A 70738-nucleotide genomic window follows, 5' to 3' on the forward strand; every position below is an offset into this window, starting at 1 on the left:
AGTGTAGAAAGAATATTGTGATCCGGACCAAAATATCTGACAATCCTTTAATTGTCAAATTATTCTCAGGGCTGCACTGTATTTAGGTCACATTAGCTCCCACAAATTACCTGCTTTTGCCCTTTGGAGTGATAAGTAGCATCTTACAACTGGTTATACAAGCCAAACATTGAAATTTATTTCCATAGTACAAGTTTAAAGAAATAAGTTAATTAGCTGATTGACATTCTTTTTATTTTAAAGGGTATAGTATATCTTTAATATACAAAAAATTCATAGATAACTGCATATCTGCATTGTTTCTTACTGTCAGATTTAAGTTTTGTAAAATTCTTTGTAACCCTCTTCAGTAATTTTTATCAATCAAACAAGTCAAAATTTCCATACTAAATTTAAAAATGTACATTTCACAATATTTCTGCTTCAACATTTCTTTGAAAACTCACTGAAACTAAAGAGGCACATTTTTTTCAAAATGTTAACAATGTAGTATATAGATAGCCACTTAAAGATAATACATATTGTATACAGTACAAACAATAGATGATGCTGTGATGTCCTGGTAAAACTACAATAATGGTGTTTTCAAAATATTACATTTTTAAAATCCTTGTTGCACAAAAAAATATTTCAGTAACTATGAGCCTTTTCCAACATAGTGTGTACTCTCCGGTCTCAGAATGGATCAACTTTATGCAAACAGTAAAGTTATTCTGGGAAAAATTTATACATCTACAGATACAAATGACTTTCATTTCTTATTATCATGTTTAAGGCTTTCTAAAAGCAATGGTGACGCTTGATCAAAGTAGAATTCTTTCGCCTTCACAACCAAAAATTAAATCTCACCCTATTACAAAGAATCTACCCATCAATTTTTTTAACAGCACAATGTGAGTATCTAGATATAAATATTAGGCAACATTTCAATTGAACTACATATTGTACAAATATGTACAGACGGCCAGTTGAACCCACGGGTTGCATATTCCATACTAATGTACTATACAGTAATTTTTCACAGAAGAATTAAAACATTGAGTATTATTTTGCTGTTGATTCAACTTAAAGTACAAATGCAAGATCAGTTTATTTCCTAAGTTAACATCTTTTAACTAATCTCTGCCATTCCAGCAAATATAGAATTCATAGATTCTTCCTTGACATTATCTGTTTACAAGAACAATTAAATTATTGGTCTTCTTTTTGAGACGGTAGTTTACAATGCTTTATATTCAAGCATAACTTCACGCAATAACATAGCTAGATCACACATTTTTAGTGCAATGGAAACAAACACTTGGCATGGGTTATTTATCAAGTATTCTATTCAACATATATCACACAAATGCCTACCAAATGGGGTGCTCAATTTCTCATTACATATTTTGTACAGATTGCAGTGAGAAGTATTTTACATTGTATTCAACAAAACAAGATACAGGTAGTCGAATTATGATGCAAAATTTCCACTGCTAAGCAAAATAGTTAAGTGAATTTTGCCCCATTTCATTATATTTCTTGCCATAGTTGTTAAGTCAATCACTGCAGTTGTTAAGTTAGTAACACAGTTATTAAGTGAATCTGGCTTCCCCATTGACTTTATCAGAAGTCCGCAAAAGGTGATCACATGACTGGGACACTGCAACCGTCATAAATACATCCAATTACTAAGCATCCAAATTTTGATTATGTGATTACAGGGATGCTACAATGGTTTTAAACGTGAAAAATGATCATAAGTCATTTTCTGCGCCAATTGAACTTCAAATGGTCATTAAATGAATCATTATAAGTGAAGAAGTACTATCAGTTTTGTAATGTCAGTGAGTTTTTGGCATATATAATAAAAAGTTTTAAAAGATCAATAGAATTCCTATAAAGGTTTTTAAAGATCAATAGAATTCCTATAGGCCTGTAAAAGATCACCGGATCAAGGTATTATAGACCTACTGTGAAGATGACACTTTGATTCACTGATTGTGAATACATAATTCAAAACCAGGCCTATAACCACACATTTTGCATCAAAAATAGTTAGAAATAATACTCATAGTGAGCACTAAACAGAATTCAACTTTTGTGATTAATTCAAATTAAATTGAATTGGGATTTAGAGAATGTTCCAGAATATTCAGCATATTACCCCCGGCACCCTTTGGCAATATAAATTGTTTCATTTGCATTAAGCTAAAGGTACGATCTATAATTTAAATGGCATTAAATGCTAATTCAAAAACCAGAACAGTGGCTATTGAAAAAAAAAAAGATATTACAAGAGGCACTCCTGAAAGAGACAGGAGAAATCACTAAAACAAACAAGGTGGAGTGGAATTAAGCTGATGTGGGCAGGAAGTACATTTGAGTGTCACACATGAGTTAGAGTCATTACCAGAGTAAATGGTGGCTTTCAGATTCCGTTAAAACTTTTAAGTAAAGTTGTGTTAAAGTGGTAATGAAAGAATAAGAGAGCAGTGAAGACAGCTGGGTGACTTTGAACCCAACATTCTCTCTGGTAGAGAAATGGGATGTTGAAAACAATACCTACTTACTATGTGAAACATAAAAATGGTTGGAAATAAACAATTATCTGTGTATTAATATTTCAACAAACTTGTAAGTTCTTTCTTAGGATACACAATTCTCAAATGAAACTTTGGAATGGTTCAAGCAAACAAGGCAATTATGGACCAATATGAATAGGACTTTACTTGGATTAGTACACAGGATACACAGAATTAGGAGGGGGAAATCAAATTAATATAATGTATTAGCTGTGCTGATAGCTTAGCACAGTATTTAATATCTGCTCATTTCCAATTTAAAAATGATCAAATTTATCTGTTTTACAATAATTTCCTGCTAAATCTTTTTTACTTTTAAAGTTATATTTATTCTACAATTTGATCATCAAACAGGAACTTTGGTCTCATTTTTTCTAATGCTCCATTTAAAGTCCACCTAGTCCTTTTATTTATGCAGTTATCCATATTTCCTTTAATGAAACAGCCTTGAATCTCTTTTAATTAATTGAGTAGGACTTATAAAAATTAAAATCTATAGATAGATAGATGATAGATAGATAGATATTCTATAATCTTATCAATTTGGAGGTAATGGTCTCTGCCATTGAAGGAATAACACACACAAATGAATTCCTTCTTTCCTCTCCAATTCTGCTCTGTATAGTTGAGGAACTGTCTAAAGCCGGAAGCATCATGCGCTGGCCATACCCATGCCCGGTGTAGCAAAGGGGGGTGGGGGGGAGTCATGATACATCACATGATGATGCGAGTTTGACATCCCTGGTCTAAAGCAAATTTGGGGTATAGTAAAAAGGGGCAGAGAGAAGGGAAAAGTCATATTGTATTGGCTATAACAAATTAATAGAAAAAGTATTTCATTGCAATTAAAACCTATAATCACATCCATTTTGAACACAGAATGGATTCAGTTTTGAAGTATGCAATACTTTTAAGGTCCCACTTCATCTTGCACTCTCTTTCATAACACCTTCTGTCCAATACACAAAGTATTTCTTTTATTTCATATTACTAACATCTATTGTCAAAAGTGATTTAAATAAAGTGGATTATTTATCCATGGATACATGCAAGTTAACCCTACCATCATCCATTACTCCCCACTCCTTGGCCTCTTCTCTTTCAGTAAACATGTTCTGCTCACACCTAGCAAACCCCACTTTCCATTTTAACTCCTACTACCACCATTTAAGAGGCTCTCCTAATCTAAAACATAAGTAACATTATGGATAAAAGAGAAAATGAAGTCACCTATCTGTTATTGATATATCAATCGAGAGCACAGAAAAGAATGAAAAAAAGGTTAGGATAAGGGAATAAAATTGATACCTCATTTATTACAGCTGCTATTCTATTCCTATTACCTTACTTATTCCACCACTGCTTCTGCAATATGATTTGAGAAAAAAAAAAAAACAAATTCATTTTAATACCAAAACTAGCATAACTGTACAAAACACTAATACTTACATTTTACTATTTTTACTATTTTTATAACAATTTGCTATTACAATACTTGCTTGTTGAAAAAAGTAATTTAAAGTAGATTGAACAAATGTGTTTTAGCAGGCAAGTTAGTTATTATTCAGTGGCATATAATCAACATTTTTTTAAAATGAAACAAATATATAAAGGATAAATATTTTTTAAACATTAGAACCCAAGTATGTTACTTCTAGTTATATATGTATGATATATATATATATATATTCGTTCATTCGTGAGGAAAGTAAATCAGGATGAAAAACCTTTGGATCTTAGGCAAAGATTTGAAGAAAAGCTTTGATTTGTATATGTCCTTAAAAAAAATAAGTGTCCAATTCTCCTGGGTCAGGAGGCCAACATTTTTTGTAATGGAAGAAAAGTCATAAAAGTCATTTAAAAAATGAAATACTTTTGCAGGACATATCTTTATATTGACCCTGGAGCTTAAAACTAAATTTATGCAGCCTGTTATAGCTTTCCCACAAATCTATGTAAATTATACATTTTGATTTTAAAAAATTTCATTATTCTAGTATTGGCATTTCTCCATAAAGGAACTAAAAACAGCACAACTATTTATAAAGAGATTAGCAATAGCACTTAGACTTATATACCGCTTCAGAGTGTTTTACAGCCCTCTCCAAGTAGTTTACAGAGGCAGAATACAATCTGGTTCCCCATTTTACTGACCTTGGAAGGACGGAAAGCTGAGTCAACCCCTGAGCCAGTGAGACTTGAAATGCTGAACTGGGGCAGACAGCAGAATTAACCTGCAATATTGCATTCTAACCACTGCGCCACCATGGGTAGAAATATGATATAAGTATAGTTGTAATCCTTCTAAATGAATCAATGGCAAAAGACCTATACAGTGACTTAGGTCAGTTTCCACTTATACAATTAACTTATTCTATAAATCACAACTATAATTAGATCTTTGCAAGTGTTTTAAAAGCCACGCATTTATAATTACAATTCATATTTATGTGTAGCAACTCTTTCCAGGCTCAGCAATATTTTTATACTTGTCAGAAGCTGTCTGTAGTATCTATACATCAGTTGGGTGTATTACATTATGTTGAACATCTCTCTCAAAAATGAGTCATAATAATAATACGAACCGTGATCTTTATTTTTTTACAGTTAAATAGGAAATGCAGTAAGAATCCCCTCAAAAAATAGACAAGAAAAGTAGTTTAGAGCACACATTATTACCCAAGGTAAAACGCCTTGTGTGGCACTGTAGAAACCCTTTTAGATATTTAAATATTCTTTAATAAAGATAATTTACAGAAAGGTCAATACAGCTACAAATTATTTAAAAACCATGATTTTAATAGAGCAGCTGTTGATCAACTGCTACTTCGGTAAAAGACAGAAGAATAACTACAGAACAGCATTTCCAAAACAACCTCCTCTTCTCTAACTATACCAAGAATTGATCATTAGTCTGACAGTATTATTCTAGGACTTTTAAAAGATTTTAGCTACCTAAAATCTGCTGCTTCTACCAAATTACATCCAAATGCTGCATGAAAGGACTTGTATAGAAAAAAAAAATCTCCCTTCTATCCACTCCAGTATCTGCTACAAAATGCCCCAGTTCTCTAGTGCAAATTTGCTGCAGACAGGAGAGCTGAAGTAGTTGGGGAAAGTTTAATCAACAAATCTTCCAAGCAAACAAATATTACAAGCCTGTATCATCACTTGTTATTTAGTATCAGATTCTATAACCTGCAGTGCAAAATTTTGCCCAGTAAACATAATCTGGGTCATTCTTTTGGCACTTTTCATTGAGCATCAGGAGCTTTCCATAACTTCACCTAATGTGCTGTGTTTCTATCACCTCCCATCCAAGTTGGAGAAAACTGAATCAAAGCAATTTCTCTAGCCACTTTTATCTAAAAAAAAATGGTATACATTATGTCTGGAATTATGAAAAAATGTGAACAGCTATCATAAGTACATGGTAAAACTCTTTGGGTAAGAAGTAGACAATTGTCACAACCTTGATTACAAACTGTTTATAAGATTATCAACTTGAATTCATTAAGAGGATTTGGTTCCAGAATGTATGCTACTACAAATGTACACTATGCATACATTAGCCAAAGGTGGAAAAATGCTTCTTTCCAAATGTTATTAAATTATAAATCTAGCTAATGATGGAGGCCAGGAAGTGCACTTTAACAGAACAGAGAGGAGGAAAGGTTCTCCATTCAGCACTAACATGTTCCTCAATTTTCTAAGTCAATGAATAATGTTTTTTTCAAAGGCAAAGGATATGTTCATTGGTCACAATGCCCCATTAAGCCTGGCTTAGTGACAAATTTGTCTGCAAGCACCACATGCTCAATGAAAATGAAAATGTAGCTATTAAGTCTTCTGTGACTTGGCTAGTCGAACTTGGTTAGTTTTCCTCTTCATCAGTTTGCCAATCCTGCATTACAGCAAACACTGCCGTAATTGTTTTCCTGATTTTCCTGCTACTGCATGTAATATAGAATTGCAGCAAAGGAGAACTGCCCAAACCAAGAAGAGTGTTTTTGTATCAAGCTGGAAATTCATGCATTAAGTTAAGAAGTCTTATTGTTCATATGACACAGAAAGGTTTCCTGATTTATAGGGCGTATAGGGATTTGGTATGGGACTATAATATAGGAAGAGAAGGAACAGCAACATGAGTTGTGAAACGGGCTTTCATATAAACTTCTTCTTTCTTGCTCAGCCCATCGATTTACTACCTTCTAACTCTTCTGTTGAATTAAAAGAGAATGTACTGTTTACATGAACTTATTTTCTCGGACAAAGATGGACAATTTGGAGATCAGCAACATCTGGAATGGTACAACTCCCAGCAGGCCCAACTGGAATGCCAAGTTCAGATCAGCAACAGGTTATCTCCTTGCCAAAAGAATTGTGGAAACAGCTAAAATTCTGCAGCTGGCCTTAATCTTGTTTTGCCTACCAGCAGTGATAGTCCTTGCATTAGGACACAAAGAAATTAACAAAGGGCAAATGTCATTAAATTACATGCTTTAGGAACATATAATCCCTATGCAAATCAGCCTGATGGTAAGGCAGGAATAAAAGTATTTTAGGTCCTGTTTGTAAGACCCATTCATTGAGCACAGAATTTGAGCAACAAAGCTCTATGTTTGACCAATTTTTCATGTGCAGAGTTTATATAAATTAAAACAACATATAATCAGCTGTCTTGCTCTCACAGCATCTTTACATTTAAGTAGATATGCCAACACAAAAAGGCTATTCTACAAATGTTAATATGTACAGAAAGACAGATCAGTCATCATGTTAAGGCGGAGCTAGAAATGTGTGTCCATTTCTGATTTATTGTATAACTGTTTTACAAGTAACACATGAATATGGCTAGCTTTAGTAATAACACCTATCTTTGCTTCTTTTTGCCTTTTTCTCTTCTTACTTTAAGTGATATGATAAATCACATTTTCTATAAAGAACATCAGAAAATATTTTTTTTCTGATTCTATTAAAAAAGCTTGCTTGAGAAACCTACTATCCATTGTCAGGAAATAAAACATAGACCAGTTTGATCAGTGTTTCTCAAACTTGGCAATTTGCTGGTTAGGGAATTCTAGGAGTTGAAGTCTATACATCTTAAAGTTGTCAAATTTGAGAAACATTGAGTTAGACCATAATGTGCACAAAATCGATGGTTTTTGCAAGACCATTTTTTAGAACAAGAGTTTAGAAGGGTAAAGTATAATCAGCAGATCAATATCCCTGGGAATGATCTGTTATTTCCAAATTTTCCAACACTGCTTAATACAAAATATCTGCTAAAAACAAGGAGAGCATCAAGTTGTCAGTGGTAAGTGTTCCATAAAGTAATAGGAACTAATGGGTAATGATAGAAGTAATATAACCTGTAGTGCATATGTGGCTCATTTTTCCCAGATAGTAGAATAAGTTATTCCAATCAAACAGTTGTTACTTAACTTGAAACAGTGTAAAAAGACGAAGACGTCTCATCCTTTGATTCCCTGTGATTAACACAATAAATTCATTCTAGGAAAATAAAATCTTCAGTAATGGAATACATTGTCATAGTTAAACTAATATAAAAAATTAAAAGCATTCACTGTATTCCATATTTAGTTCTAAAAACCAATAGGAAACCTAGAATTATGCACAACAGATGTAAACAGTATGTTCAGAAAGTAGAGTTTGCCAGTGGCTGTTTTTACATCTCTTTTAAAATGTTAATACTCCAAAGGAAGTATGAAATTTAGCCTTGAATTAATAGAGTCTTGTTAATGCAATTGATAGCTCCCCTAGTCAATTCTTCAGGAAGAGCTTTAGAAAAGCGAGTGCTCACAGGTTTAGATCAAATCCAAAATGAAGTTTTGAATGACAATGGGTGTTCCTGTATCAAAACCACAAATATCCAGCATCCCTCTGTCCTCTGGGTCTGCAACAGTAAAGCCACTGGATGTCATTCCACAAACAATTAACTTGGATGGAATACCCATTCTCTATAAACAGATAAAAAAGAGAGAAATTCTTTTTTCAAAGTATACTTATAAAACAATGAATTATTTATAAAAGCCAAGTCCTAAAGACTTTTATTACTGAAGTCCACAATCCATATTTTTGTCATCTTCTTGCGAAGTGGGAAGTCTTACTTTTTCTCAGTATTTTGCCAAGATTTTTGAACTCAGACGATTACAACTAGGGAGACCTGAATGAGGCAAATGGGGGAAATATACTGACTTTTTCTTAAAAGTATACTTTCTGTCTTATCTGTGATAGTCCTTTTCTTAGTACTGCTCATTCTTGCTGCTTTGTCCTCAAGTAGCATTTTTTGCATCCAATAACAAGCACTGTTCCACTTGTGGATCACTTATGTGAGCCCAGTATACTTCTAGATCAGATCACTAGCGCAGATAGCTAGAAAGCCACAAGCAGTGCTGATTTAACACTAATATAAACAGGACTAAACTAGCATTCACTGAATACAATATTAAAGAAATAACTTTATATATTTGTATTTCATTCTACTGTAAGATTATAATTATATTGTTTGCCCAAAACAATTCCAGAAAATGGTTCTGTTATAACATAAATCTGGTTCTGTTATAACATAAATCTTCAGAAAGCTGGCAGCTACCTTAAGAAGGAAAACCTTTATAAAGAAACGTTTTTCTTATTTTGCATTATTTAAAGAATATTTACCTCTCTATACTGTCTCAACGCTGTGGCAGGATGAACATCTCCAGCAAAGGTCTCACTATCCATGAAGATAATAAAAACATCAACTGCTACACCCGTCTTTTGGGCCCAGAGCACTGGAGCAGAACAATTGGTAGGACCCCTTGGAATCTATAAGTAAAAAAAATATTAAGATCCAAACAAGCCAGCAAAAATTATATAGCTTTTTAACTTAGCAATGTTTCTGCCTGGGAACTAGCAAAGGGAAGGGGAATTGAAGTTTACATTTAAGATTGCAAACTGTGTTGTTATATATATGTTACCGGCAATGTGTGAAAACTGGCATTTTATAGATTGCTTAGGAAATCTATAGAAAGAGTGATGTCTTTAGACAAAGTATGAAATATCTGTTATTTTAATATGCTATACACTTTCCCTAGGCACTGTATATAATACTCTGCATTATGCAGAATAACAAGCACTATTTAGGCAAAGTATGAAAAGAAAGTCATGAAAAGGGTTAGGATTAGGCTTAATCTTAATCTTTTATTGAAAAGGTTTTATGAAAATGAAAGAAGAAAAATAAAATAAAAAATAAAGTATAGGATTTTCTTATCAAAAAAGAAAAGAAAAGAAAAGAAAAGAAAAGAAAAGAAAAGAAAAGAAAAGAAAAGAAGACTAGTGTTGACCTGCTTGTTGCAACAAGGAAGGCAAGAATGGCATTTTAGTAGGAATTTTATACTTTGCTGGTTTGCCTTTGGGCATTGCATAGAATGCCTAGAAAATGCATAAAATATTAGGTGTTTCATACTTTGCTATCCCATTTTTGTCATTCTATAGATTTCTTAGACATTCTATAAAATACCTAATTTCACACATTGATGGTAACATATATATTCTACCAGACAATCTGTGACCTATTGGGTCACTGTTTCAGAGATATTGACTTACCTAGATAAATAGAATGACCATAGATGGGCAAATACTCAATGGGAATGGGAATAACATCTCTCTTTTTGTTGACTTTCCCATTGATTTTCGTTTTTACAAGCCAGCAGTCAACATTGGAAACCAACCAACCAATCTACCTACCTATCTTCCTTCTTTCCTTATTCCTCCCTCCCTCCCTTTTCCATCCTTTCTCCCTTCTGATAAGGCTAATAAGTCACTACTGTTGAGTGGGGAAGGGAATAAGAGAGTGGCCAGAAGCTGTCAAGGAATGTTGAAAGTGATGATTAAATTGTCTCAACAGCACGATGGCAGCAGTACTGAGGCAGCTACAACTTCCCCAAATTTCATTCCCTCGGAGTAAGAAGTCACAGTATTTTGTAACTTAACCCAGTTGAGGTACCTTGGTTGGAAACGTTTTGTCCTATGTTGCATCATATTGCTCAACTAAAGATTATAAACATGAGAGTTTTGGTAGTATTTAGATATAGAGAATGATATTTTCCTTGGGAAGTGATCAAATGCCAGCTAAATTGTTTTTTCCCCCATTGAACCAATGTCTCCTGTGATTTGCAATAGCAGTGCAGTTTCAGACAGAAACTTGCACTACTTGTCCATTGAGCCCGTCCTCTGGAGATGCCAAACTGACAGACGAATAAAGGTACATAGCAAAGCAGTATTATAGGTAACCCATACAAGTTACAGAATTGCTGTTCACAGAGAAAACTCTCTGGCCTGAGGATTAATTTAGTGGCAACATTCTTCATCTCCCACACATGCACAGACAAATCCACAGTCCACGCAACATATAAACATATATGATTCTATGTCTAGGATGGGCAAAGTTTATAGAAGGCTGCATGACATGAAATGGAGAATACTAGTTTGCCCAGCAATATTTTCATGTCCATTCAGATTCCGTATTTTCTTTAAAAAAAAGATTATTACCAAGAGATCTTTCACAAATCCAGTGCTGATTTCCATCCGCTTCTGCATCTACCCTTAATATTTTAATATTACCATTAAAGTTCATCATTGATTTTCCCCTAATTTCTTTTGTATTTTATTTCCTTCTATGCTTCCATAAAAAAGAACTACATGTTTAAGACTTAGTAAACACTTTTAATGAAAAATACATTAAGTGAACTATTCTCATATAAAACTACAGGGTTACTTTAAGAATAGTAGGTACCTCAGACATTTTCTGTAATACTTGTGGTAAAGTCATATCCTCAGTCACAGGACAAGGAACTATATCATGGGAAAATGCAACAATGTGGGAATCTTTTTCAGTGCGTGCCACAACCTGGTAAAAACCAAATGATCGAAGGTAAAGATAGAATGTTATTTTCCTGTTTCTTCAACTAAAAAGCATTTCAGTAGCCTAAGCTTTCTGTGGTTTTCAAATGTGAAATAGCTGTTCCCATAAGCCTTTTCTATTCTAATACATTCCTCTTCTAATTCTCCACCATATCCTACTCCTTTCTCCAAGACTTTCTTAAATTAATTAATTAATTTATTTATTAATTTATTTATTTTTCTTAGGGTAAGTGCTGAAAATCAGATTACCAAATCTTGCATAAGGGTTCCTTCTAGACTTGTAGAACAGGGATTGATGGGATACATCATCTTGGCCAAACACTTATTTTAGTACAGGAGGCATTAATCACTGTAAAAATGCTTTGCTGCCTGCCCTAATTTGAGCAACAGGAAAATTATGTATTGTAGACAAGTGACGTGACAAGACTGGGTAGTAAGGCATGGAATGAATAAAAGGTATCAACATGTAGCCAACTACTGTCCAGCTATTAAGTCACTCAAATTCTAAACACACACAGACATTTGGGAGTCATCAGAAGAAATACATTCTTTTATACTTTTGGAAAATGTTGACCATATTATCCAAAAATAAAAAGGATAAATAAAACAGAAGTTTGATTTATAGTTGAAGAAATAAGTGGAATTGGAATTAATATCTATGTAGATTTTACATGGGTAGGTTTGTCACGGTTTTGTTTTAAAATCATATTATAATGAGGCAGGTATTCTAGATTTTACCAAATTACAATCTATTCAATCTTGGAACAATGCCATCATATCCCAAAGTTTGGGACCAAAAAAATATCATAAAAGTGAGACGTTTCTTACCATGCACATTGCTGCAGCAATGGTACTAGCATTCAGCACACTACCAAAAACCTTTTGCAACATAGAATCACTAACATCAACTGCAACTAAGATACGCTTTCCCATTGGTTCTAATGCCTAAGAAAGAGGCAATGAAGGGAAAGAAGTCAGAACACGTTTTTTTACATTTTTTTTAATTAAATGACTTTTCATAGCTGTGACACTAGAAACTAGTACTTCTAGCTGATGATAAAAATAATATAATACAGATATACGAGAAGAGGGTACTAATCTATCACTACTACCTTTACCCAAATGTAGGAATATAGCTGAGGCAATCAAGCACATCATGATTTGTAGACTAAATCTCCATGAGTCTTAAGCAGGTGGGAAAAGGAAGACTACAGCCTGGATTGTTATAGACTGCTCATAAGAATACTGAAAAACAAAAATCCTAGGAACATTTATCATTCTGCTTTTAGCCTTTATTGTCAAAATCCAAATTTTCCTAAAGAGATATTGCTTAAATGCTTCAGACTGATACTGAAAGTATTCATAACAATTACCTTGAAGGACTTGTAAAATGAAGTATCTAGAGCTTCCAAGATGTCCTTCTCTGGTTGCCAGCGTAGTTTTCCCCGATAACCACGCTCTCCTTTATAGTTTTCTAATGCAACCAAAATATGGAATGGGTGTATTTGAGCCTAAAGAGTTTTGGAAAACAGACTCAAAATGTTAATTTCTCTTAGTGATAATTTCTATTAACTAAGTATGCTATAAGATCAACAATTCTGGAATAGAACATTATATTTATTTAAGTATTCTGAATATAGAGTGCAATACAACTGTTTAACATGTTTTTCGGAGTATTATTGTTAGAAATAACTGCTACAGTATCCCTTAGATTTTATTTTCCCTTCTTCTAAACAAGATTTAAAACAAATTTCAGCTATTAATTCAACTGCTTATTTTGTTGGTTTATAGAAAAATTCAAATTTATATGATGACCTCACAAATTTGGTTTGGTATCCAGAACAGTACTTTTTTATTCTCTTTGCCTTCTGTAAACCTATCTACACAAGAAGAGAAATCCTTTCATATGAAGTTCACAGCCAAGATTCCAGACAATGGATATTTTTGTGCAGTATTTTTTGTAATTTTCACTTTTTTCAGCAAAACGATTCTCCTATTTTAAAGATTACTGACTTAAAGAATACCTTCATAAAAAAGAAAGATTATGAGCATATTTAAAAATCTTGTACAGGTAGTCCTTGACTTACAACCATTCATTTAGTGACCATTTGAAGTTACAATGGTACTGAAAAAAGTGTCTTATGACCATTTTTCACATTTACGACCACTGAAGCATCCCTGTGGTCACATGATCCAAATTCAGATGCTTGGAAACTGGCATGTATTCTTGATGGTTGCAATGTCCCAGGATCGTGTGATCACCTTTTGTGACTTTGTATCCTTTTTGACAAGTCAAATCAACGGGGAAGCCAGATTCATTTCACAACCATGTAACTTACTTAAAACTGCAGTGATTCACTTAACAACAGTGGCAAGAAAGGTTGTAAAATGGGGAAAAGCTCACTTAACAACTATCTTGCTTGGCAATGGAAATTCTGGGCTCAATTGTGGTCATATGTTGAGGACTTCTGGTATCTTCCTTCATCAATTAGAGTTGCCAAGTTCCACTGAAACCAATCCCAAATAAATCATGCGACACAGGTAATTTTTCAATAAATGAGATCAAGATCAAAACTATTAAGTGCTGATTAGTTAATCCACTTAGTTTCGCAAAGAGGTTTAAGACATCAGGAAACTGCAAGTTCTAGTCCTGCCTTATGTAGAAAGCCAGCGGGCTGATTTTGGGCTGGTTGCTTTCAGCCCAAAGAAGACAAACCACTCCTGAGAATCTTGATAAGAAAACTGCAGAGATATGTCTTGGCATCAGCATGGGTCAGGAATGATTTGGAGGCACACATTCATAGACACCCAACCCCCTTTAATTACCTGTAAAATAATTCACCCCGCCTGTAAAAGAGTAATAGCTTTATTTGTTAGGCACATAAAATTAGGCAAAATTAGACATTGAATAAAATGCAAATTCATACAATATTATACTATAACTCAATTAAACTAAAAGGTCCATAACATATAACATTATCCTCTATCATATGAAATTGGAAAATAAATAATAGTTATTAGTTTTAAAGCAATTTCCTAGAATCTTGTGAAAAAGATTTTAGTGGTTTTTTTTTAAAGTAACTAGAATCCAAGTGTAATCCCGGTATCAGTCTATTCCAAAAAGAAAAAAGAAATAGAAAAAAACTGGAGACAAATTAAAAAAGCTCCAAACCCAGACCTGACAATCTTGACCAGGATGTGGCTATTCTAGTATGTGGTAGAAACAAATAACTCCAACCCAATAAATTTGGTCAAGAACACAGATAAAAGAATCACCAGCAGATCTTTCCAAAAAGTAGATATATACAAGTAGCCCTCAACTTAACTGTTCAAAGTTACAATGGCACCGGAAAAGTGATTTATGACTTTTTTCGCACTTACAACCATTGCAGCACCCCTGTGGTCACACGATCAAAATTTGAATACTTGACAACTGACTCATATTTATGACAGTTGCAGTAACCCAGGGTCATGTGATCAATTTTTGCAACCTTCTGATAAGCAAAGTCTATGGGGAAGTCAGATTCATTTAACAACCATGTTACTAATTTAACTGCATTGATTCACTTGACAACAGTGGCAAGAAAGTTCTTAAATGGGGCAAAATTCATTTAACAAATGTTTCATCTAGCAACAAAAATGTTGTTCTCAATTACGCTTGTACGTTGAGGACTACCCTGTATACAGGTCATGCTTTATGAACTCTATCAATTGGTACTATTATCTTTATTTAATTCCTAACCATTCTAACAACTAGCAATGGAAAGAATAAAAGCAAAAAAGAAAAGAAATGTCCATAATAGTACAAACAACATTCTTGACAAAAATCAAAAGGCATAATGAAATCCTGTGTTATCTAGCTAATAACACATGTATAACACAACATTCTGTAAATATTTATCATATGCAAGCAACAGAATTCAAAACTTTCACCCACATACACAAATACAAAGTAAGAAGTAAGAAAACTGTTGATGGATATCTGGACTCAACTTGTTTTATGTAGGCATATTCTAGATCAGCCTTTCTTACATGGCATACCATAGAACCATAAGATTTCACAAGACATTGTGATTGAAAATTTAAAATAAAACTTTTTTTCAGCTTTGCGTACTATGTAATACTAGCAGTCATAGTAGTTGAAATTTTTACACAATGGATCTCAGCTTTTTAAATATTGTATTTAATTTTATACCAATTTTCCTAATATAAACAGCATTAAGTACAATCTATTTACAATATTCATTTTTTAAAAAAATCTACCAGAGCTATCTTTAGAAAAATTAAATCCTATTTTGTCTTAAGCAAATTCCAAAGTCAGTTTGTCTTGTAAGTTTTTCAAATCTATGAAGGGGGGAGGGGAGATTAATTTCAACAAAAGTTAAGTTAAACCCAACCAGATTTTCTTCCAAGGAGGGGGAAAAAAGTCATTTTTGTTTCAAATAGGGAAAAGAACTACTTTTACACATATCATTTTTCATTATCATCTTGTAGATTAGAAATTTGGATAAAATTATAAAAATGTGGAATATTGCCCACATTACTGACTTGCATTAGAGCTACCATGTTTCTCCAACAATACGCCCCCCCAATAGGAAGCCCCAGCACTGCTTTGTGCGCATGTAGTTAAATTAAGCCCTGCCCCCAAAATTTAACATGAGGTGAAGAGACACGGGGCGGGGGGGGGGGCTTGCTTAGCCTAGGAATCCAGCCTTAAGTCCTTCTCCTCTTCCCAGGAACGCATCTGGTACTATTTATTTTATTTGCAGGAAAATATTAACGCCAAAGTCTCCCAACTCCTTGACGCGTTTTAGTCTACCGATGCCCCACAGCCCTGTTTCTCTTCCGGATCACCAGCCCACTTTCCCCTGCAAGGGCACCACAAAATGTACCACTTCAGTCGGGCGGCCCAGGGGCTCTTGCACAGGAAAGACGGGCTGCACCAAGAGGCAGATGCCTCCACTTTACCATTTGCACAAAGGGCACCAGCTTCCCCCTCCCCCGCCGCAGCCCCAGCAAGGGCGTGGGAGCTGACATTAAAACAGACTCCATCCTTGTCCCCTTGGGCAGCCAGAGCATGACTTGGCAGAGATGCCTCTGGCAGGACCGCAGAGGAGAGAGCTGCCCAGCCTGCTGCTGGCACGCCTGCGCATGAGCGGGCACAGCAGCAACCCAGCCTGCGTGCGGCCCACCCCTCTTGGGGACAAGCTCACCTCTCCCACTCGGCCTGGCTTCCAGGACCACTGCCAGCTGCTCTTAGTTTACGGAGCGGTGGCGCCTTCCTGTTGGCTTCATCTTGCAAGCCAAAAGTGCAGCCCGGCAGCACCCAAGCAGGGCTGTGTGCTTTCACCCCAGCATCCAGCAGAGCCAGAATCCGCTGCCTGCCATGCAAACCCCAATGAGCAGCCTTGCTCGCGCTCGAGGGAAGAGGAGCTGGCGGAGCGCCGGCTGCGGCGGGAGCACTGGAAGGGCCTAATTGCCTTTGTCTCTCGCACAGCAGCAGGAAGCCAGGCATTGCCTTTAAGTACCCAGCAGTCTTTGCTCCCCACGCTTCTTGAGCAGGGCAGGTTAAGAAAGCAGCCTCCCGAGTAATGGTTCCGAGCGCTGCAGCTTGATCCGAGCTCGAGCATGTCCACACAGCATGCCAAATTCAGCACTTAATGGAGCTCTGCAGGTTCGCCAATGCGCTAGACTGAGAACTACCCACACAGGCTGAACTGGCATGATGATCAGGGTGGAAAGCAGTTGGCTGCGTGGGTGTCGCGGAAACACGGCCATTCACTGATAAGGGTGTAAATACACACACACGCACACAATCACCACCATACCACATGCACAGTAACCTTCCACACCACACACCGTAGTTTGCAAATATGGCCGTTGATTTTCAGGGCTAGGCGAGGCGCGTGGGGGAAAACCTAAGGCACCCTCGAAAAGACAGCCTAGCTGTTTGTTTCGAGGGTTAAAAAAAAAATAAAGCCCAGCTTTATTTTCTGAGAAACACGGTAGTACCTTGTAGTAGAGGGGAAGCCAAAAAAAAGAATGCATTAATGAGTTTGCCAAAATACATCCACAGAAAAAAAGATAAAAAAAACATTAACAATTATTGTTGGATTATTATATCTACAATTTACGGATCATGTTAATGTATTATGAACTGTAAACACAATAATTTTTATGCAAGGAAGTTCCCTCACACCTGACAATTCAAGGCTTTCTCCGGTATCAAAATATTAAAAAACATTGCTCTAGGCTAAGTCACATTGAGTTCTGGCAACTATTACTCACAGATAAATTTCCAGTTTATGCTATGTTGGGGACATATTTGTTCCAATTGACTTATCCTACATGTGCTGGGATCACAACTGGGGAAGAAATCTGAATTGAAGTGTTCTCCCCCACTTCTGTTTAAAAGCTAGATATGAGTTAATAGAGGTCTTTGTGCTGGGAATGCAAAGAAACCTAGGAATACTTTGTTCTGTAACTTACTGTATTTAATTCAGTTATTTCTAAGATAAGTATACTAAACCCAGTCAGTATGCTATAGCCTCACTTTGTTACTTCCCTCTGTATATATCAGCTGAGTGATTGCAATGGAGAACATCTTTAACGAGGAAGACTGTCTACTAATCAATAATTCTAATATTCCCAATTCTTGATCCTTGTCTACGAGGATGAAGAATCTGGAAATTTTGAATTATTGATTAGTGGACAGTCAACATTTAATTTTTTCAATTAAGAGAAGTCCAAAACTGATTAAAACATTTATTATTTTTTTACACAAGACAAGTATTTTTCTAACACTACTTAAAATAGTCTTTATCCCTAAATATATGGTGCAAATAGTGAATCTTTCTCTCGTTTGACTTTGTATTCCCTTTGTAGGTCCAACCCCTTGCTCATCATTAACTATCTGTATTTGGGATACCCTATAGTAAGTACTTTTATTTCTTAGGCATTTATACAATGATATATTACAATGAAGCTTAATTTTCAATACTGGTTTCTATTAACAGATGAACTAATAGGATATTGCTAGAATACAATACACATAAAAAATCAGCAATAAAAAATCCTTACCTTTTTAAGAAGTTTTTCATTTTTTAGTTTTTCACAAACCATTGCTACCTCTGAGCTTCCTGGTTCAAGAACTAAATTTGCTGTCATTTTTCCCAGGTTCTTCAATATTGCTGTTACAGGCATGTTCTGTAGCAGTGCTTTCCATACCTTGTACAAAATGAAGTTCAAAGATAAGGAAAAGGCAGTGTTTAAAGAAAAACACATACTCAGTATAAATATGCATACTGTACAGGAATCATGTAAATGTATTTATTTATTCATTCGCAACATTTCTACAACATCTACCTCATCTATGTGACTCTGGGCAGCTCACAATAAAAACATGTCACAAAATATAAAAGCATAAATAAGATACAAGGTTAAAAACAGAGAAGTCTCTCTTCCCACAAGGCAAAATTATTTTAACCAGCAGGATCCCCCCAATATGCCCTCCCACCTGACCAAGTTGAATGGGATGATATAATTTGGACAAGCAAGATAGTTCCTCGGGTAACCTGGTCCCATGCCATGAAGAATACATGTAAAACTAATACATGTAAAAATTGTTAAAAATGCTATAAAAACAGAGGAGTGATAACGTGCAGAAAGCAACATTATATAGTGTGATTCAAAGTATTAATGTTTCTCTAATTTCCTTACCTCTTTAGATTTCAAATGACTTGTCAGGAGGTGTTCTCTAACTAAACTATGCTCTTCTATCAAATGAATCACTTCCAGTTCATCCGTTGTATGCTTTACCCTCTCCACTGCTTCCAAATACTTCAACACTTTTTCAGCCTCAGCAGAAAGTCTGCTCTCTTTATATGTCTCTTGGACTTCCTTCCATCCCTTCATTACATACTTAGTGACAATGGCCAGGCCTGTTGAAATACAGTAAGTTTTATTTCTAATTTAGAACATATTTTAAAAAGAAATATGAACTCCAAAATAATGTAAAGTTATCAAATATTAGGCTGGAAAGTGTATTTATTTTGTATTTGGTATTCTCTGGCATCTTAGCAAAACTAGCAATTTATTTATGTTACCTTTATATATAAATAGTGGAATGTAGCGTAAAAGCAAAAAGAATAAATACAGAAGTGTTACTATTTAAATACACACGGACACATAAAATGCCTTTTTCACAATTTATTCATCTGACCCTCAGTCTTTAGGATTGTTGATTATGGGCATTCTTTCTGCTATAATTCTTCTATTGCTTTTCTATTTGTAGCAGTAACAAAAATTATTTCTAGAAACCTCTCAAGGTTTTGATTTTAAAAAATTGAAAACTATTACATATTTTCCCCATTATAAAATAAAGAAATACAGCTTGTCTGTGACCATAATTAAACCCAAAATTTCTGTTGCTAAACAAAAGTTGTTTTGCCCCATTTTATAATCTTTCTTGCCAGTTGTTTCACAAATTGCTACAGTTGTTAAGTTATTAACACAGTTGTAAAATGAATCTGGCTTCCCTATTAACTCCATTTGTCAGGTCACAAAAGCTCATCATGACCTCGGAACACTGAAACTGTCATAAATATCAGTCGGTTGGTCAAGGGTCTGAATCACATGATAATGGAGATGCTGCAATTGTCATTGAGTGTGAAAACTGGTTGTAAGTCAATTTTTCAGTGTCGTAACTTCAAATGGTAACTAAACAGTTCTAAGTTGAGGACTATCTATAAATTAATAAACGTTTTTTAAGTGAATGTTATGTATTCTTTCCAATATTTAGCATTTTTTATATGTCAAGTTGATTTCTCTCCCAATTAGAGTCATGGCTTACTTTACAGAATTACAGTTCTATTTCTCACTTCTCCATCTCTCTTGAAAAAACATACAGGCAAAAGCAAAATGTTTCCAAATTACTTACTCCAAACCATCCCTGTTGATTCAGAAAATTTACTTGTTTGTTATTACCTTCATTTGCAGGCTTTAGATGCGATAACCTGAGAAGATCTTTATGGCACCAGCCATTTTTCTTCTTGTATGCTGTCACTGCTAAAGCAATAGCCATGTCATTCTTTCCATTGTACCAAACTGAAACAGCTTTTCTCAGGGCACGGCCCCACATGCCACAATTCATGCCTTCCTTCAGATCCTTTTTAAACTGGATGAAAGTGAAGAGGTGGGTTGGTATATGACAAATTTCAGGGACAGCCTTATAAGCTTCTTGTTTGGTTTTGGCATCAGAACATTGTGAACAAATGGCAAGTGCAAACAATACTGGATCCTGTTTGGCTGCTCTACCTTCCTGGCTGAACGTCTTTATTTCTTGTACTGCTTCATAACCTTTGCCATCTTCAATAAGCCTCAAAAGAGCATCTACACTTTCAAAGCTCAGTTTTTGTTCCTTGACATAGAAAGCACCTCCTTCGGAACCAAAACACAAGAAACGGCGCAGTCTAGTCATGTCTGTAACTTGCCACCCGCATTCATCTTCAGAGTTTGATAGCTGGTTTTCATTGCAGGGCTGCATTTGACTTGCTCCTTCGTCCATTGCTTCTCAGTATAAAGAAGTCTCCTGAAGAAACACAATAAAATTATTTAATCTGTCTCAAATCTTGACTTTATGGCCAGCTTTATTAAGACAATTACTCAAAACATTTCTTTCAAAATAAATTTGGCAACATTTTAGGAAAAAGGTGTTCAAACTTCAACTAAAACCTTCAGAATGAGAATCTGTTACATGCAAAATATACTAGATACAGTAAGTATAAGAGATTATCTCAATTTCCAAATAAATATTCATTGACATGATTCTACAAAAAAATCCCTAAATGAGCCAATTTTCTTTGTATAATGCTAGTGAGTTAATATTTTAATTTTTTCTTCAATCCCAAATAAGGTTTTATAACACAGAAAGGACAATGGATTCAGTTGAATAAAAAGAATATTTTGAACTTTTGGAGCCTTGGGGGTGCAGTGGTTAGAATGCAGTACTGCAAGCTACTCCCACTGCAATTTGGCAGATCGAATCCCACCAGGCTCCAGGTTGACAGCCTTCCATCCTTCCGAGGTGGGTAAAATGAGGGCCCGAATTGTTGGGGGAAGTATGCTGACTCTGTAAACCGCTTTGAGAGGGCTGTAAAGCACTATAAAGCAGTATATAAGTCTAAGTGCTATTGCTAATATCATAATTTCTTATGTATCCTATGGTGGCCTATGTAATTAGAAGCTTTTCTACCATTATAAACATAATCAGTGTACTTGCATCCAGAGACCAATATATTTAGGTAACTATATGAAATCCATGCCTCCAATGCATTTCCGGTAAGCAATCAAGATTTGATAATTTTAAGTTGCAATTTCTAGAAATGATTAATTTGATGTAATATCTTCTGGTGTACTAAGAATCCTATCATTACTTTTAATTTCTGAATTTAATAAACTATTTTGCCAAGTTTTTTTCCCTTACGTAATATATTATTTTAAGATAATAATTAGAAGCTTTTCTACCATTATAAACATAATCAGTGTACTTGCATCCAGAGACCAATATATTTAGGTAACTATATGAAATCCATGCCTCCAATGCATTTCCGGTAAGCAATCAAGATTTGATAATTTTAAGTTGCAATTTCTAGAAATGATTAATTTGATGTAATATCTTCTGGTGTACTAAGAATCCTATCATTACTTTTAATTTCTGAATTTAATAAACTATTTTGCCAAGTTTTTTTCCCTTACGTAATATATTATTTTAAGATAATAATATGCCTATTTAATTTATATTACAAAACAATAATTCCGATTGTCAACGTGTAATTATTGCTTCAATTAAATTAAATGCAATATCCTGTCTGAAATATAATGTTCTTAGAATGTACAATGTTCTGTTTTTTAAAATGAAAAACCAATTCCTCACAACAGAATAAAACATTTTGAGCAGTAAAATTTTAGCACAATTTCTAAATTAAAAAGGCACTCTCAAGAGCAACAAAAATAATATAATCAGACGTGCAATTTGAATAAATGATGTAATTGTTTATAAAATTTCTAACTAGTTTTCCATGAGGAAACCACCTGAAATTGGAAATACCATGAATTAAAACAAATATTTCCTTATTAAAAAATAAAATCATTTAAACGTTGCCCAGAATTCAATATAAGATTGGCAGATTATTTTAAATAAATATAGTTCAGAACTAGCAATTCTGAACTAAATACAAAATAAACTAAATACATTTTGTGCCAAGTCTTCACAAAGAAAAGAAGTATGAGTGCAGGATACAATACATTGCAGTTTTTCATTTGTACCCCACCCATTTTCCAATTTGTTCAAAGTGTTGTATCTTAGTTTATTCAATGTTGTCTTGGATAGTAATGCTGTGGAAGAAATTGAACAAAAATAGCAATTTATTCTATCCCACTCACAGCTAAGCTCCAATTCAATTCCACAGTTGAGCTCCAATTCAAGTGTAACCTTTTCTGTGATGGTTGGGCTAAATAACCTTTGTGACAAATTGTTCAGGCCGAAATCTATGATATAGCAAAGAATGCCACTGAAGATAGAATGCATGTTTTTACTCAATGTATTCAGGTAATTACAGGTAGTTCTCGATTTACAGCAGTTCATTTAGTGACAGTTCGAAGTTACAGTGACATTGAAAATAGTGACTTATGACCATTTATGACATTGCAGCATCTCCATGATCAAGTGGTTTATATCCGGATGCAACTGACTCACATTTATGACAGTTGCAGTGTTCCAGGGCCATGTGCTTTCCTTTTGCAGCCTTCTAACAAGCAAAGTCAATGGGGAAATCAGATTCACTTAACAAATGTGACAAGAACAGTCGTAAAATGGGGCAAAACTCACGTAATAAATTTCTTACTTAGCAAGATAAAATGTTGGGCCAAATTGTGGACTACTTGTACAATATAGTTCCTTGTGGGATTATGGTACAGAACGTTTCTCACAGCTCTCTATTGAGCAGCCAACCAACCCAACCCAATCATCCACCAACCCATTTAGATCTTGCAAAACCTCTCCACAATCATTCATCAGACAGCATGCTTATGTTTTTTATTCATTCATATTACTATGAGATGCACATTCCTCAAGACACCAAGTTGCACAGTTGCTTCTATTGCTTTCCTGTATTCGTGTTCAACTACATTACTCCAATTCAGGAAGTCTCAGGTGGATGACTCCAGCAATCCCGAAGCTTATAGCACAGGTAGTCTTCAACTTACAGCCACAATTGAGCTCAAAATTTAGGTTGCTTATTTGTTAAGTGAGTTTTGCCCCATTTTGCCACCTTTCTTGCCGCAGTTGTTAAGTTGTTAAGCAACTTTAAGTAACACGGTTGCTAAGTGAGTCTGCCTCTCCCCTGACTTTGCTTGTTTAGAAGATCGCAAAAGATGACAACCTGATCCCAGGACACTACAACCATCTTAAATGAGCCAGTTGCCAAGCAGCTGAACTTTAATCAGGTGAGGGGGGGGCAGGGAATGCTGCAATAGTCGTAAATCTGAACAATGGTCCTAAGTTATAAGAGCTGTGGTGGCGCACTGGTTAGAATGCAGTACTACAGGATAACTCTGCTGACTACCAGCTGCTACCAGTTCAGCATTTCGATTCCCACTGGTTCAAGGCTGACTCAGCCTTCCATCCTTCCAAGATCAATAAAATGAGAACCCAGAATGTTGGGGGCTATAGCTTGCCTCTGTAAACCTCTTAGAGAAGGGCTGTAAAGCAGGGTGTCCAACCTTAGCAACTTTAAGCTTGGCCGACTTCAACTCCCAGAATTCCCCAGCCTTCTGGGAGTTGAAGTCCACCAGGCTTAAAGTTGCTAAGGTTGGACATCCCTCCTGTAAAGCACTGTGGAGCTACGCGCTAGTGCTAAAGTCACTTTTTTCAGTGATATTGTAACTTCGGAGTCAACTAAATCGAATGTTGTAAATCGAGGACTACCCACATCGTGTACTTGCTCCCCCCGCCCCCCGAGATAGCTCCGATTGGCCAATCCATTAACAATCCCCTGCATTTCTTCGGCTAAGTACTACGAGGCCGGCGTGAAATGTGAACGGCTGACAAAGAGAAAGGGAGAAAGAAAGGCAAGCGGGCTCGCTTCGTCGCCGCTCCCAGGCCCTAGTCTGGAGCTTTTTTCCTGGAACGCAGGAGATCGGTTCCAAATCGAACCGAGACGGCCCGCGCCGCTTGGCAGCCTTTAAATGAGGGTTGTTGGGTAGCATTGTCTGCACAGGCAAAACCATACCTCTCTGCGTGTAACTGCGGCAGCCTCGAGGCTTTCGGGAGGCCAACGAAAGGGTCAGGTTTCTCCTCAAGCGCTCTCTCCCGGGTCACTCCTCCTCACCCCGCCAAGACCGCCTGACAACTTCCCTCACGCAGTAAAAACAAGGGAGGGAGGGAGCCGGATGGGGCAGCGGATCTTCGCCGACTCCGCAGATGACAGGGATCCCCAAGACCCGGATGCACTGCCCCTCCCTCCCCTCCTCCGCAACCCGCATCTGTCTCGCGGCGTTATCCCTCAGCTCTCGCGGCCAGGAAGGTTTCCGCTTTTTGCTTTCGAGTGCGTTGCGCGCAGGCCGGCGCCGCGGTGCACAAATTTTGGGTATTTTTAGGGCCCTTGACCCTAAATTTGTGGTTCAAAAGCTTTGAGCGGAGTTCGACAAAAGCTGGACTGGGATCGCAGTCCCGTTTGGAGGTGCTGCCCATTGCAGCTCCTGTAACCCTCGGGCGTTTTTGGTAGGCAGTCGTTGGTGGCGGAGGACTTGGGAAATGTAGGGCAGCGAAGCTAGAGGACGAGGTTTCTTTGCAAGTTGAGGTTTTTATGTCACTGCTGTCCTAGTTACATTGCTGTGATTCGCCGATGGATTGCTTTCATTTTCCGAGAAAAGCAGTCTTTGTGTTAAATTGATGCCAATGGAGTAGTGTAAGAAGCCAGTTTTGGTTTGCCAGTGGTTAAAGGCACCAGGCTAGAAGCCCAAGAGACCGTGACTAAATGTCTATGGAGATTCTCAGTCAACCAGGTCATGGTTATCCCATAGTTACTTTTTCAGGAGGCAACTGGACTTTCTGGTTATTGGTTTGTTTGTTTTTTTAAGATGTTATGCTTCTCATCCAAGAAGCTTCTTTAGCTTCTTCTTGGATGAGAACCGAAACGTTTTCAAAGAAAACAAACAATCCAGTTGCCTCTTGAAAAAGCACCTTTGGGACAAGAGACCGTGAGTTTTAGTGCCTCCTTAGGCATAAAGAGATTGTCCGTCACAATGAATGAAACCAGTCAAGGGAAGGTCATCATAGATGTGTTTTATAGTCACGTAAAATATCTGTTGAAGCCCCAGAATGGAGAAAATAACCCAAGAGAGATCAGTTAGTAGCTGCGTTGTTTAACCTAATTAGCAATTTAGGGTGGCATTATTAACATACTAAACCAAATAAGCAATCCTGATTATTGGGGTTGCAAGTAACGATTTATTCATAGGACAAAAGATGTGATTTTCGTTTAGGATTAAGTATTATGGTTTGTCATCCCCGATTTATGATTTAGCGTATAGTATCCGCCCCCCCCCCCCCCCCGTTTCATTAACCAATGGTTCAATATCATGGATACAAAAAAACTGGGTTGAGTAATTCAAGGTTACTTATATGTAAACACATCAGTGCCAACATAGCCTACAAGCCACTGGCCTGATCTATAGGTTGCCAATTGAGTTTGTTGCTCTTAAAACAAAAGCAAAATTATGAAAGAATGCCACCGCGCCATTCAATCTTATTTACACCGGTTTTACTCTATTGTTAAAACCCCGTCTCTTTAATCGCGAGCCGGAAATGCAGCACGCCGGGCGGTTTAGCCTCTCCTCTCTCTGGTTAGTCCTTTTGCTCCTCTCTTCACCATAGAGTAGAGGAGACTGTTTTCCCCCCCCGTCGAGATTTAAGTCGCCGGCCGCTGAGGCTGTCGGGAAAGCGGTGGCGTGCGTTGCCTTGCCTTGCCTTGCCTTCGACCGTCCGCGGGGGTGGGCAAAGGGCGCGCGATTAACGCAGAGGGGCGCCACGCGAGACAAGCGAGGGAGAACCCACTGGAGCATTTTAGCGGAGTCCGGTCGATTGAGAGCGAAGCAAGGCAGTGCGGCGGCTTCTTGGGCGCGATGGCGGGCGGGGGCAGCGCTGGCGAGTGGTGCCTCATGGAGAGCGACCCAGGCGTCTTCACGGAGCTCATCAAGGGCTTCGGTGAGGTTTGTGGCTGGACTGCCATCGCGTTCCCCCCCGCCCCCACATCCGAGGCGCGGGCTAAAAGGGAGCCAAAGGGGGAAAACTGGCCAAAGCGTCAGATTCGACCTTCATGGGCTCGATTGGGTTCCGAGGATTTTCAGCATCCGTTTGCAAACGCCTCGTTGATTAAGGATGGATGTAGTTTCTGGCCATGTACAGAACGCGGTTCCCTGGTTAACGATTCAGTCATTGGAACAACAATTCAGGAATAACCAGAGACATTGCCTAGGGCAAAAGCTATCTTGCTTATTTAGCATCTTGTGTGAGCCTACTCTTTTTCAAGGAGTGAGACGTCTTCTGGACAAGATTATTTCCTCCCACGTGTAGAGAATCTCCCCCCCCCCCTGCATATGAGATTTGTTGTTTTTCTTTAGTTTTAAAATTGGTAGGAAATGGGGTATAGAAGTGGTAGTAACATTATTTTCGTGCCCTAGTAATGGATCTAGAGAGAATTTTTTTAATTGTTGGTAAATCTAAATGGTTTACTTATGATGGAAGTCATGGGTATGTAATAAAAAGTAATAAATTATGGAACGTGTAATAGGCATCGCCTTCCATTAATTTGAGAATGGGGAGAGAGATGCATACTTCAATTTGAATATGGCACAGCAGCTTTCCATAAAACTTATTTTCAAAAAAGAGCAACAGCCAGACTCTGTTTCTGTCAGTGCCCCTTCTGACATGCATTTGTAAATGTACACTGATTAGATCAGCCACTCATTTCCAGTTTTGTCTACAACATAGGATTTCCTAGTGGTCTCCCAATCAAATATTAACTAGGACCAAAGCTGCCCCCTTCTTCAAAAGCAGTCAAGATTGGCTGGTGACTGTCATGTTAAATGCATGAAATCTATATTTCAATTGTATATAATTAACATATAATGTAACTAATGTTGGAAAGTAAAATGTGTATGTGTCAGAATTTTGTGAGTGCAAACATGTAAGCCAGATGCTTGAAGAGCTGGATTGACTTGTAATTCGTTTTTAAACTAATGCTAAGTTTTGCTCTTGGATTTTTCCCATATAAATTGGCCCTGGATAACTTCCAACCTATTCCTTAATTTTCAGGTTGCAGAGGAGCACAGGTTGAGGAGATATGGAGTTTGGAGCCTGAGAACTTTGAAAAATTAAAGTATGTTGCTTATAGTTATTCACCTTTTGTTCCCTGTGTTCGTCCTTGCTGTATAAATTACGTTCTATATTTCCCGCCAATGGATAAAGGATATTTGCTCAGAGCTTTAGTCAAGCAATTCACATTATTGGAAAAAGAAATGAAGATACCTAGTCCAATATAGTTATTTCTATGAATATATAGTTACATTCTGAGTTCTAGTGGGGAGGGGAAATTGAATTCTGCCAGAGATCTGTGAAATTATTTGCTGTGCCTGTTGCAAAATCTAAGTACTCCTTTGCCCAGTAAGGAGGTATGTGTTTCATGCAACACAGATAATATATTCCTTAAAAGTATGATTCCCCCAAACATTTTTTAGAAGGCATCATATTGTTTTCCTTTCCACTGCTAATCAGTTACTGTTCTACACTTTAATTATAATACATATGTAAGTTAGCTTTGTTTCCTGGTCAGTATATATGTTTCAGTTTTCAACATATTTTGTGTTTTTCTTTATCTGTAGGCCAGTTCATGGACTGATATTTTTGTTCAAATGGCAACCAGGAGAAGAACCAGCTGGTTCTGTTGTTCAGGATTCCAGATTAGATACATTATTTTTTGCTAAACAGGTATGGTAAATTAAAAAACTCTGTATCTAGGACAGTTTCTTTTTAAGCAAAGGAAATAAAAATTATCTTCTGAAATATTGTGATGAAACAGAAACATGGCAAACAGGTTCAGTGAAGTACTGATAAAAATCATTTTAACCTTGAACTAGAAATGTATATATTTTTATTTTTAACATTTAGTTTTATAAATAATGTGAATATATAATTGTAGTGTTACTAAAGATATGCCTGTATTTTCTGATTCTGATCATGGAAAATGCTTTGTGGTCTACAAAGCTATGTGTTCTTAGCTAGAAGGAAGTTTCTGAATTAATAAGTATATAATTAGCCATTTTTTTAGCAAATTTACAAACAACATATTTTTAAACTATGAAATTGACTTACAACCACAATTGAGCCCAAAATTTATGCTGTTAAGCAAAACAGTTGTGAATTTTGCCCCATTTTACAACCTTTCTTTTTACAGTTGTTAAGCTGGTAACCAGGATGCTAAATGAACTTAGCTTCCCAATTAACTTTGCTTGTTAGAAGATCACAAAAGAGGATCATGTGGCTCTGGGACACTGCAAACATCATAAATATGAGTCAGTTGCCAAGTATTTAAATTTTGATTATGTGACCATGAAAACGCTACAATAGTTGTAAATGTGAAAAACAGTCATAAGTCCCTTTTTTCAGTGCTTTGTCACTTTGAATGGTCACTAAATGAATTGTTGTAAGTCAAGGACTATATTTTTTCAAACACTCTTATTATGAAATAGGATTTTTTTTTCATTTCTTTGTTTTGGAATTCTAATATCTTTAATATAAACCTCCAACCAGAAAATATCCAATTAACATAAAACAAAATTTGTTCAATTTGATGTAATGTGTTAAGGTAGCAAGCATAGTGCAGTAAAATTTAACACTATTAGTATAATGTATTTTGAATGTCCATTTTCCACAAGGATGTCATTCATGTAAAGTTCAAGGAGGAACAAGATAGAACAACATCATGATTTCTGGTATGCTTAGAAATGGACTGAATTGTGGCATTTCAATTACAGTGGAACCTCAGGTCGCAAACGCTCCTGTTCGCAACCAAATTGGGTTTCAACCAAAAAATCCACCTGATATTTGAATCTGGTCACAATTCAAAAATCGGGTGGCAAACACACCTGGCCACAGCAGATTCCCTTGCTGCAGCAGTTTCCCCTTCTGCGCATGCATAGTCCATTTGCGCATGTGAGTCCATGCTTCCGATCGTGACCAAATAGGGTTGCGACCGTAGTCCTGGAATGGATTACAGTCGCAACCCGAGGTTCTACTGTACCACTATTTTAAGAAGAGATCTCTTTATTGTCGTGCTTTTCTCGTCTGTTATGATTCAAACCCAAATCTGCTAACTACTTAGTGTGAGGTAAATAGCAGAATTACATTTTTTCTTAAATTTGTGGCAATAATACGTTAACCTAATCACTTAAGAATATACAGTTAAGTCAGTTTAAATTAGAAGATTGAGAAACAAAAGTTTTACTTAATTTAAGAACATGTGATGCGCTAAAACATGACCTAACATTTGATTTCATAAAATAAGATTCTTTTCATTATAAACTAATTATTGTTTAGATAAATCTTAATTCCTAGATTTCCTTTAATTTTTTTTCTGTTTGTCTTTTCTGTCTTTTGAAGGGACAATTTCCAAATACAGAACTGTTTAGCCACCAATTGTTACTATTTCTTAAGAAAGTATGTGTATAGTTATCAGACAAGTTATTAACAAAGAATAGACCAACTATTAAATCCCAGCAAATTAAATGGCTCATGGAACCCTTGTTCCACTTAATAATGCATACCAAAATAACAATATTACAACCACAAGCAACTGGTGTTGTTATGTTAATCTATTTAGGGTGAATTATAGGAATGGACGAACATGTGTAAACAGTTTACATAAAAAAGGGTAAACTATTGCCATCATGTATATTTGACCATGCAAACATAAGCCCATGTAAACAGTTCTGAAGTTTAAAGGGGGTTGCAGTAAGTAAAGTTTGTGATTTCTACAATTCGCACTAATTAAATTATTTTTTATGCTCTTTACAGGTAATAAATAATGCTTGTGCAACTCAAGCAATAGTCAGTGTTTTGTTGAACTGCACTCATCAAGATATCCATTTAGGAGAAACACTGTCTGAATTCAAAGAATTCTCTCAAAGCTTTGATGCTGCGGTATGTGTAAAAATGATATTTGCAAAAATGTCTTGAATATGAGCAATATAGGTGTCCTCACTTTATGACTACTGATGGAATCAGAATTTCCATTGTTAGGCAGACCAGTTCTTAAGTGGGTCATGCCTTATTTTACGATCTTTTTTAATCTTGGGTGTTAATCATTGGAGTTATTAAATTAATCATTAAGTGAATTCTGCTTCACTTTGCTTGTCAAAAACTGATTGTTAACAGTCAGAAATGGCCATTACCCTAGAAACTACATCTATCACGAATACAGGCTGGTTGCCAAACACCTGAATTTTGATCACGTAGCCCATGGGGATGCTATGACAGTTGTAAGTGTGAGGACCTGTTGTAAAGACCAGCAGTTTTTTTGGTGCTGTTGTAACTGAATGGTTGCTAAATGAATGACAAATGTAATTACAATATTTTTTTCCCTTTCAGATGAAAGGCTTAGCATTAAGTAACTCAGAAGTGATACGACAAGTTCATAACAGTTTTGCTAGGTAAGAAGATGTTGAAATACTTCCCAAGTAAAATATGTTTAGAGAGGAGAGTTGTAACATTCATTCATGTGTTGCACTTCTCTTGCAGACAACAGATGTTTGAATTTGATGCAAAATCAACGGCAAAAGAAGAAGATGCCTTTCACTTTGTCAGCTATGTTCCTGTAAATGGTCGATTATATGAATTGGATGGTTTGAGAGAAGGTCCAATAGATTTAGGTAATATTTTCGTTTCACCTATGTAGTTGTCAGTTTTTTAACCTTAGTTTTTTTAACTGCAGCATGACATTCTGAATGTATGAATGAGGAAGGGAGGCTAATGGAAATATTTAGAATTTTAAGAGCAGATTACAGATACGGCCAGAAAATGACTGCCATGATAAATACTGTCAATCAAAATCAGTTCAACGAAATGTTGTTTTCCTTTCACTCTTTAGCTCAGGGATGCTGTATACCATCCCACCTTACTTTTTTTTCTGAACTGGTTAGCACATTTCCCAAGAACTTGCCTGCAACCAACCCAGCATTTTATTTTGTATGGGTACTTGGGCACATAATAAAATAAATCATTATTGGTGATAGTGATAGTGGCAGAGCTTATATAAACAAGGTTGTGATAACTTGATTTTATGACTTCACGTTGCAAGCCTATGTCTATGTATTGATTTGCATTATTTGTGTACTTCCTTAGGAGTGTGCAATCAAGATGACTGGATCAATGCTGTAAGGCCTGTCATAGAAAAACGGATACAAAAGTAAGTGTTTATAACTATATTTTAAGTTCTTGCTTATAAAACGTTAAAACAGATTTTGTTCTTGGTAAGCTAGCTGAAGAAATTAAAAGAAAGGCTTTTACTTACCCTGTTACTTATAGAAAACAAATTGTTGAGAATTCTTTTTACTATGTCAACTTTTATGATCAACAGATCCACTATAGTCATATCAAAAGTGCTTGCTGCCACTCTGCCTAGGAAAGGAATATATGGAGATGATAAGAAACATTATTTCATCTTCACTTTTATTTCAGTTAATTATATTTTTAAAAAAGCTTACAATGTTATTTGACCTTCTGAAACCTTTAAGCATCAAACTTTAGCTTTCAAGTAAGCATAGCTGACAAATGTACACAAAATGATTGGAGTCATATCACAGGGATTTTAACCAGGAGTACTTTGTAGATATTTGGCAACTATTAACACTTTGAAAGGCTCTGTTACTGAACTTATCCATTGTTTATGTGATAAATAGAGAGCAATGTTCAGTTTGAATCTTGATTTTTCTTGTGGTATGTTATTAAAATGTTCCAAAAGGATTTAACATCTATGAATATTTTTAAAATCATAACGTAACAGCAATATGTAACACAAACTCTGTTCATGTTTTGCAGGTATAGTGAAGGTGAGATAAGGTTTAACCTGATGGCAATTGTATCTGATAGAAAAATGATATATGAACAGAAAATTGCAGATCTGCAGAGACAGCTAGCTGAGGTATTTATCAATTAGATACGCTTCTTTGTAATGGCTGGGATGTGAGAGTTAATGAAGTTCTTGGAGCACCTAGTGCTACATAACATTTTAGAAGCTAAGCTAAGAGATTCATATAAGGGTGATTTAGAAATATAAAATTATAAAGCAAGTATCAGATTTAGATAACATGGTTTTTCCTGTTCCTTTTTCCATCATCCCCTTCCCCATTCAGTAACTAAGCATTATCAATTTCTTTTTTTTAAGCAAATTTTATTGATTTTAACAACAAACAAAACAAAACATCATTAGACATTAAAAACATAAAATCTCTTTCCATTATAAATCTTTACAAGGCAGGTAACACATTATTTTATATCACATTCTTCTAATTTATCCCATTTCCATATAGACACGTAAATTCCCTTTAACAGATTTCACATTATTTTTCTTTACTCTTATTCAATCACATTTCTTTTCTAATTTATCTACTATTCAATCATCACATTTATATTTTCCTCTGTCTTGTTTACAGTTGTTCTTATCTGGTCTTCCTCCGAGATTTTATTAATTCTCAATTAAACACGCACACATAAAACACAAAAATAACATAAAACTTCCTTTTAGAAAGTAATTTGGCCCCAGATTACCTCTTTTTATATGGACTTCAATTAAATTCATGCTCCTCATATACCATTACCTATCTTGCTTACCATTCTATATCTTCTATATAACTCCTCCCCACTTATATATTTCATCTTGCTTTAAGACAATATTTTTATATCTTTTGTCCATTTTTCCATTTACATCTATCTCATTCCCAATATAAAAAAGAATAATTTCTCCTGAAATCACTGATCAGAGTATGATGCCTTTCTATCATTCCCCTAAATTGAAATTTGAAATAACACCTAAGTCCCAATCTGATTCTGCTTAGTACATTCTACTATTTCAAAAACAAATACTACAGTAATAAATCTATAATAATCAACACATTAGCCCATTAAACTCTATAATTAAATTAATATTTTAAACATTTCCTTTAATGTTTTATTAAAACTTAAAATCATTCATTATTAAACATTTTAACATTGTACCTTAATATTTTAATCTTTTATTAAATCTTATAAAATTCTAATTTTCTATTTTTAATACAAATACAACTGTTACAATACTATTGTGTGTACTATGCAGAATCCCTTTTTTTTAAAAAAAAGAATCATACATTACCCTTTGTCCCTAAATTTTTTTTCTTTTTTTCCATCTTGTTTTATACCTTTATAACTTTCCCCCCCTTTTTCCCTTTCTTTCTTGGCCCACCTAGACTTTTTACCCACTCCTCTCCAAACACCTTCTTGGCTTCCCCTTTCTGTTGCATTCTTCTTTCCTTTTGCTTTCTGGCATTATATTGTTTTTGCATCTTATTTTTCTCTTTCATAGATATTTTTTTATGTCTTACGTCCTTCCTTTTCCCTCCTCTCTTTCTCCTTTCTTTCTTAATCACACTATTTAATTCATTAAAAATGGCTTCTTCTTCCTCCGCTTCTTCCAGCTGTTGTTTAATTTGCTGACACATAGCAAGCGCCATATCTAGAAAACAAAGGGCTTCTCCCATAGCGTCCTTGCCTTCTTTCCTTATTTTTAGATATCGAGAGGTAGAGCCAGTATAAACTTTTTCTTCTTCTTTTTCTGTATCCTCTTCTTGTTATTAAGCCAATCAAGTATTTCCAAACTTAAAACAATTCCCCAAAATCCCAAAGTCATCAAACAGTCCAGGCAAAGCACAAACTTCTTCCTTTTACAGTTTCTCTTTCTGGGGTAAAGTCGATTAGGGAAAAAAACCCAATCTGTATTTTAAATCTTTTTTGCAGTTAGCTTCTAATCTCTTTATCTTCAAAGCATCTCCTCCAACAAAGTCTTGAAATATATATATATATATATATATTTTTCCAAGCCTCTCCCTTCCCACTTGTAACAAAGGGCTTTAAATTTTTACCTTCTGTTAGAGAGCAGATTTTCCATGTCCATTTGTTAGTTCCATAAGGGAGAGTAACTTTCTCTTTCAACACTTTCCTTCGCCGCTGAAAACCTCCATTAGAGACATTGTAGCATCCAAAAAGAATAGTAATTTTCCAGGTATTAGATATATCCTTAAAGTCCCAGCTAGCCAAGAAAACTTTCATTTTGAAACATCCTTCTTCTTCCTCCTGCACATTCTTAACCCAGTTGCTGGTTTCTTCGTGGCGGCCATTAAGACCGCCGTTCCACCGCCTTGAGAAAAGGGGGTTATTGCCAGCTGGGGAGGGGGTCTGCGATACCCCTCAACCCCTGTCCGGATCCCCCCTATCTTCAGCTACCCCAACAGGGCAGCCTTATCCTCCAGATCCGTCAGGATCGGAAGCACCAAGATGGCTAGCACAGCAGGGATCGCGGAGAAATGCGAATTCCTGCTGTCACCGAAGCCTGGCAAAACGGAAGTCCCAAGTAACTAAGCATTATCAATTTCTTTTGGACCTTGAAAAGGATGAGTTAACAAACCGAAATTAAACTGTCTTTATTTAACTTCAAAATGCATCTTCCAGAAACTATTACAATTTTGAATAACCTACCCGTAAAGTTTCTATCATTTTCCTAAAAGGGAGATTCTTCTAAAGAAAACTGCATTATATAGATTATTTGAAAAATATGGCTTCTAGGGTAGAATATCAAACTGCAGAACATTACATTAACAAATTAAGTGCAGTTTGCCAAGCATTAAAAACAAGCACTAGAAGGCAGCAAAGAGGTGGATTGTATGCTTTAGAAAAAGTTTTGTTCTTTCATTTGATCAACAGTTCTGGAAAACACAAATGATTGCACACAGTTTTGTGTTATGATTGGTCTTAAAATAATACTGCACAAATCAAGAGTTTGGATTTATTTTTCCTATATATTAAGCTTTCTATTTATGTAAAAGTCTGCATCTGATGCTTGAGCTTGCAAAATATGGAATCAGCTCTTTAGTTCAATGTATATTATTCATGTTCTGCATTTCTTGAATGGATGCTGTGTTTAAAATGCTGTTATTTAATTCAATCAAACTATTTTTCCAAACAGGAAGAGCCGATGGATACAGACCAGAGCAGTAATATATTAACTTCTGTTCAATCCGAAGTTGCAAAGTATCAGATGTTAATTGAAGAAGAAAACCAAAAATTGAAAAGGTACAAGGTATGTAGGCGGCTCCTTTGAATGGTAGAAAGAGGTAATCTATTTGAAATATTTCTCAGTGGATTAGTAATGTTTTGAATGTCAATTCCTTATTTTTGTCCCTAGGGCAAGATCTGAATGTGAATGTTTGAGAATCATAAAGAGAAATCAGTTGGCTTTCATGCGAGACTGATTTGTTTGTGTATTCCTCTATTGAAATATGTCAATTTCATTTTGGTTATTCAGAAATAATAATTGCATTTATTTAGTTCTTGTTTTTTTCCTGGTTCCACTTCTATTTTCTAGTATAAGTATCATCCATCTCAAAGACCAAATTCAACCTTTGCATCAAAAAATTATTGTGACATTCTGGCTCAAAGAAATGAGTTTTGATATTTTTTTTAATAAACCCAGCTTTATACTGATTTGTCTGAGCATCTATCAAGAGTCATCACTTTCTATGTTTCTTTCGGACTCCCAAGTTTCTTTTACCATGCCAAAACAAGGACCCTGTTTCTACATTGCAGAGACAAATTTATATTGATGGGCAAGCAATCTTTAAATTAATCTTTTCTATCCATCATATTTCTAATTGAAAAACACTGGGTCAGTTTCTGGGGAATAAAATAGTTTCCCAGAGCACAATGTGAAAATTGAAGTGGGGTTTGTAGAGAAACAGAAAACAAATCTTAGAAAATTAAATTCCCTAACCTATTTATAAAAAAGAGCAAATCATGTACATGTCATTCATTTTCTTTTGCTTTCAAAGCAGTTCTGCAATCTTATTTGAAAGTTCAAGGGAAACATTCTCAAAAAGCAATTGAATTTGTGAAACGTTTAGACACTCCTAATAAAATTGTATGTTTCAATACATCCCTAATGAATACATGGTGACACAACCTCTAAAAGATATACAGTGAAACATGGTATCTTTCTGCAAATCAGCATCTAGGCATAATCATTTATATAGCTGATTACACAGTAAAAAATAAGAAACTAGTGAATGTGGCATGTACAAAAATATAAACACATTTCCATTTGGTTCAATATTTTTAAATATTTCCAAAATATTATTTTAATAGTAAAATAGTTACTGAAATCCAAAAAGTTGATTGACTCACTAGGTCTCCAGTTAGCCCAGTGAAGACAATTCATACATAAACAAGTGCTCTGATTTTTTTAACCTCTGTGATGGTTATTCTATGTGCTTCCAACAACTATGATTCAGCAGCTCTCTTGAGTATTTAGAAATGAATATACAGGTAGTCCTTGATTTACAGCAACAGTTGGGACTGGAACTTCCATCACTAAGCAACACAATTATTAAATGAATCAACTCTTTGCTGAGGTTCTTAAGCAGATCACTTGATCATTAAGCAAATGCAGCTTCACCTATTGACTTTGCTTGTTGGAGACTCTCTGAGAAGATTGCAAATAATGATCATGTGATCTTGGGATGCTCCAACTGTCATAAATAGGTGCTTGTTGTCAAGCATCTGAATCACAATGTACAACGGTTAGAAGTGTGAGGGCCAGTGATAAGTCACTTTTTTCAGCACCACTTTTTTGGATAGTCACTAAAATTTTACATGGGAGAATTGTTGCAGCAGATCTTGCTGATATGTTTGGCCATATCCAGCAATATACATTTGGAGAAATTGTATAGAGGTCTTCCAGCAAGCAGGAATATTTCTCAGCTAGAAAAATTCTGCAAAGAATAGCAAAGAAAAAATTCAAAAGCAAGATAAAAGGAATCCCATCACTTCCAGAATGTGAATCTCTTTGTTGGAGAGCTGCTTTGCTCAGGCTATTCATTATATTTCATGGCTAGTTAATCTCTTCCACTCCCATGCCTTTTTGAAATTTCTTTTCTACCTTGTTTCTAGGGGGCAGTGCAACCTGATCCCTGCAGCAAGGTCAGATAGCTTGTAATCTAATTCATTTGGTTGCTGTTTACAAATTCTTCCTTTATTTTAGCTCACCTTCATATATTTAAAATATTTGATTCCTAGTAGAAAGTGTCATCTCTTATCTCTGGGGTCAGTGTTTAAGGAACCGACCAGGTTGTTGAATAGCCAACTAAGTTCAGTGGTCATTTCAAATGTAAGGCTAGACAGTTTTGTTCATCCTTAAAATGGCTAAACAATTGTATTGGAAATTTCTTTTGGAAGAAACATTACTACCAAATTCAAAGAAAAAGTTCATTAACAACCTAAATGTTTGTTCTGTTTCTTTGGACATTTAAGCTTTCAAACCAAATCCATATCTCTTGTCAACCACATATAAACGTTGAGCTTAATCCTAAAACTGAAGACATTGTAATTTAAACTACAGTATGGTAAAAAAAACAAAAACTTGCATGCATATCTTGATTACAGGACTGGGGATACTTTTGTTATCACGGATAATTTTTTAACTCCTCTGGCCCAAAAGGACTAAGAAGATAAGTTGAAGATTAGCTATACCTCTCTTACTGCAACCATTAGCTATAATCTTCTCCTCTTCCCTTCCTTTCCTGTAGTGTAGTGCTTTTATTCAGAAAATTACATCATAAACATGATTCTGTGTTATAGTAATGGAACCGAATGCTGATTCATGTCATGTTTTTTCTGTGCTTGCAGATTGAAAACATTAGAAGAAAACACAACTACCTACCATTTATCATGGAATTGCTAAAAACGTTAGCAGAACATCAGCAGTTGATTCCACTAGTAGAAAAGGTAAATGTTGTCTTATAAGAAGACTTCTACCTGATTTTTAGTGTGCTCCTAATATAAGCCCTATCCAAAAAAACAAGCCCTAGTTAAGATCATCATCAGTGGGGGGCGTGGTCAGCACTGGAGGGCACGGGGGCTAATGGTGTTCAGCAGCAGCCACAGCCTGCACAACACAGGTGACTTGATCACCTGTTCAAGCAGCAGGAGGAAGGCAGATGATCCTGACATGCATGGGCCATGGGAAAACCAAGAGATGCGAAGATGAGCCTCCCTCGGCCGCTTGCCCACTCCGTTTCTCAGCTTGCCTGCTCTATTGCGGCCATGAGCAAGCAGAAGTGGGCCAATGGCCATGCAGGTCCTGCTGGACAGTGCTGGAGCTGCCACTGCAAGACAAGTTGGGACGTGGATGGCCTGGCTGCAGAGTCCTGAGGTAAGCTGGTGTAGGGCACGTGAGACATCTCCATCCCCCACCTCGGCCATGGGAAAGCTGAGAGATGCAAAGACGAGCCTCCCGTAGCCGCTTGCCTACTCCGTGTCTCGGCTTGCCTGCCCCATTGTGGCCATGAGCAAGCAGAAGTGAGCCTCCCGTACATGGAAAGAAACAAGACATCCTGCAAAAACAAGTCCTAGTGCTTATTTTGAAGCCCCCCAAAATATAAGACTGGGTCTTATTTTTAGGGAAACATGGTAGGCTTTTATGAAGTTGGGGGTTTGAGAGTACAGTAGTCCTCGGTTTACAACTACAATTGAGCCCAACATTTCTGTTGCTAAGAGAGACGTTTGTTAAGTGACTTGCTACATTTTACAGCTTTTTTTGTTACAGTTAAGTGAATTACTGCAGGTGTTAGGATCATGGATGTTAAGTGTATCTAGTTTTCCCATTGACTTTGCTTGTCAGAGGATTACACTGCAACTGTCATAAACATGAATCAGTTGCTAAGCATCTGAATTTTGATCACATGCCCATGGGGGAATGCTGAAATGATTATAAGTGTGAAAAAACAGTCATAAGTCACCTTTTTCAGTGCCATTGTAACTTCAAACGGTCGCTAAGTGAACTGTTATAAGTTGAGTACTTGTAGCATCTGGCTAAGTGGAAAATGGAAAGTAATTTGCAGAATTTTCTTTTAAATGAGAGCGATAAGGCTATTGGGACAAGTTTTGTGGTAGCTGTACAACCACTAGATGGCATTCTGGAAGCATGGATACATTCCTCTAAAAAGTTGACTTGCAGAATGTCTCTTATTTCTCTAATTACTTTGATTTGCTCCGTTGTTCCATTTCTAGCAGTAACACTGATTTAGTGATATGGCTAAGTTCCAAGCACGTTTGGGGAAGAAAGCAACATGTTCTCCCTGCCCTCTGTCCTCTTAGGGTTATTAAACTGCAATGGTTCCTCTAACCTGATTTTGATTCTTATCCTGAAATAGCCTCAGACATGTTCTTTCCTGCATTAGATATAAAATATGAGATTCTAATGCTTAGGAAAACCATTTTAAAGGTTTTACCAATAAGATTTTTTCCCCACTTTCAAATAAATACTATCAGTTCCTTGCTTTTCACAATTTTCATATACATGGTTAGCTCATCACATGCTACCAGGCTTTCACCAGAAGATTTTAAAAAAACATGTTTGATAGTAATTCTGTTGAGTGATAGAAGTTGATTGGTAGTATGAGTGCAAGTGTACTCATACTCAAAGTATATATGTGACTTGTAGTCATGGCCAAATTAAAGCTCACTGACTTAAGTAAATCACGTCTAAGTATGAATAAAACTGGATCTAGCTCTTTGTAATTTTGTCTGTTGGATTTCAGAGATTTTTCTCCTTCTTAACATGAGTATAATCAGGAGTCAAGAGCCATACTTGATAGGAACAGAATATTTGATCTTCGGAAGGAATTTTAAAATCATGCTTTGTTTTATTTATTTTTAAAAAACTATTTTTTATTTTCTTCAAACGTTAAAATACTCAAAAATACAGAAACAAAACAAAGCTAAACAAGACTACACCCTAAAAGTGCATTAAAAAAAACAGACATATACATAAATTGTCCCTCCTAGTTGAACACTGATAAAACACCCTTGTGGAGCAGGTACACAATTTGTAAATTTCTACAACACTATTTACCCAACTCACTTACCCTGACATCTGTCTACCCTGTTTCTCCAACAATACGGCCTCCCCCAATAGGAAGTCCCAGCATGTTTTATAGGCATGAAATGAAATTAAGCCCCTCCCCCCAAATCAAGGCCTATATTAAAACATGCGAAATGGGGAATGGTGTGGGGGCTTGCCATTAGGAAGTACTTTTGTTGCACACCCGGATATGGTGCTGCCTGCGTTGACCCCGATACGAAGTGCCCCACCAAGGCCGAGGTCAACATCCAAGCGGTCGCCGCCCGCCCGAAGATGCAAGGGGGGGGAATTAAGTCACCCCCGAAAAGATGGCCTAGCCATTTTGGGGGGGCTCAAAAAAAAATAAGACCCAGACTTATTATATGAGAAACACGGTAGTATATAAAAACATAGTTAACAAGTAAAACAAACAACTAAATTAAATTTCTAAACCCTCTGTTAACAATCTATTTATTGTATTTCACTTGCAGAAAGTCCACAACGGCTTCTGGTCTGCCATAAGTCATAACAATCATTATCTCTGGTTCGTCCAGGATCAATATCTTCAACTGATTCTTAATGATAAGGCCTTTCTTTAAAATATTAAATGGGATCTTTTCTAACAATTGGATTTTATTCCCCCAAATCATACATTTCTGTTGTGTCTCTCTCTTCACAGCATTTGTTGTACAAAAAAAGTCTCCTATAAAATTATATGATAACATATCTTAACATTTGTTTTCCGAATGGGTTTAATAAAACCATTCCCCAATCATCTTCAATCTTCTTACAAAAGTCAAGTTCAACACTGGTCAATCCTGTCAACTTTGAGTTTTTAGAATCCATATCTTTCTCAGAGTCAAGTTATATATATATACCCAAGTTATATTTTCCAAGTCAGCCTTATCTTTCAGGGCTGCCAGATAAGATCTAATAAAACCAGGCCTTGTTTTATAAAATGATGTTAAGCCTGCAGTCTTAAACTGTTTTCTGCACCAAAAGAGCAGAAATACATGCCACCTTTTTTTAGTAATTGCTTCAGACGGAGCTATAGAAACTAGGTTCATTGTTGCAGATTGGTCTGTTTAAATCCAGCTTTAATTCAGTAAAAATCTGGGCATTTCAGAAGAGTATATCAGCCCATATATTTGCTCTTTGTTGCAATTAAATAGAATAGTAGATTCTTGATTTAAATAAAATTAATGTTAATAAGTTCATTCAGATTGTTGCTTTAATGTTGAGGTTGTTACAAATAGGTTCAGCATTTTATAAGCTGAAGAAAATGTCCTTTTTTATATCATTGTTATATCTGGATGTAATTGGAGCTTTGTATTTACATCAAGAACCAACAGTTGATAGTAAAATTGATATTAAAATAATGTATAGTACTTTTATATACTGTAATAGAGAATTTTTTGCTTATTGGACAACCTCAGATAATAGGTTGGTATTTTTACACTTAATTGAGCTTCCGCCTAGCATTTAGAGGAACAAATAACTCCTTTGAAATGTAGCTGCCTATTTAGAATGCAGTAATCTTGATATGACTGACATTAATTTATATTGGACTCACAAACTGCTTGATAATTTATCCTATAATATAATTTATTTTCCCACATCATTATAGTTGTTCTTTTAAAGTTGTAGCAATGTTTCGGCAGAATCTCATCTGCCATCATCAGGCTTCTGTATTGTGTTCATCCAGATGGCAGATGAGATTCTGCTGAAACGTTGCTACAACTTTAAAAGCACAACTATAATGACGTGGGAAAATACCCGAACAAAGCTGAATACCACATATATATATAAGAATAAGTACCCGCCTGGATGAATACAAAAATGCAGTAAAAAAGCTGGAACACACTTCCTCACTAGTCCAACACATGAAAGCCACAGGTCATAGCATCAACTTCAGTGGCACCAAAACCCTAGCCACTATAGAAAACCCCAGCCACAGAATTATCAGAGAAGCCATAGAGATTGAAAAAAGACCTGAAAGCATGAATAGAAGAGATGATTCCACCAGACTGTCAATTATTTGGAAGCCTGCACTCACAAACAAAAAAATCTCCACACCACAACCTGGGCACAAACAGATCCCCCCTGATACCTCCAGCTCAAACACACCCCAACCAGGCACCCAGGTGAAACCTAGCTTCCTAATAAATGATAGCCGTCCATTTACTCAGAGCCAAGCTGCACTAAAAGCCTCCAATAAAGGAACACAATGTTGTCAGCCAAGCAAGACAAAAAAAGCCACAAAACAGACAGAAGATATTAGAAACACCAATCAAGCAGAACACAGCAAACTCCAAGACCAATAAACACAGACCAAGACTCCCAACTAATCAGGATGAAGAAAAAACCATTCTGGCACAGCAGTAGGCTAGCCCCAAATTTAAAACAGGAACGGCTGTGAAAACCTGACTCACAGACGAACTCAATACAGAAGCCTGATGATGGCAGATGAGATTCTGCCGAAACGTTGCTATAACTTTAAAAGTGGGAAATGACGTGGGAAAATACCCGAACAAAGCTGAATTCCATGCATGTAAGTATCCGCGAAAACTTAAGAATATATATATATAAATATAAATATATAAAACAGGTAAAGAAATGCTGGCAATAAAACCCGATGATTATGTACATTGTCAGCTTATGATCATTTATTTAATGATAATTCAAAATTATGATAATCTCAGAAAAAGTAAGGTATAACCCATCCTCAAAGTTTCAACCATCATACCACCACCCCCAGTCACATGATCATAATTCAGTTACTTGGCAACTGGTTTGCATTTGCCATAGTTGCCTGTTGTGATCACAATTTTGTGACCTTCCCAGCGAGATTTCGACAAGCAAAATCAATTGGGGAAGTTAGATTCACTTAACAACCACAGATTCACTTAATGACTGCGATTAAAATGCTCATAAAATCAGGCCAATCACATTGTGATTCACTTAATGACTACATCATTTAGCAACCAAAATGCTGGTCCCAGTTGTCATAAATCAGTGACTGCTGTAGTCAGTAATTATGAAGAACAAGGTTATAATATTTTATGTCCTGCCTTTTCTCCATAAACTCAAACAAACTTGCAAGGGGTCTTTATTTTATCCCTACTACAATAACCCTTTAAAGTGAATTAGATTAAAAGAGAATGGTTTCCTGAAAGTTCACCCAAAGAAGTCTCACGCCAATACTTAGCCAGTACACACCAGCTGTTCTGCAATGCTCTTTTGAGAAGTAAAGCAGATGGATTAAGAGAAATTATTATTATTTCTTAAACAGGGAGCCTCTGCTGTATCCTAATTTGCTCCACAAATTGATGGAGGTGTTCTGCTTGTAGAAGGGCAGGACTGCATCAGCATAGTACATTGGCTGACAGATAAGGTGAAACCCTCAGCTCAAAATAAAGAATGGTTGTTATGCTGTATATCCTGTTTCTATATTAAGTATTTCAAGAAAGTGCAGAATCTTGTACATGTTGGGTTAGAGCAAAAAAAAAAAGTTACTAAAACAGTGCAATTTCTGTCTGTCTTTATTTTCTAGGCAAAAGAAAAACAGAATGCTAAGAAAGCTCAAGAGGCCAAATGAAAATCAATGTCTTTAAAGGGTGGAGGCCTGGAGAAGAAAATGTGCTTCTGAATGTCTTTGTAACTTTGCAAGACTTGTACAGTTTAAATTTGTCCAGCGCACATTTGCAAATTTGTCACAGTTTGTCCTATCCCATTTGCACGGGGGTCTTCCCTTTTTCCCTGTTGCTATCATGTGCATGAGCTACCATTCAGTAATGGTTTTAGAATCTCTGTCCAATTCCAGTATATAACAGTGATTTCTGATTGATTCTCCATATGTAATCAGGAAATGCTGCTGCAATTTGTATAGACCCAAATTGGTGCAAGTAATGTAGAAGTTTTTACTGTAATGAACATATTTAAAATATCTTGTCTCTTAATGAAACCATGGATATATAGTTATGTGAAGAGAGCTTAACTTATTTTTACAAATAAGTTGGTCTATCTTTGCTTACCACCACTATTTATCTTGGTCTTGGAATTGTTCAGTGACTTGACCTAAGTTGTTTTTATGGAGTTATGTCTACATTTTCTACACAACTGATGGTAAAAATTTTAACAATGGAATGATTGACAAAGACCAATGCATAAGCATAAGAGTTTATTGCTTTAGTAGGAAAAAATAAATATTCCCATTTTTATTTTGGCAAATTATTGTCTGGTATGATAATTCTGTGAACTGAATGAATAATATGATTTTGTGAGGTGGGAGGAATCACTTCTCTTGAACATTGCAATCCCTCGGAACCAGTATTCCTTTCACATTGACCCTGTGGTCTTTACCCAAATTACACAATCAGCTGGCTTCCACACTTGCAAGCAGAGTGATACTGCAGGTTGGCTATACTAGTAAATATAAACTGTAGAAATGATTGTGTCACATGAGGAAGGGGTATTGCAAGCCTTCCTCAAGAGTGAATGCAGTATTGGAGAACCAGAAAAAAATTCCCAACTTGAGATAATAGAAGAGGAGTAAATGAAGTAATTTTAAATTATAAAAAAATAGATTAAATGAATAAGCCATGACTTGCTTAAAATTTGAAAAGCAAATGCAGTCAGTGGAACCCAATCCCTCATTAGAACAGATAATATGTTTGAACGAATGAAGGCAAATATATGAGTCCAAGAATAATGTAGGATCCAATCTGGGTTGGTTACAGGGACCAGAGCTTTTGGTTTGCGCTGGATCCCATCCTCAGGTAATTTTTCTCTCACCAGAATGTGGGCAATATTTTTGAGCAATTGTAGAAATAAATCTTAGTATAGGAATGATAATTTGGACAAATCTCAGATCCAGCAAATTTTGTCTGTTGGATTGAAAGTGCACTAAATCATGTTTCACTAAATGGAAAGTTTATTATATATTTAAAGAATTGGGAAAAGAAGCTGTTCTTAGAGGAGTAATGTTTGTGAGAAAAAAAAGTAGAAGAGACAAGCATTCATTAGGAAACAGAAAAGTTGGCAACCCATGCCTGCCTTCTTTCATCTGGCTAAGTGATCCCAAATTACATTCACTTACAGATCTGAGCATCCCTGATTCTTCAGCTGACTGCTGAGATTTAAAGCCTGGCAGCATGTGTAATAGAACTTACTATAGGTTTTCCCAAACCTGATCTAAGATCTTGGTACTTTCATATTTCTGAATCATGGTACTTCTCCATTGGTTAGAGTCTACCTCAAATTAGAGGTCCAGGTTCCAGGCATTACATGTGAAGGAGGTGTATAAATGAGCAACAAAGACAATTCAGTAACTGGAGACAAAGGTGAAATTGGCTATGTTTATGTCTTCTTGAAGGAAAAAGAAGTGGGCATGCTACCTCTTGAAGTGCCTTAAAATTAACAGCAGATAAACAAGATTTATTCCCAGTGTTCTTAGTGGGGTACTCAGAATAATATTTGTTAGGAGAAAGGTAGTGAGCTCTGCTGAATGTAACTAAGCAGATGGACTGCCATGTGTTGAGGAGACTTTAATTTTGATCTCCACTAAGCAGGGGTTTGGATTTAATGACTTAAAATGGAGCTCTTCCAAATTCAGTGATTCATCCCTACAGGTTGCAGCAATTGTTGTTAATGGAAATACTTGAACCAGGCGTCTTGCATTACAAAACACTTGATATTTCCTTAAATTGGTGAAACAGCTATTTCCCCTAAGCAAAGACTGGACTTTAGTATATACTGAACTTGCATCAGAGAGTTGGGTGGTCTTTCATATGTTTATACCTGCCCTTTTGTTTTGTCTTCTGAGATTCTTAAATTAATTCAGCATATTACACAACAAACACATTATAAAAGGAGAAACTAAAAGTCATCACTTTCAAGCCATTTAGGAATCAGTCAAATAATAATAATAAGAGAAAAAGCTCATAGCTACTGCCAGAACACCAAGAAACTTCTCGCTTTTCTAGGATAGAGCATTGCATATGCAGAGTGCTAATATGACAAAAGATTTAAGCAATATGTTGTATCTGTGCAAGTAGTATAGTAAAGATTACAGCTTCCTTGGAAGACATGGCATGAGACAATCTTTTATTCAAGTTCAAGTTGTTATAGACTTAATAGAAGAATTAAACATCACTAATAATCAGAGGTGGAGATCCAAGCTAAACTACCTTGCACAATATCAAGTGCTGCTATGTATACAGGGATTCTCATACTGTGCAACATAACTGCCATGGGAATCAAGCAAATCTGACATAAAATTGGGTTTGCATAAACAACTTGGGCACTCAGCCTGTTCTGTTTGGTGGGTTTTGAAAGTACCTGAAGCTGGATTGTTTAACTGAAATGAGATGTTAAATCTGTAGTGCAACCATTAAGAGTTTAGCACTACTCATCACCTATATGCCCTTATCTTGAGGCTCCTAGAAGATGCTATCCTCTTTTAGGAGACTTTGGGTGCCTAAGATTCATTGTAATACATTATCATGTTGATATTACATAACATATCATGAGGCTCTGTGGCACAGTGGTTAGAGTGCAGTACTGCAAGCTACTTCTGCAGCCAGCTGCCTACAATTCCCACCAGGCTCCAGGTTGACTCAGCCTTCCATCCTTCCGAGGTGGTTAAAATGAGAACCCAAATTGTTGGGGGCAATATGCTGACTCTGTAAACTGCTTTGAGAGGGCTGTAAAGCACTATAAAGCGGTATATAAGTCTAAGTGCTATTGCCATATTGCTTAGCCTGGGCAAGGCTTTTGAGCCTGGTGGGATCTGTGTCATAATTTGACCTGCTCTACCTAGACCAGGGGTCTCCAACCTTGGCAACTTCAACTCCAAAGCAGGCTGGGGAATTCTGGGAGTTGAAGTCCCCCAGGCTTAAAGTTGCTAAGGTTGGAGACCCCTGACCTAGACAACTCAGCGGCAAAGTCAGGATTTTCTACAATTGCTTCTTTAAAAAATACATATCGATCCAAATTAAATTTTAGAATTTAGACAAAAGTAAACAAGCTCATCCTATACATTTATTTTAAATTATTTATTTAAATTATTTTAAATTTCACTGCTTTATCTTATAAAGTTATAAGAAATACATGGACTTTATTTAAAATAAAGTAAAAATTTTAAGTGATTGTTACATTAATTTTTCACTTTCGTTTACTGCACTGACATAAGACAGGGCACTGTACCAAAAATATCAAGATAATAGTGTCCCTTGAACACATTTTGTACCAGCTTTATCTTTACCGGCAGTCACACAGAGTAAGTTACAATAATTTACCCCAGTGAAATCATAAATTGCATTCATGGGGGCGGGAGAGTTTCATAATAATTCATTTATCAATTTAGGAGGGGGCTAAGATTGCAAAATAAGGGTAGAAAAACCCTTATTAGATCATCAAATTGTGTTACTTCTAACTTTCAAATTAAAATGCTGTGTTTACATTATTTTAATGTTATCATAAATGAGCTTAAAATGTCAGGTAGTTTTCCACCATAGTTAATACTGATAGTAAATATCTGTCAAGGTAGATCTCTCTTTTTTTCCTTGCTAAAAACAATATTTAACCAGCACAAGAAGTGTTGTCTATTACTCCCTGGAAAACAGCATTTTGTTAAGTAAATATGAAGGTACAGAAGCCTGACACCATATGATAAATAGTTTAACTTGCTACATGAGACTTAACTAATTGTCTGACTCATTCATTGTAATTAACTTTTAAATTCATTCATATAATAATTGTTGTAATACATTTAGATTTGATTTGAAGGGATTTTTCTCCAGAGGAGAAGTGATATATTGGGGAAAATAGACAGATTAAATTGTTGGGGTTTTTTAAATTGTACAAAAATATCTGTTACTGATAACTATACATATTAAGAATTAGAGTAGAATAAAGGGAACAACATCTCTCCATATTAGGGTTACCAGATACCTGAACAGGTAAAAGAAGACATTAATATTGGAAAGGCAGACAAATTGGGGTGGGTGAGGAGGGAAAGGCGAGGGGGAAGAAAACCCAATAACTGTAATTTTCTTGGAATCAGCAATTAGGTTAAAAAGGTTAAAAAGCTTCCAAAAATCTACTTAGTCCTATATGAAATTACTTTTTCCAGCATTAGAAAGACTGGTTTTTCAAGCATAATACTTTTTTCAAAAAGTCTTCATATTCAAGAACATATGCTATCCGTAATACAAAATCAACAACAAAGTTTTCAAATTGCACCCAAGAAACAGATGATCTACAGACTCCAGGGATCATAGATATGAAGGGGCTAGATCCGTGATGACGAACCTATGGCACATGTGCCAGAAGTGGCACACAGACCCACTTCTGCCAGCACGCAAGAGATTGCCTGGAAGAACCCCACTGCTGATTGTTGGGTATCTGGCATGCATGCGGGGGGGTGCAGGAGATGTGCACGCATGCGCAGAGACATGTGGCGCTTGCAGGGAGATTGCGTGTGTATGCATAGGGGCATGGGGGCCCTGCGGACATTTCCTTCTGGGTGCTGGCACATGAGCGCGTGCATGCGAGCATGCATGCAATTTTCAGCACAGGAGCCCAAAAAGGTTAGCCACCACTGGGCTAAATTAAAGCCAATTGCTGAAATCCAGAATTAAATAATATCAATCTGGTGGTTGAATCTGTTGATAGACAAAGAAAGGAAAGAGGCAGACAATTCACAAAGTCATACTCCACAAACATTTGAATGACTGCTGCTGTGAAAGCAGCCCTCCCACCCCCCACCCCCAAAATTCCAAGATACTAAACCAAAACAAAAAAGGGGGGATAATATTTGATTTTAAGGCTACGCCAGTCAGACAGAGGACATGAGTTAAAAAGGAAGGCATCAACTCTTTTTACCAGACATCTTTTAGCCATATCACAGATACCTCCTTTAGCAGCTCCAGATAACATGGCCAGTCAGGGGTGGGATTCTACCAGTTTGCACCTATTCAGTAGAACCGGTTGTTAACATTCTAAGCAGCTCGGAGAACTGGTTGTTAGAAGAAATTACTGGCCTAATCCTGTAAGGAAGGCAGGAAGGAAACATTCTGGTGTTGCTTTCAGAAACTGCCTCTCCGTTAACCCTTATTACATTCTTGGCAGGACTAGACTTCCTGTCTCAGGAACATCTCTGGAGTTTTTTTCCCCTCCTTTGCTGGTACTTTGCTTATGTGGAGGGACCATTCAAAGTTACAATGGAAAAAAGTGACATATGACCATCTTTCACATGACTGTTGCAAGCATCCCCACAGTCATGAGAGACCAGGGGAGGAAATACGTGCCTTGATGTGAGTGATAGAGTTGGCCACACCCAGCCAATAACATGACCACCAAGCCATGTCCACCCAGTCACATGACCACCAAGCCATGCCCACCATCTAAGCCACACCCACAGAACCAGTTAAAATTTTTGAATCCCACCTCTGTGGCCAATGATAAGGATTGCTGAGAGTTATAGTTCAACAACCTTTAAAGAGTGATAGGGTCCTCACCACCCTGTGAAAGCAATCTGTTTGAATACCGTTGGGTCACATTCCCCACCCCCCCACCCCACTGTAGGCTTTGTTTACTGAAGAACTACAACAGAACTTGAGATACTTGGAAAAAGAATTTGTCTATTCGTCCCTTGGGAAGAATTGTGGTTTTGAGCCCCCCCTTTCATCTGAATCATGCTTTAGCTTAGACTAGATGACTTCCAACAAAGGAAATATGTCAAGATGTATTATTTTGGCAGTGTGGTCAAGTCTGTAAGGAGAGGTGTTTAAAAAAATCCAAGATGGCAGCTATTTGGAGATTGCAGAATTCAGTGAATCTGAAACGTTGTCCAAAATGTAGCAGCCAATGGCATTACATCTACTTTCTTTATCTGAGGTTTTTCTCTCAGCATGTTCAGAAGAGCAAATACAATATATTAATCTATAGAATTCTTATTCGGTATCATGTCAGAGGTAGCAGATTTTGCAAATAGCACAGAAAAGAAGCTCTGGGAGAAATGTCAAAATGGTAAAGTCCAATGTATTAGATAGGAAATTTTAAATAGGCTGTGCTATAAGGTTCCCTGCTTCAGAACCTTCAAGGGCATAACCATTATTAGAAGTTTCAGACCTGTGTCTGGTGAAGCTAAGAAGCAAAAATGTTCTCTTAAATGTTAATGTTTGCCCCTCAATTTTGAAAGTGAGTCTTTGAACAGAAACTTATTATATTTCCTGCATAGTTCCTGCTGCAAATGTCGTCTCCCTGGCAAACTCTTCCTTCATAAGATGTTGGTAACTACACACCCAAGAAATGTGAAGTTTTTTTGTTAAGATATTGAAATTTAGTATCTGGAGCAGTGAGGCTGTGCATTGAGACAGAACACCCAGTTATAGTTAATTGGGTGAAGAGTCTAGGTTCCTGCATAAGGAGGGGTGTGAGTGATTGTTGAGGCTGTGGAGCAGGGGTGGGTTTCTACCGGTTTTGTCCACCTCTGTAGAACCGGTAGCTCTGAAGAGCTGCAGTCATAGAACAGGTTCTATGTCTGCTGATGTTTTTGCCCACCTGCCCACTCGGGCTCTTACCTGATCTTTATTTCTTGATTTTTCAACTTCAGCTGCCGAACGAAGTACAGCTGCAGTTAAAAAAGCAGGAAAAGGGAGCTGTTTCAAAGGCTGCTTCTGTGAATGCAGACTGCTGATGACGATTTACAGGTGCGCGGCTCCCAGCATGCAGGAAAGCTTGTAAATCCCGCCAGCGTGCAGGGAAGCTCATAAATCCCAAACTGGTAGTTAACCCTGTCGTATCCCACCCCTGCTGTGGAGGGGGAGTTTCCCTTGTTTCTTGACTTCTGTGTAGCCAGTATGATCTGTGATTTATCTCATGGTGCTCCTGTTTGCCTGCCTATCAAGTCTGTTGTATATAGAGTTGTAAAATAGATTTATTTACATTACAAAAAAAATCTACAAGTTTGTGTCAGCTTCTCAGACTCCATTTGGACACCGCCTGCGCAATTCCGTGATATGTTTCATAGCAAAGTTTCCTATCCAGCCACAACAATGACTAATCATGGTCATATAATAGAACCAAACATACACAATCAGATGTCTTTTGGTACAGTAAGTACACTGGCAGTAGAGGTGTCCTTTTGTAGATTTGTACATTTTGTAGATTTGGAGCATTTCTGTGAAATTCCCCTGTTTATGCAAGAATGTAGAAGACGTATTATATATTTAGGATTGTTCTCAAGATAAACTGGACTGCTCTTCAGAAGCAATAATATTTTGATTTCTTGATAGCTAGCCTTATATAAACTTGTAAATATATTCCAAGTTATTTGGCACAAATTACAGACTGGTATCCAAAGAGATACCAATGAAAAAGCAACATTTTAAAATTGTAATCTTGGCTGTAGAATTATGGAAGCATCCTGGGTTATTAATATGAGAAAAGAACTGTTTGCAGAAGACATTGTGACTTGAGAAGAGCAACAGTTATCTTATATTCTCATGAGAATGCTTTTTTTTCATTGCTTATCTGAAAACAAGATAGGGAGCCTCAACAATTCTGCTGGGACATTTTGAGGAAAAGTGGAAAGGGAAAAAGTAATAATTACTTTTCCAATTAGGTGAGGAATGATCACTGGCTTCAAAGCAAACAAAAGACACAAATATGTGTCAACACTAAAATTTGAGATGTTTAGAATGTAAACGTACAGTAGTCCCATCAGTATAAGAAAATGTTCTATAGCTAACTTAATAGTTTTCACTTTTAACACTCTTCACTAATAATATATTGTTGATTTCACACAGTGAAGATTAGAATGATCTTTAGCTGGATGTTTTTTTGTAAGGCAATAAAGACCAGGTTCTCTGGCTGACCAGTATGCCCTATGTATCAAAGGACTTGTCTCTTGGCTGAATCAGTGTAATTGTGTTGATTTTTTTCAGCTGCTGTGTATTTTAATTGTTGTAATTTATGTATGTAACTGATTTCCTTTTAAAGAAAAAAAAAATTGGTATTGTTCAATGCCCTCACTTGTTGAGATATGTGGTTTTAAAAATTGATTAAATAATTAAAGCAGTGTATATTGTATGAGATACTGATTGCACCCATGAATTAAGATTTACTCAATCTGCTGCAGAACAGAAATAAGGTTTAGAGCTATTAGTTTTGGGGATGACAACCAACTCCTAGACCCAGTTGCACTCTATAGAATTGACGAATCTATAGCTTCTCAGATCCAGGGGTGGGCTGCTGGGGGTTCACAGGAGTTCCGGAGACCCTCTAGCTAAGATTCTGCACAGTTTGGGCAACCCCCAAATCCCCACTCCTGGCTGGCCCCACCCACCCCACCTCTCCCCACATGCAAAGGCTCAGGGAGGGTGAAAAACGGGCCTCCCAGCAGTTTGGGAAAGCCAGAAATGGGCCCATTTCCAGCTTCCAGAGAGTTTCCAGAGCCCAGGGAGGCAGTTTTCACCCTCCTGGAGGCTCAAAGAAAGCCTCCAGAGCCAGGGGAGGGCAAAAACACCCCCACCACTATGGTGCAGGAGGCCATGCTCACCATGGCCACGCCCACCCAGCAACCAGGCAGAGAACCCGTTCCTAAAATTTTTGAAGCCCATCCCTGCTCAGATCCTTTCAATTAAATTGTACCATCCTCTAGTACTGGACACCAACAACATTTAAAAGGTTAATGTTTTCCATTCTTATGCTATTAAAGAAAGAAAAGAACATAGGATGGTGCTATGAACTTGTGGGTTATTTTATGAATGTTTCATTACCAAGCTAGGTAATATCTTCAATTGAGTTTAGGAGATGTCACTGTCACTGATAGTGAAGATACTGAAGATGAACGAACCTCCACCCTCATCCTCCACCCAAGCTACAGATATTTGCCATCGTGACCAGATTATGAAGTTTTTGTGGTAGTTGATTTATTTGTGCTACCTCTGGTGAAGGGAAATCTCACTTCATATAATGGAACCAAATTTATGCCTTACATTTATGCCTTATCACATCCTACAATGCACTTCAGATGGGGGTTGTCCTTCAAGATGTTTTGGAAACTGGGACTTTCAAGAAAGGCAAAGCACAAGTGAATTACAGAGCTCATACCCTGAAATAATCATTAGGTTAGATGGCTAGAGAAATTCCAGGAATAATTGTGGCTATTAAAGTAGCTACTGTTTGGAACTGTGCTATTTAAAAGTCACATTCAAATAACTGAATGTTTGAGAATTAAAAGTTATAATCAAACCTTGAGAAGACAGCTTTATAGATCAACTTGATAGAAGGCAACACATTTCCCTTTCTTCTATTTACTAAATATATCATACCTTTGTTTGATTTTTTTTTCAGCTGTAGTATGTACATACAATAACATCTTACATTATGGAAAATGAAACTTTATTGCACTTGTTTGTCTTGATGAGATCATTTCTATCAGCCTTTCAAAATTACTCTGTCCCAAAATGGAAAACCTACTGAAACCTTTTGGGTAAGATAATGTTCACTTCTCACCAGAAAAACACATTCTTTCAACTTGGGCTTTTTTCATCACTTTTTTATATTCAATATCTCCAGCACTAGTTATTGGAACTTTCCATATTTCCAATATTGCTTAAGAAAAGAAAACTTTGCTAAGTTCACATATTGTGTTAAATAAGACTATGGTTTTGCCTTAGCTCAATAAGAATTTAGCCATAGCTTAGGTCAAAGATGGGCTATGTGGGGCAGTCCCTGAACATTCCCTTTTTGCATCTCTACTCCCATCTGTCAGAAATGGTGTAGGGTCTCCTGCTTTGGCAGGGGGTTAGACTAGATGACTACAAGGTCCCTTCCAACTCTATCTGTTATCTATCTGTTATTCAGTCATACACCCATCACAAAATGTTACTTTATCCAAACGTTCCTCATATGGTCTTAAATTTATGATGTTGTAAGCCAGCCCAGAGTCACTTGACAGTGAGATGGGCAACATATAAATTTGTTACATAAAGTATATTATGTGCAAATTCAGCATCTTCTTTATATTAAGTTAATCTTAATATAAAGAATTTATAAATTATAGCCTTAATATAAAGCATTCAGCCAACTTAAAATGGCTGATTCAGGATTTATTAACAACATTCTATTTGTTCAAATTATCCACCCATAATTAACTGTACTTGAAGGACATGGACGCATGTGCTGCATTAACCCAGCCCATCACAACAGATTAAATTCACATAACCTGCTAAGCTACAATTCATTAACCATGGCTTATTTAACAATGGTTTAGTGAATCAACCACAGAACATACCAAATATAATCAGATTTTATCAGTCAGGAATTGCAATCCTAATAAACTGGAGATTACCAGGTTTTAAGATATTGTCACCAGCCAAATTGCTATGGCTGGGTTAACAAAGCACACTAACCAGCAAAAAACAAATAGTATAATAGCTTAACATGTTGTGTTAGTTATCATATAAATAGTTCCTATCTATGTTCTATAATAAATAGCAATATTCATGTCTATTTCTGCTAATGTCCTATTTGGGGACTAGCCACTGGGTAACTTGGATACTGTACTACATTATTGATTGAATCCATTCTATTAGATCCTAAGAGTTTTGCCCTCGATATATGTATGTACCTATATGTGTGTGTGTTCATTTATATATAATATAATTAAGAGCTGTGGTGGCACAATGGTTAGAATGCAGTATTGCAGGCTAATTCTGCTGACTGACAGGCTACCAGCAATTTGGCAGTTCAATTCTCACTGGCTCAAGATTGATTCAGCTTTCCATCCTTCCGAGGTCAGTAAAATGAAGACCTAGATTGTTGATTCTGTAAACTGCTTAGAGAGGGCTGAAGTTGTATATAAGTCTAAATGCTATTGTCATTATATAATGTGATGTGATGTGATGTGATGTGATGTGATGTGATGTGATGTGATGTGATGTGATGTGATATTACAATACAACGCAACACAATACAATACTATACAATGACAATCTTTCTTCGGTGTTGATGTTTTAAGATTATTTACACTTTATCATCATCTTCAGGGATTCCTAGTAAATTACAGTTGTATACAAATTGAAAATAAAATAAAATGCTCTCTTCATTTATCTCACGAGTGAATATTTGTCATTCACTTTGGGGGGCATTATATGGAACATACACTATAAAACATGGCCCATGGGCTACGTACCCAATACAAAATACAAGTAAATACAAATCAGTTACAGCAGTTAGTAGAAATTGGTTCCAGAAAGTCATGTGAAAAGATCTTTGTCACATTTCTGGAAGCAAAGCAGACATAGGCACTAGTAGTACAGATTTTTGGCAGATACTTTTATTTGGCTTCTCAGAAAGAAACAGCTTTCCCACCCTCTTTCCATATAAAGGCAGAAAGCTAAACATGAGGTTGAGAAAAACTGTGTCCAAATAGAAGACTTAGTTATCAGCCAAATGTTATTAGAACTGGGAGGGCATATATTTTAGTAATTTGTTTCTGATGTAGGCAACTTGTTCAGAACTAAATGTTTAAAGTTATCATACATTTAAGTTGGTGTCTACAGCCTTATGGACAAAGTTTGCTATTTATATGGAAAATGATATTTCTGGCCATGTTTCTGAACAGTCCTAGGCATAAAATGTTCTATTCAGAGGATTCCACTGAACTCCATGGTAGAAAATCAGTGGTTTGTAATTGATAAGTCTACTGAAGAAGGAATATCTAATCTTGTACAGGGAGCATGACAATATAATTTTTAAAAAATGTTTTCAGTCTTTCATAATCCATCCATCCATCCATCCGTCTGATTTCTATAGCTGCCCATCTCAGCAAATGACTTTGGGTGGCTCACAGTTCAAAAATATATATTACAGTTAAAACTGTAAAAACATTTTAAAACAGGAAAAACAGTAAACCCTAAGAAGTATCAAAAGGTCTAATATCCAAAACAAGAGATTTGGCCTGTTAACAATATAGCCAGAAAAATCTAGATGCTGCTCACTGTCATAGTTAGGACATTGCAGGAAGTTCTGAAATATTTAGTTGGGGAATAGATTAATCAAGTTGGAAGCAAGTAATTTTTTTAAAAAAGTGTTTCTGGAGGCTCCACTGAAACTTAATAGCTTAAATGTAACAAGCAGTCCTTGGCTTCTCTGTAAAAAATACACCTTGTTGAAGGAGGTAATCCAACATCCAGGAGATCAAATCAAGAAAGATTTCAAGTTAATTATGTCCCCACTAGCTTGCTTTCAAGGCCATATAGTTTCAGAATTTGGGTTGTCCCATTAATTAAAACCACAGTAGCCTTATTCTCTGTTTATAAATACAAGACAATTGAATCAGATTTTCTTCTAAATTACATTTTAACTGGAAGAAATACTTAGTTTTGAGTACTTTAATCAATGCATATGCTGAATATATATTGATAGAGGCTAGATTGGAAGTTGACTATATTTTTAAAATTGGAGGAAGAAACATTAAACCTGCACTGTTCTAATGATATTAGTTTTATAGCTGAAAATGCAGTGATTTGCAAAGCTCCAGAATTAAATCAAGGTATTAAGAAAAACGGAACTAGGGTTAATTATAAAGGAGACCAAACTAATGACAATAATACAGCAAGTAGCCTGACAGTGAAGTTATTGAAGTGGTAGATACCTTTTAGGATCAACTATCAACAATAAATAAAACAGTAGTCAAGAATTACACCAAGAAATATAATACATATACTTGATAAGATAGCAGTAAAGGCCTTAGAAAAGATTATCAGATGTTGTGATGTATCTATAGCAACAAAGTCTGTAATCAATCCCTTCATAAATTGCAAGTGACATCAGCTCTTTAATTCACTGAGTAACTGGGGCGATAACATTGTATTTCCAATATTGAAGATCTTACAATAAGAAAGATTTGGCAAATTCATTTCCTTTGTCAAATTTTCAGTCATCTTAGTTGTATCCTATTTTAGCAAGAACAATATTGTAGACAATATCCAACATTTAGGAAGGAATATAGATATTACATTACTATGAATTTTATTCGTTGCCTAATACTCCTAATTGCTTATATACCTAAGAATATGTCTTTTTCGGTGTTGTTGCATTGATATTTTCAGAGATATATTCAATACAGTCCCCAATCTTCTTCCTGTTTCATCATTACCAGCTTGTAGCTTAATTAATACTCAGTCATCTACTTATATGCTTCCTCATAACCTTGATGCTGCCTGTTTCTTTGGGTTAATTATGCTCTTCAGATGAAGTCCATTTGAGTATTAGACATTCTGGATATTTTTCTTATGGGTAGGTGCTTAATAAACAAACAAACAAAAAATAATCAAACCTCAATTTCATCGGAGAGAGAGCAAGAGCATATTTATTACTCTCCTTGAGCATTTTTGAGAGTTGCTTAAATATCTTCTCAGAAATAAACTCTTTAATCTTGAATGCATCTAAAACCTAAGCCTTGTACATTCTTTTTTTAAATATTTGTATCTCTAACAATTGACATTTGAAATTGACATTTGAAATGAGGCCCAGACCTCAATGGCATAGTGTATTAATATCTATGCACTGGGAGATCTGTGCACCGGGATTATTATTATCTATATGCAGTCATTGGCTACATTGCTGGATAGAGAATAGCACTGTAGATTAAATCAGGCCAATTTTATCCTGATGTTGTAAAATGTGATGCCAGCAATCTGAATAGAATATAGTTGGGTCCAACTTCCCAGTAATTTTTGATCCCTTGGACTATGGCCAGGATGTGCTCTTTTTAGTTCCACAGATCCAGGATTGTTGTTGGAGCCAAATGTTGTGGTGAGGAAGTGAGGAGGGGACAGGAGAAGATTTCTATGCACAGTAGATTAAAGTTTCCTTTTGTGGCCTTTGATCTGAACATTTTTTTCAGTTTCATGAATTCAATCCTGGTGCAAAACTTCCCTTTAGCTCTAGTTCCAGGAGATAACATACCTTTCTCTCTAAAAGAATAGAACAGAACCAATCAATGCAACTCATTTGCATAGCATTCAACTTTACAAACTTAGGCCATATGCTCATTAAAAGAGACAAGTGTTGCACCAGTTCTAAAGGTCCCTGTCATGCTCCTGGTGGAAACTGACTTAGTGGGAGAGGAGGAACAGCCATAGGGAGTGGAAGTGTGGCTCCAAAGATTGTGGAGGAGGCTGGGGAAGGGCAGAGGCCAGCTGAGCAGTCAGAGGAGGACCCAGGCCCATCCCCTATTCATCCTAGGGCACACAGGGAGGAGAGGATAAGGGAGAGACATGGTCTCCTCGGGAGGAGAGGGCCGTGATCCTCTTCATGGGCTGCAAGTCTGACAACTGAATAAGAGTTTGGACCTACATACTGGCAAATGCTGGAAACAAATCATGTAAATATCTCTAGTTTATAGTTCCTCTGTGAGTTTGGCGTCCTTCTCAGTATGTGTTATCTGTGGACATCCTAGAGCCCTTAACTTGCCTGATTTGTGTTGCTTTTTTCCTTTTTCATGTAACTGTGTGGGAGGTTTTTTTGTCTGCGTCAAAGATATTCAGAGCTTGGAAGCCAACTGAATAAAAGGGGCTTCACTTGTTTTCTGTGCCTGTGTTTGTTTTGTATCCCACCCTGGGGCCATCACAATCCTGACAGAGAGAGAGAGAGTTGTATCACACATTCTCACTATGTAGATAATGAAAATTGATCAGGTTTTCAAAGAGATTTCTGAATCTCTTTGCTGCTATTAGTGAATGCTTGGGTTTTTGTCACTCAGATATGGTATTTCCAAAGAAGTAAGAGCCTTGGAAATAAAATGTAAGGGCCACCAGTAGCGATGGAATCTGTAACAGAAATGGGAAAATCAGACAATGCATGAAATGAGAGGCAAGTGATGAAACACGCATCAAGATAACATTCGACAAAATTCATGATGTATTTCAGTCAGACACTGAAACACAAGTTGATAGGGGATAGCATTGCATCATGGGTGGCACTTTACACAGGCCTCATTTTGACATCATTTTGGTTTACAGCAAGTGTGTATGAGAAAAGGCTGTCTCTGGTCAGACAATAGAAGGCAATATACTGAATATGAGTTTTTTTAAAAAGTAATTATCCTTATGCTGTGCTTGTGGATTATGTGGTAGCGTTCTAACTGAGCACCACCAGAAACTCTAGAACAGTTTATGTGGAGTTTCTCAGTCATCCAAGTCATAGTTGTCTCAAAGGTGTTTTTTCAAAAGGTAACTGCACTGTTCCCTCCCCCCCTCCCCCCCAAGAAAGAAGAGAACAACGTTTCATTTCTCATCCAAGAAACTTCATCAGTTGTAATGGCAAGGGGGATGGAAGGATAGTTACTGAAAGTTGAGACTGGAAGGTGGGGAGATGGAAGGATAATTTCTGACTGGATGCATGTGTGTGGATGGGGGGAGGTGGAATGAAAAGACTGCATTTATTTGCAGTCATCTGGTTGCACTTTCCCTGAGAACCCTTGAAGCCATTTTGCCCTCAGGGTCTCCTGAATCAGAGTTCAATTGGCTATTGAATGTTCTTGTAACTGTGGTAGACTGGAGATAGATGGTGTCTTACTCCTCCCCCTCTCAACAGACATTAGAGCAGTTTTCTTTCACCGGGTGGCTTCTATAACAATTGGCTGAAGATGACAAGAACTGCATCCAGTACCTCAGTCTAAAGAAAGCTGTGATACAAGTATACTCTTTTTTTAATTTATTGTATACAGAACACATACATACCCAGAAAATCTTAAGCATACATGTACTGTACCATCTTAGACAGGAGGTCAGCAGGTATAATTTAATCACTCCTGTATCTGTTGATCTTTAACTGAAAATATGTCATTAAAACAAGATGATTTGGCATTTATCATGTTTACTTGTTCCCATACATAGCCACATTTACAGTAAATTAATATTCTCTGTCTGGCTCTCAAAACAAAACAAAAAAAATCCAGTGGAAAAAAGAAAACGATACATTCTCTTTTAAAAGGGTCTCAGTTAAGCAACAGTGTAATATAAATATGCTTTCCATATAGTTCTGGTTTCAGATTCAAATGAGTAATGCTTAAATTATTTCTTGACATATGTGGTAGTAATATATTTTGTTTCAGTACTGTATACAAATAGCTTCTGCTTTATCTTTTGAGTCTGCTGCTCTTGATCCCTTCACTCTGCAAATATTTCAGCTCAACAAAAACATTACTTCATTAATTCCACTGTGGGTATAATACTTTTCTGCATTCCACTAGTTTCTTTATCCCCTTAACCCTTGAGAATATAAATATATTTTTAGAGTTGAGTCCACATAAAAAAAAACTTTCATTTATGGCTCACACGTGCTGCAACTGCAATATTTTTCCTTGTCCTATATATCAGGGGTCCCAATCCTCATGCCATGGACCACTACTGAGCCTTGAGCCTTTCAGAACTGGGCCACAGAAGTGGCCGGTGAGCATGTGCACATGTGCATCCCATTCACGCAAGCAATGGGTGAGCACTTGCACACACTCTCCATTTGCATAAGAGATGGATGCGCATGTCCACCACTTGCACGAATGGAGCTGTGCTTGCATGTGGACTTGCCTGCTGCATGCACGAACCATCTCCTTTCCCTGCCCCACTGGTCCACACAACTGAAAAAGTTGGGGATCTTTGCTATGCCCTATACCCTGAAAATATATAGATACAAGTTTATATACGGAGATAAAAGGTATCAGCGATGGCAACCATGCTTTCAAAGAATTCTGGGGACATTAGTTTTAATGTGTATGAAGAGTATCAAGCAGGGGGAGGCTGGGGTATGGTTATGGGATTGATCCTGATCTCTGTTATCAATTTTTAGATATCTCAAAGATGCCTGTGGATTACAACTTAGAGAAATGTATTCATTTGATACTGCAGAATATGATGCACTTACATCTTTGGCATACATTTTTATTGTACAGAGTAACACAAATAAGGGAGTTTCTAATTTATACAGCCCAGTCATATTATCAGAAAGAAAAATTGGGGCAAAGGGTTTCCTTCTCTTTTGCCCCAGTGTTTTGACCACAAATTTTTACTCCCTGGTCTGGCCAAATATAAGATAAATGTAAAGGGGAAACTTATATCTCCACTATGCAGCTGTTGTAGGATAGTCATTATCTTCTATTGACTGATAATATTTAAGCCCCATTGTTTACTATGAATTGAACTATTGTGGGCAGTAAACCATATGGCAAGGTAGGGAAATATTGATCTTGCCGATGTAAGTCTGCACATTTGCAAGCCCCTAATCATGTCAAACAAATAAGAGGGAGGAAGGCTAAAGATAGGATCCTGGAAATCATTTTGCCTTTCCTGAAATAGGCTGTATCAGGAAGTACAGAAAATTAGCAATAATCAAGGACGTACTTATGTTTCAATCCAGAACATGTTCCTATTAGGAAAATTAATTTCAGCTAGACTTAGAGTGCACATCTGAATAAAAATGTGACAATAATTTGGACTGTAATAGATAAATACTGATTGTTACCACCATCCTGCTAAACATGACAATCTATTCTGTCAAGATCCTTCAGTATCTTAAGCCTATCTTCTGGAGTGTTGGCTATTCCTGCCAGCTTGGTGTTGTCTACAAATTTGATGAGTTCCCCATCTATCCCCTTGTCCAAGTCATTGATGAAGACGTTGAAGAGTACTGACTGTAATTAGGGAGGATGCCTTCTGAGCTTCTTGCCCTGACCATATTCTTGCTGTGGGCTAAACCTCCTTTTATCTGTCCATTCCCTTAGCTGCATCTTGACATGTGTCCTAAATACATTTCCACAAACCACTATTTTTTTTTTACTTTGTGAAGATTCTGGTAACAGGCAATCCTTGCTTAATGACTGCCTCAGACAGTGATCACATTTATGACAGTACTGAAAAAGTAACTAATGCTTTTATGACCCTTCACAGTCTCTCTCTCTCTCTCTCTCTCTCTCTCTCTCTCTCTCTGCCATTACAGTCAGACAGTACACCTAATCCTGTGTGAAATCATAAGCAGATCTACCGTCATATGATTTTTCACTTAGTGGTCTCTTTACTTAATGATCAAGTTGTAAGTCTCATTTGTGGTCTCTAAGCAAGGAGCACGTTTATTAGTTCTTAAGTTATCCATTGTGTTTTGTTTGCTGCAGTACAGCATCTCTGGAAGATCCCACTTTGCACCTAACTGCAATTATCTCTGCCCATGTTGAACTGCGCACTAGAGGAATAATCAATAACCACCTTAAATATACTGTAATCAATGCTAGGCTTTATGTTAGTCTTTTTTTTAACATAGTGAATTCCTGTAGTTGTCTTACTATGTAGCTGACAAATACAGTATTATTCCACAGACATTATGGCAACAATACATTTACCCCCCAGCAGTCACTACAACATGACAGCTACAGGGGACTAATTGATCCAAAAATGCTTAGAAGAAATAGCACAGCCCAAATCCTACAATGTTTTGACAAAACTTTATTCTCTCTCTCTCTCTCTCTTTCTCTCTCTCTCTCTCTTTCTTTCACTTCATATTGCTACCAGGGTCATTCCTCTCACAAAACCAGATATGTGGTTCTGATCAAGGACTCAATGAATCTTAAACTAGTTAATAACTTAATGTACCAGCAGAACATCTCACCTCCATCATTCTATGTTTTATAAATAAAGATATTCCTAAATGGCCTTCAGAAATTTTTGAAGGATGCAGATCTATACACCAGCTGAGGATCAGAATATTGTCAAAACATTACCAGAAACTCTGAAGCTTCAGCACAAGCCTGTACAAAGGCTTTGTGCCATTTGACACAGCATCAGTGTGCATATTCAGAATGGAGAAACACAAACTCAGAAATGAATGTTATAACTGGTATCAATTGAAGAGCATATTTTATTTTGCTTCTAAATATTTTCATTCATCCAAAATGATGAAAAATCTTTGTGTGGAAAAGTCTTTCCCCTTCATAAATGTGGCAAGAAAGGTCATAAAATGGAACAAAGCTCAGTTATTCACTTAACAACAGAAATTTTGGGGTCAATTGTGATTGTAAATTGACAACCTGTAATTTGTTTCATCTAATTGCTCCTAGAGCTGTAGTATCACTGCCTTCTTCACTCATTACACAGCAAAAGATTGTAGCATAAACAAAGCAAAAAAATCTCAATCTCATCTCCTTTTATAACAGACAAATTAAAAAACTGTAATTGGATGGCATACTGTGCCCTTTAAATATGGTACTTCTGAAATATTTTAGTAGTGAAGGAAGAATAATTTAGAGATTGTTTACTGTGTAATGATTGTCTAGAATTTTGTTAGAAACTATAATTTGGGAACGATTACAAATCTTCTTGGATAACAGAATTCTGGTCATTCCTCCTTCCCCAAACCATACTCTGTAGCACTTTCTGTTTTGTCATCATTTTATGTAAGATAAACAATTGTGACTGAAAAGATGACAGATCCTCTTTAGGTCAAAATAGTGTTTTTCAAAATTTAAGATGTGTGTATTTCAATTCCCAGAATTCCCCAGAGAGAATGGGGAACGTATCAAGAAAGTGATTGGCCTATGGGCTACAGGGGAATGTTTGGGCCATGTAACAAATCAAATCAAATAAAAAATAAAAAAATAAAATAATTAGAAGTCTCACATCAAGCAGTCAACAAAATCATTGAATTAGTGCAGCAAAATAATAATCAGCTGAATAATTTAAGTATAGAAAAATGCAATTTTTAATAATATTTGAGGATACATGAACATCTTATTGATTGCTCAGGCAAACTATGGTAATTCAATAACAACTTGACGTGTGGAAATAATGACTCAAGTGTATCACTTATCTTCAGTTTGGTCAAATGTGTCATATAAGATATCAGATTAGAATCTGAGGAACTTTATAAACTGCCTCCGACACATGCACAGATAAAAACTGATAACAGAATATTAGTAATTATTTTCTAACAAATACTACAGTAGTCATATTAAAATTAAATACTAGTGATAATTTCTAACATATATAAAGTAGAATTAGATAAAAAAAATGCACCAACATATACAATAGCAGTGCAGTTGGGCAAATCTTTGATACATTTCCTAAAATTTCGGAGAATAAGTCAGCAAATAAAAAGCAAACAAATAAAAACAGTTTCAGACCAGCCCACAAATCAGCCAAAGAAATGGGGCTATGAATTCTTGATGCCGAGTGGGAGAGAAAGAGCAATGGAGTAAAACATTCATATTGATTCCATTGCAAATTTGGAAGAGATACATTTTTTTGCATAAAGGAGATTACTAATATGAATTATTTTCTATGTGTAGCAAAAACTGATTTCTGTATAAATATTATGGCATATGAAAATAGAAAAATTAATAAAAAGATAAAATGTTAACCCTCAATTTACAACCATTGGCTCACATTTAAAATAGTTGCAGTGTAGTCACATGATTCTGCATGTCCAGATCAAGGGTTCTGGTTTATTACTTGCATAATTTTTGTCTATTCCAAGTGACTTTAGGAATGGTGCAGAAAAACCACAAAAGGACAGATCATTGTCAGTGATCATTTTCAAAATGGATGTTAACTGACCTGAAAAAGTAAGCTGGAGTAGCAATTCGCCTCAGAGAGTTTGTTTTAGCCAATACTTCAGGCAACAGTTTTCAGTCAAAGCACTAGAGACTCAAAGCACTTCAGTCAAAGCACTTCAAGTTCTAATTGAAGATTCACATTCAGTGTGGAATGGAGAAGTTGCAATAAAGTTGTGATGAATTTGGATTGGATGATTTCAGAATATGAATTATAATCAGAATATGCACAGGACTGATCACTAAAAACAGTGGGCTTAGTACTCGAACACTGAAAAGGTTGCAAGGAGCAATACATTATCCTTGCAGCTAGCAAATCTGATGAGAACCTTGATGTTTTTTGAGCTTTGGCTGTATCCAGGAAATGAATGGCTGAAAACAGGTACCTAGATATTTAAATACCTGTATATGCTGGCAATATCACTGTGTGTACAGCAACATTTCTATTTCTGAGCAATTCAGTCCTTCAGTGAACAGTATCTTCATTTTTGTGTTATTTGTGTATTTGTCCATTGGCTACAGTTTGAATGAGGGAAAGAAAAGCTGTATCATCAGCAAAGAAGTATGAAAATTAGTTTCTAATTTTGTGTGGCAGAGGATTTGAACAATGCAATTAACATAAAAGCTAAATAAAATGGCTGGGGCAGAATGTACCCTTGCTTGACACCAGGGGCATACCAAAATTGGGGTGGGGGCAGGGAATGTAGTCCACCCCTGATGAGGCAATAAGTTGAACACAATAAATATAGAGTCAGGCTGTTGCAGTTTCTTATAATTTCATACAATTCTGAAGTAAACTGTAGTATAAACCCTTATAATAAGATTTTACCAGAATTGATAATATAAAAGTGGTCTAATTAATTCATTCATTAAAACCCATCTGTCAACCCCACTAATGTGGAAAGTACTGGCCTTCATAGATATATAATATGACTCTGTTGACAGTGTTTTTGTCAATATTGTCTAAAGACAGAAGGAATATTTTCCAGCTCCTGTTGTAAACTGAGATACAGAGAAAATGGATGATCAGTAAATGTTTCAGGATTTCTGGTAGTGCAGTGAGAAAAGCTGAAAACCCTTTCAGGAATAATTTGCTACAGTGGTATTTTTTTTAATAATTCACCTAACACATTTTGTCTTCTTATGGTGAAAGTCTTCATTTTTAATGATTTCTGCATGTTGTTATAAATGTATTGCTAGTCATAGTCTGTGCTTTAAAAATAAAACACTTGGAAACTTTCAGGTTGGGCTATTGCATCAAATATGTTTTTTTCATGTTGAAAGATGTGCAGCATCATGACCCTAATGTCTTTTCCCATCCACAAGGAACTCTTGATCTGGAACTAATTATAGCCACAATGAGTTGTTAAGCAGAGCTGTCAGCTGTGCAATTTAAACAGGGACTGAATTGTTGATAGAAAGTACAGAAATAGGCATTATCTCACCCACACATTTTCTCTCTTGTACATACATGCAGTCACTGGAAAAAAAATGGAAAACTTATTTTTGCCCCAAGTCCTTCCCCACCCCACAGCTAATCACTTCCAGGAGGTAACTGCTTTTGTTCAGTAAAATATTCTGCTTTCTCAGAGATAATAGAGGCCTTGTGTTAACATGTTAACCTAGAAAACCACAATTGGAGCTTCCTAGACTAAATCTGGCCTTTGGAAAGCCTCCTTACAAGACAAAATACTACAAGATAAAAATAAACTGGTCTCCTGGAAAGAAGGAGCACATGCCAACATGCTGCTTGAAGGCCTCAGATAGAAAAGTTCCAGGGAAGAAAAGCCAAGCTGATGACCACAGCAGAATGAAGAATGGGAGAGTAGCTGGCCTCTTCATAATTCTTCTCTGGACAAGGAGAGGATTTGAGATCACTCAAACGCTCCACAAAGTTGCTCGTCATGAGGAGGCCGTGGTCTCTGTAGGTTTACAACTCTGAGAGATTAGGGAATAGCCATAATGCTGAAACTGTGTAATGGAATGGTTGGATGAGATGTTGCAAAGAAGAGATGTTGCTTAGGTAACAATCAGAGAAGAGGGGCAGGAACCCCAGTGGTTTAACAGTCAGAGAAAGAAACTTATGAAGGATCTGCCTTAATGACACTGGAATGCCGTTTCTTCTCATTGCCCCCAGGACCAGGTTGCTTTCTTGTCAAGCAACCTGTGTAGTAGTTCCGCAATGGTTGCTTTCTGTGGTAGGAATATATTATAAAAGTTAGTGAATCCTAAGAAAGCTTGCAGATCAGTTTTATTTGTGGGTCTGGGGGCTTCCTTGATTGCTTTGACTTTATTTTCAGTGGGGTGGATTCCTTCGCTGTCTATAAGGCATCCTAGGAATTCAACTTTGCTGGCAGCTAATTGGCACTTCTCCTTTTTTACTTTTAGTCCCGCCTCCTTGAATTTAGGACTTCCCTTAGATGGTCACATAGTTGCTCTTTGTTCCTGGCTGATACCAGGACATCATCGAAGTATGGTACCACCCCTTTTATCCCTTGTAATAGGCATTCCATTAAGCTCTGGAACACCCCTGGGGCAACGCTGATGCCGAGTTGTCGTCTGTTGCATTTCAATGCCCCCCCTGTGTGTCATGATAGTCTGGGCTTCCACTGTTTGGGGGTCAACTGGCAACAGTTGGTACGCCTGTGTGAGGTCTAGTTTTGCAAAGATTCCCCCACCCCCAAGGGGATGTAATAGATGCTGTACCACTGGGACCAGGTATGCGCTTTGTTGGAGCACGTGGTTAAGGGCCACTTTGTAGTCCCTGCAGATGCACACTGACCCATCAGGTTTAATTGGTGTAACAATTGGGGTTTCTCACTTCGTGTGGTCAATTGGTTCTAAAACCCCTTGCGCAATGAATTTATTCAATTGCTCTTTTTGGTTTGAGCGCAAAAAGAACCCGCCTCACCTTTAGTCTTATGTGAACTATATTTGGGTTTAGATTAAATGAAATTGGGGACCCCCGGTACTTGCCCAGTTCTCCGTTGAATACATCTCGGAATTCTTCGATCAGGTCATCTTCCCACCCTGTTACGGTTATGCTGTTTATCCCTATGACTTCGATTCCTAATGGTGCAAACCATTCGAGTCCCAATAGGCTGGGTCGATTCCGGTCGACTACTGTTAATGGAAGGACTCTGGTGTATTTTTTGAAGGTTACCTTGAATTGACGAGTACCTACTATGGCGATTTTGTTCCCCTGGTAGTCTTTTAGTGTTAGTGTTTTTTTTTCGAGTTCTTCCTGGCTCATGTCTGGTATCAGTCTTTTTATGGTGTCCCACAATACCATTGACAAGTATGAGCCTGAGTCCAATTTCATCCAGCACGGCTGCCCTTCTATGGTGACCTGGATATATACTTTCTTGGCATTTGTCATGTTGGAGTGTTCGATGGTCACCGTCTGGTGTGTTTCTTCCCTTCCATTGCTTGTTTCTTTTCCTCGCCTGCTTCTGTTGTCTTGGTTTCAATGGCTCCCTGTTTGTCTCTTTCTCTCTCGGGAGGGGGGGGGGGTGTTCCATCTTTGTCTAGGGCTATAGTTCTTTCTTGCTTGACATGCCCTAGCAATATGTCCCCGCCGTTCACAAAGTTTGCGAATTGCATCTAGGAAACAGCACTTGGAACGTGGATGTTTCCCCTCGCAACTGGCACAACAAAATTCTTTCCTTTTTCCATTGCGGTCCCTTCTGCCCTGTTTTGCCCAGAATTGATTTACCCCTTCTTCTTCCTCGTCGTCTTCCGATGGGGACTTGATGTCCTCGTGGTGGGTTGTGGTGGTGTTTTTTGGAGTCTCTGGTGGCGCTTTGTTCATCTTCTGCATGGCGGCCGCCGATTTTTTCATTGCTTCAGCTGCGGTAGCTTCCTCTATTGTTTCTTGGAGTGTTATTTTGGGTTTTGTTAATAATCGGCCCTGGAGTGTAAGATCTCTCAGTCCCAAAACCACTCAGTTCCTCATGGCTTCATCCATGTTTAGGAATTTGCACACTCCAGCAATGTCTCACAGTCTTCGGTTGCTGGATCAAATGGTGCGGGTGGCGTGTTGTTTATGGCCATTTTGCCTTGATGCATTGCCGGTGTTCGTCGGTCGTCACGTGCTTACTCGTCCCCTTTGTCTCAGAATCCCACCTTCGTCACCAGTGTTATGTCACGGGAATGAGACTCAGGACACCAGCATGATTCCAATTTGTTTTTACTTCCGTCTAGGACTGAGCAGCAAAGAAACCGTGGCAGCCCTTCTTATACTCAGGCTGCTTGTGGCTGTGGCCAGTGACAGCTCTTCGAATTTCCCGCCGCCACAGACTGACCAATTACAGGTGAGTATGCTAATACATAACACTTTCAGATTTGCAAGATTCTGTTAAAGCAGCCTTAAAATAAAAGAGAAGTAGTTCATCTAGTCACGTTTCCTGTCTGGTTTACCTGGAAGGCTGACAAGCTGTTTTTGGTGCCTTCGAAAAGCACATTTAGTTTGCATACTTCCTTTTCTAATCACTTTTAAATATTGTTTGTTAATTGCTTTTCAACTATTAAGAGCCTTTGGATCAACAGGTTTTATACCATCAGACAAGATTCCTTCAATCCTTAATGAAAAAAAACTTTTAAATACAAATTTATGGACTTAAAAAAGTCTTTTGGAATACACAGCAAAAAGGTGATTAGAATTTTGATTTTGGAAAATTAGAAACAGACTAAGGGTCCAGATGGATTTGAAATAAGATTTTGGAATTAATCATAATAATCCTTCCTATGAGAAAATGCTTCTCTTTAGAATTATCTTTAAAAAAACATGACTCGATTGGAAACTAGAGAAAACCAGAAGAAACTAAAGGCTACAATTAAAGGACGCTTAAAATGTATTTAATTTATTTGATTGATTTATTGATTTCTATAGCCACCCAACTCAATGAAGTAATTCAATCTGATTTACTAATTCAGAATGAAGCAAAATATTTTAACATTGGTCATATTGAAGCATATTTTTCACATTTTTGCTTGGGGTTGGAGGAGACATGGTCAGTGGTCTGATTTATTTTCCTGCTTTTTGAAAAATAAAACAGAATAGGTTGGTCAACCTTACATTTATCTCCAGTATCATCTGGCTCATTTGTTATCTTCGGGGTAACATCATTTGCTTTTCAAAATTAACTATTTTCCCATCTGTGTTTACCTCTTCAGAATGAATATTTACATAGAAATGCTTATTGCTTATAGAGAAGAAACTTTGTTTATTTGAGTGCTACCAAAAATAGATTCCTGACATCACAAATCATAAGATTAAAACATTTTTGTCAATAGTTAAATTGCCTTGATGAGTTTGATGCCATTTCCGGAGAGGGGAAAAACAGAAAAATGGGGATCTTTTTTTGTTTCTATAGAAT

General features: G+C 36.7%; 2 protein-coding genes across 11 annotated transcripts; one reads left to right on the top strand and one right to left on the bottom strand.

Annotated features, from left to right (window-relative positions):
* Positions 1 to 5136: 5136 nt before the first annotated feature.
* RO60 (Ro60, Y RNA binding protein) lies at positions 5137 to 24911 on the bottom strand. 3 transcript variants are annotated; one of them, XM_026703228.2, is made up of 9 exons: positions 24779 to 24911; positions 20475 to 21078; positions 19209 to 19429; positions 18570 to 18716; positions 12863 to 13000; positions 12318 to 12434; positions 11362 to 11475; positions 9246 to 9392; positions 5137 to 8545 (listed from the first exon to the last, which is right to left on the bottom strand). In XM_026703228.2, exons 2-9 carry the CDS (start codon positions 21052 to 21054, stop codon positions 8393 to 8395), a joined length of 1617 nt encoding a protein of 538 aa, XP_026559013.1. In that variant the 5' UTR covers positions 21055 to 21078; positions 24779 to 24911; the 3' UTR covers positions 5137 to 8392. The 3 variants fall into 3 exon arrangements, with proteins under 3 accessions (XP_026559013.1, XP_087786474.1, XP_087786473.1); XM_087930348.1 differs by lacking the exon at positions 19209 to 19429; XM_087930347.1 differs by lacking the exon at positions 12318 to 12434.
* Positions 24912 to 24920: 9 nt separating this feature from the next.
* Positions 24921 to 44977, top strand: UCHL5 (ubiquitin C-terminal hydrolase L5). Of its 8 annotated transcripts, none has more exons than XM_026703230.2 (12): positions 24925 to 25093; positions 27865 to 27928; positions 28431 to 28536; positions 30622 to 30747; positions 31195 to 31256; positions 31345 to 31475; positions 31948 to 32011; positions 32644 to 32746; positions 35819 to 35932; positions 37798 to 37827; positions 38533 to 38631; positions 44301 to 44977. In XM_026703230.2, exons 1-12 carry the CDS (start codon positions 24970 to 24972, stop codon positions 44343 to 44345), a joined length of 1068 nt encoding a protein of 355 aa, XP_026559015.1. In that variant the 5' UTR covers positions 24925 to 24969; the 3' UTR covers positions 44346 to 44977. The 8 variants fall into 8 exon arrangements, with proteins under 8 accessions (XP_087786476.1, XP_026559015.1, XP_026559016.1 ...); XM_087930349.1 differs by having other exon boundaries at positions 24947 to 25072; XM_026703232.2 differs by lacking the exon at positions 24925 to 25093 and adding an exon at positions 26485 to 26754.
* The last annotated feature ends 25761 nt before the right edge of the window (positions 44978 to 70738 follow it).

This window comes from Pseudonaja textilis, chromosome 3 (assembly GCF_049901715.1).
Source record: "Pseudonaja textilis isolate UNSWEBS1 chromosome 3, rPseTex1.2, whole genome shotgun sequence".
In the NCBI taxonomy this organism is placed as follows: Eukaryota; Metazoa; Chordata; class Lepidosauria; order Squamata; family Elapidae; genus Pseudonaja; species Pseudonaja textilis.

Bases quoted from the DNA above. Each gene is read 5' to 3' on its own strand.
- RO60 (XM_026703228.2), bottom strand. From the start codon at position 21,054: ATGGACGAAGGAGCAAGTCAAATGCAGCCCTGCAATGAAAACCAGCTA. The intron at 19,430-20,474 runs GTAATAACAAAC...GTATTTCAACAG, and splicing joins TCTAAAGCCTGCAAATGAAG to GCCTGGCCATTGTCACTAAG. The intron at 13,001-18,569 runs GTAAGGATTTTT...AAAACTCTTTAG, and splicing joins ATGAAAAACTTCTTAAAAAG to GCTCAAATACACCCATTCCA.
- UCHL5 (XM_026703230.2), top strand. From the start codon at position 24,970: ATGACAGGGATCCCCAAGACCCGGATGCACTGCCCCTCCCTCCCCTCC. The intron at 31,476-31,947 runs GTAATATTTTCG...GTACTTCCTTAG, and splicing joins AGAAGGTCCAATAGATTTAG to GAGTGTGCAATCAAGATGAC. The intron at 37,828-38,532 runs GTCAGATAGCTT...CTGTGCTTGCAG, and splicing joins AACCTGATCCCTGCAGCAAG to ATTGAAAACATTAGAAGAAA.